The sequence below is a fragment of the Phalacrocorax carbo genome, chromosome 25 (genome assembly GCF_963921805.1).
Source record: "Phalacrocorax carbo chromosome 25, bPhaCar2.1, whole genome shotgun sequence".
Taxonomy (NCBI): Eukaryota; Metazoa; Chordata; class Aves; order Suliformes; family Phalacrocoracidae; genus Phalacrocorax; species Phalacrocorax carbo.
Window position 1 is genome coordinate 6,706,206 of NC_087537.1, and position 67,256 is coordinate 6,773,461.

The 67,256-nt window shown below is 59.6% G+C and overlaps 8 protein-coding genes across 8 annotated transcripts; all 8 read left to right on the forward strand.

Moving 5' to 3' along the window:
* Positions 1 to 3,101: 3,101 nt before the first annotated feature.
* On the forward strand, positions 3,102 to 3,407 carry LOC135317313 (feather keratin Cos1-1/Cos1-3/Cos2-1-like). Its single transcript, XM_064473353.1, has one exon. It carries the CDS (start codon positions 3,102 to 3,104, stop codon positions 3,405 to 3,407), a length of 306 nt encoding a protein of 101 aa, XP_064329423.1.
* Positions 3,408 to 10,268: 6,861 nt separating this feature from the next.
* On the forward strand, positions 10,269 to 10,574 carry LOC135317318 (feather keratin Cos1-1/Cos1-3/Cos2-1-like). Its single transcript, XM_064473373.1, has one exon. The coding sequence runs from the start codon at positions 10,269 to 10,271 to the stop codon at positions 10,572 to 10,574; it is 306 nt and encodes a 101-aa protein (XP_064329443.1).
* A 7,369-nt stretch (positions 10,575 to 17,943) lies between these two features.
* LOC135317319 (feather keratin Cos1-1/Cos1-3/Cos2-1-like) lies at positions 17,944 to 18,249 on the forward strand. Its single transcript, XM_064473374.1, has one exon. It carries the CDS (start codon positions 17,944 to 17,946, stop codon positions 18,247 to 18,249), a length of 306 nt encoding a protein of 101 aa, XP_064329444.1.
* A 7,069-nt stretch (positions 18,250 to 25,318) lies between these two features.
* LOC135317320 (feather keratin Cos1-1/Cos1-3/Cos2-1-like) lies at positions 25,319 to 25,624 on the forward strand. The gene has a single exon (XM_064473376.1). The coding sequence runs from the start codon at positions 25,319 to 25,321 to the stop codon at positions 25,622 to 25,624; it is 306 nt and encodes a 101-aa protein (XP_064329446.1).
* Positions 25,625 to 32,694: 7,070 nt separating this feature from the next.
* On the forward strand, positions 32,695 to 33,000 carry LOC135317324 (feather keratin Cos1-1/Cos1-3/Cos2-1-like). The gene has a single exon (XM_064473381.1). The coding sequence runs from the start codon at positions 32,695 to 32,697 to the stop codon at positions 32,998 to 33,000; it is 306 nt and encodes a 101-aa protein (XP_064329451.1).
* A 7,071-nt stretch (positions 33,001 to 40,071) lies between these two features.
* LOC135317327 (feather keratin Cos1-1/Cos1-3/Cos2-1-like) lies at positions 40,072 to 40,377 on the forward strand. The gene has a single exon (XM_064473397.1). The coding sequence runs from the start codon at positions 40,072 to 40,074 to the stop codon at positions 40,375 to 40,377; it is 306 nt and encodes a 101-aa protein (XP_064329467.1).
* Positions 40,378 to 55,033: 14,656 nt separating this feature from the next.
* Positions 55,034 to 55,339, forward strand: LOC135317328 (feather keratin Cos1-1/Cos1-3/Cos2-1-like). The gene has a single exon (XM_064473398.1). The coding sequence runs from the start codon at positions 55,034 to 55,036 to the stop codon at positions 55,337 to 55,339; it is 306 nt and encodes a 101-aa protein (XP_064329468.1).
* A 7,071-nt stretch (positions 55,340 to 62,410) lies between these two features.
* On the forward strand, positions 62,411 to 62,716 carry LOC135317329 (feather keratin Cos1-1/Cos1-3/Cos2-1-like). The gene has a single exon (XM_064473399.1). It carries the CDS (start codon positions 62,411 to 62,413, stop codon positions 62,714 to 62,716), a length of 306 nt encoding a protein of 101 aa, XP_064329469.1.
* The last annotated feature ends 4,540 nt before the right edge of the window (positions 62,717 to 67,256 follow it).

The following is a 67,256-nucleotide window of genomic DNA, read 5'->3' on the forward strand; positions in this document are numbered from 1 at the left end:
GTGACCATGGGGCTGGTACACTGCAAATCTGGCCGGGCTCTGTGGCCATGGGGCTGGTACACTGCAAATCTGGCCGGGCTCTGTGACCATGGGGCTGGTACACTGCAAATCTGGCCGGGCTCTGTGGTCATGGAGCTGGTACACTGCAAATCTGGCCGGGCTCTGTGACCATGGAGCTGGTACACTGCTAATCTGGCCGGGCTCTGTGACCATGGGGCTGGTACACTGCAAATCTGGCCAGGCTCTGTGACCATGGGGTTGGTACACTGCAAATCTGGCCAGGCTCTGTGGCCATGGGGTTGGTACACTGCAAATCTGGCCGGGCTCTGTGATAAATTGGAACGTGAAGTACCACGGAACTGGTACACCGCACATCTGCTACCCTGAGCCGACAGTCTGCCTTGCTTTTGACAAAATGCTGTCTTTTTCGTGAACTTTGCTCAATATAATATCATTACAAGAGCAAAACACACCTCCATCCCAAAAGCTACCCGCCTCTAAGGTGCAACCACCCCTCACTGGGCATGCGCTTTGAAGTTTTCTAGTCTACACCTTTAAAAGCAAAGAGAGGAAATTCTACACCAATCATAACAAAGGTATGTATGACTGGAGTTCGTCAAGATCCACCTGAAAGGTTGAAAAACAGTATAGAATAGGTTAAGAGAAAAAGGCTGTTAGGGAAGATACCATCGCGTGCCACTCTGACTTCTGGGATCGGCCGACGGGCTGAGCCTCTCTTCCCCGCCATTGGGACGCCTTTGGGTAAGACTGGAAACCTCTACACAGTCACTTTCAACCTCTAACGCATTAGAGTCGCTTCGTATTTGTTCTGCGTAAATCTCTAAGGCATCGGAGTCGCCCTGTAAATAGCCATTGCACAGAGTCGCCTCATATTCGTTTAGCATACTTGTAGCCCAGCAGCGTACTCGTATCTTTGGTATTTATGCGTGTCTTATAACCAGCAATCTTATCACCGGTACTCCAAAGATCCTGTGTATCTGTTGCTTTGATAAATTGCACTACTCATTCACCTAGCCGTGATCGTTCTCACTGAACGCGACCGGCTTGGGCAGCTGCCAAGTTAGTTACTAACAACAAATACTCTGATGGGTGGTTACATCTACCATCCTTGGAAAATAAAGCGTTGACCAAGCCTGAGACGAAGACTGGACTTAGCCGCAGCTAGGGTCCTCTCTGAGAAGGACTCCAGAAAGCAAGGGGGTCCTGTCTGAACCTCGTGACTCAACAGCAGGGTCTCCCCCTAGCCACTCCTCAGACTCCAACTATTAACGCAAGAGTCACCCCACAGGGCCCCAGCGAGGCCAGGCTGCACACCAGGGAATCAGTGCCGCCTTTGGAGACAAGGAGCACACCGGTCCAGCAGCTCTCAGCACAGGCCAGCGTGGGCGCTGCCTCACAGAAGCAGCAGCCGATGCCGTTGGGGCTGCGCTGGGGCAAAGAGAGGGTGAGTGCCACGGCTGCCAACAAGGGGAGAGTGGCCCCAGCCCTCAGGCCTGCCACCGCAGTGGCACAGACCTTCCCTCGCATGTCACCGGGGACCCCTGGGGCTGCCACCTAGCAACAGATCGGTCGTAGGCCGTGACTGTGAGCGGGAAGAGCTGGGCCACGCAGCTGCACAAGCGGCTTGTGCTTTCCACAGTTAGGGAGTGCAGCGGCATCTTGAGCCTCGTGACTCATGAGCGGCAGATCACCGAGGCCCTCAGTCCCAGAACCGTTGAGGTTGGAAGGCGCCTCTGGAGATGGTCAGGTCCAACCCTCCTGCTCGCAGCTGGCTCAACGAGAGCCGTTTGATCAGGACACTGCCCCGTGTGGTCCTGAATAGCTCCAAGAATGGAGACCCCACAAGCTGCCTGGGCAGTATCTCCTGGGCTTGGGCACCCTCACAGTAAAAGGGTTTTTCCTCATGCTTTTGTGGAATTGCCTCGCACACTGCTCCAGTGCGTACACGAGGGCAAGGCAGGCAAGCAGCCCTGCCTACACATGGGCAACCGTGGACTCGGCCGAGGACACACGGGGAAGCCCCTTGGCAGGGCTGGGCTGGAGCACCCTGGGGCAGGACAAGGCTCCAGGCACGCTGATGGCGTTGGCGTTGGCGTTGGCAGGGGGTGCCCAGAGGGAGCCCAGAGAGCGAAGGAGGAGGCCCAAGAGGTGCACAAAGGCCTCCCCAGAGCAGCATTAGGAGGAAGAGAGTCCAAAGCAGCAGTGCTGAGCACCCGCCTGCCGAGACAACGGCCATCAGCCATCAGAGAGAGCTTGGAGGGTGGGAGAAAGGGGACGTGGCACATCGCCCGGCTCGGGAGCCCTTTGGCCTTCTGGGCGAGGATTGCAGGGCTGGGAGTGGCAGGACCCTTCCTGCCAATGGGGCTGCAAAGAAGCCCACACGAGTGCCCCAGGCCAATGACGCCAGCCTGCACGCGACCCCTCCGGCGCTTGGGACTCCTCTTCTGCGGGCACTGGTGTGCGCCTGTCCCAGGAATCCCTGGGGCTCCCAGTCCCGCGCTTGAAAAGGAGCCATCACCTTCAAGGGGGAGTGGGTGCGGCCAAACAAGGAAATGAAAGGGCAGCCATGCAGAAAACCAAAACAGCCCGTATCATTAGCTGGGATGTTTTGCATTTCAGATCAGCTTCCTGGAAAATTACTACTTCCGCAGAAGCTTCCTCTGGACCTGGGCCAGTGCAGGACCAGTATAAAAGCCATCGCAGCCGTTCACTCTCTCATCCGCTTCACTCCCCTTCTTCTCCTTCGGAAGCAAGTGAGTTGGAAGCTCTGTCCGACACCGGGGCTTGGGGCTGCCACCCCTGGGAGGGGAAGCGGGGAGAAGGTCTGGCGTGGAGAGGGGCTGAGTTTGGGCTGAGGGGCCACCTGGGCTCTTGTTGAGGGAAGAGCTTCTGTGGGCCTGGCTCTCTTTGCATGGTGCCCGGGAGGACAGGCAACGAGGCGCGTGGGCATCCCTGCAAAGCCTCCGGCTCCGCGCCCAGCACGTGCCCTGTCTCCCGCGAGGTGGGCGGGCAGGCTGCTGCTCACGCGCCCCCGTGCTCCTTCTTGCTCTCTCTCCCAGGTGCACCTCCCACCCCGAGACATGTCCTGCTGCAACCCCTGTGTACCCTGCCAGCCCTGCGGCCCGACCCCGCTGGCCAACAGCTGCAACGAGCCCTGCGTCAGGCAGTGCCAGAACTCCACCGTCGTCATCGAGCCCTCCCCCGTGGTGGTGACCCTGCCCGGCCCCATCCTCAGCTCCTTCCCACAGAGCACCGTTGTGGGCTCGTCCACCTCCGCTGCCGTTGGCAGCATCCTCAGCTCTCAGGGAGTGCCCATCTCCTCCGGGGGCTTTGACCTCTCTGGCATTTGCAGCCGCTACTGTGGCAGAACATGCCTCCCCTGCTAAAGATGCCGCAGGCGGCCCCGCAGAAGGACCCCCAGGAACCCAGAAGACGGTAATGGACTGAGCACAGAGATCCTGGCCTTCGCTTTCAGGGGGGGCCGAGCATCCGCGGCTCCGCCTGCAAAGGAAGGCAGGAAGAGGCGCGCCAGGGCTCTCTGAAAACATGGCCCTCGTCCAACCTGCCTGTTTCTCACTCTCGTTTCCCTCTCTCTTCTCTCTGTTGTCTTCTGCTAAGCCCCTGGGCTGTGAGCACCTGCTAAGCCCCACGCGAGGATGGACCCGCTGCCCCTCTCCCTCTCAGGAGCAGGCAGGCAGATGCCCGGTGCAAACGCCGCCCTGGGCAAGGGGCAAAGGCTCCTAGCTACCCCTGGTGCTCTCTGCACTGTGGCCCCCACTCAGAGGACCCCCTTTCCCTCTTTGACCTCATTAAAGTTCTGCTGCATCCCAGCGTGGGACTCTGCGTGGTCCTTCTCCCCGCCGTCCAGAGACAGAGGTGTCGCTCTGGGGAGATCTTGCGGGCACGAAGGAGAGCCATCGGCGTTCCCGGAGGAAGGGGAGGGTGAGCCATAGGCAGTGGGCTCCTTTCAGGACACTGTCCCTTGCAGCTGGGCAAGAAGTCCCTGGCTCCTGTAGGGCCAGCAGCCGTCAGGGCTGCCTTGCTGCATCCCTGCCCACAGATGGCCTCCTCAGCCTTCGAGCACGCCCTGCAGATGACGGGGAGCCCAACCACTGCCCAAGCGAGGTGTCCATCTCCCCAGCCGCACTGCCTGCTGCTGCTGGTGGCCCTGGGAGCTGGTTCTGCATCCAGCAGCACCTGTGAGGCCTCCCTGGCTGGCGGCTCTTGCTTCAGGAGGGCCCCTCTCCCTGCGGCAGTTGCGGTAGCGGTGGCGGCGGCTGTGTGACAGGTTGCTCCTCACGTGCTCCTCCCTGCCGTCTCTCCCCAGTGCACCTCCGACCACAAGACACCTCCACCTACAGCCTCTCTCCCCCTCAGCCGAGGAAGCGAGGTGGGCTATTCCTCGCCCACCTCCCTTTGTGGCTTCCAACTACAAGCCGGTGCTTCTGCAGCATTTCAGCTCTCCTTGCATTGACTTAGCCTTCCTTGTAGGTCTGGCAGGGATCTCGTGCATCCCCAGTCAGCCCCAGCCAGCATCTTCTCCAGCACAGCTAGAAGAGGCGGCGTTTCAAAGTGCAGGTGTGGTCCTGCTTCCAGACAGCTCACGCTCTGTCTCTCTAGGCAGGCATGCAGAAACAGTACGTAGGAGGGTCTGCGTCACCTGCAAAAGGGGCGTGTAGACTCTTGCGCCCCCTTTCACGCCCCTTGCTCACATCACGTCTCCCACCCTTTGCCACGTGCCACCTGCAGCCTCCCCTCTCCCAAAAGGACAGCTCCCGTCCTCGCCAGAGGGTCAGGACTCCCCTCTTCCCCCTCCAGCGTTGACAGTCCCGCCGACCCACTGCCCTGCTCCTCCCTAGCCTGACAGCCGCGTCTCACCAGCCTCTGCCAGTCCCACCAAGGCTGCCGCGTAAACCTGCACCGCGTCAGGCTCCACGCTCCTCAGGCTGCCCAGGGAGCTCCCAGGAAGGGGGCCAGCTCCTGTGTTCTCCTCCCTCCGCCAGCTCAAAGCCGCCTCCAAACCTCCGCCCAAAGGGCGGAGCAAAACGCTCCGGGGGGCTGCCTGGGCTCTCACACCTCTGCCCCGGGGAGCTTTCCTACTCGCATCGCCTCGAGGCTGAAGCGCTTGCTTGGCCAAATAAGGGAATCGAGGTGCCACCTGTGCTGGGCCCCAGGCTCCCCGGTGCCAGGACCAGGTTTCCAGTGCTGGGAGCTTCCTCCTGGTGCAGCCAGGCCACAGCTCGACCTTTCCAAATCCTCTCGGCCACAAGGGCCCTGAACATCCTCGCAGGCGCTCATACCCGCTTGCAAAACTGCTGCCCCTTGTAAAACTCCGGGCCAGGCTGCCCAAGGGGAGCTGCGCAGCTTTAAGACAGGCAGGCAGGAGCCTGCTGACAGTTCCCAGAACCGGAACCGCAGTGCTCAGGCAGAAGGAGACAAAGGAGGCGGCCACGGACACAACCCTCACAGCCATCTCCAGCAGGGCAAAAGGCTCCCTGGCCGGCTTCTCTGGCCGCCCAGCGCACAGCCAGAGGCAGGGCAGCGGCTCTGCCAGAGCACCATGCCGAGCAGTGCTGCTTTTCTCCTGCTTGATGACACCAATGCCAATCTCTACCTCGCCCGCTCCATCCAGCACTTCTCGGGACATTCATCTCTGCGTGCGTCTTCCCAGGGCTTTCTGCACACACGGTGAGTCTGCCTTTCTTACCTGAGAGAAGGCCACTGGGCTGAAGCCGCCACCCATGACGCCGGTTGTATTTTGTATGGAGGAGGGGAAGGCAGCACACTGGGAATGGTGGAAAGGTTGTCAACGGGATCCCAAGGGAACAGCTGTCCGTACTGCATAATCGATCAGCCGTGGACTGTAGCGGCAATCCACCAACAGGACAGCTCCTCCTCTTCCTGACTTCTCCATGTCTTCTTCCATCATAACTACCTAGGTGCCGTCCCCACAAAGTGGAGGGGCTGCCAGGGAAAACTCAGAGCAAACGCCAGCGATTTCACCCAGAGCGCCCTGTCTCCTTAGAGCAGCTGGCAAACCTCTTCACAGAGCTCTCCCCCTCTGAGCAGTCGTTTGCACTGGGATGGACTTTGCTCACCAGTTGGTCCCACTGACTGTAGCACGAGGTGCGCACAGAGCCCTACCACTGACAACCAAGTCCCAAGCGAGCATGAGCTGGGCTGCACCGCCTCGCACCCCCAGAGCGCACCTCCAGTCGTTCCCCACAGAAGCCATGTACACTGTGATCAAGGCAGTCGCACATACTGCCTGCAAATGGCTTGTTTTGCCAGAGTAATTCTGCGTGTGGCTCTTCCACAGGGGCATTGTGTCAAGAAAAGCCAAGGGATCCCTGCGGATGGAGACAACGCGTGTAAGACTCCAGTCAAGACAGATCTACACCCTGCATTGCCTCGCCTCGCATTGCCCTGCGTTTCGTCACCTCGCCTCGCCTTCCCTCGCTTTGCCTTGCCTTGCCTTCCCTCGCTTTGCCTTGCCTTGCCTTCCCTCGCTTTGCCTTGCCTCGCCTTCCCTCGCTTTGCCTTGCCTTGCCTTCCCTCGCTTTGCCTTGCCTCGCCTTCCCTCGCTTTGCCTTGCCTCGCCTTCCCTCGCTTTGTCTCCTCCACATGTTTCCCATCCAGCATGTGGATCCTTCTCCACTGTTGTTGCAAGCCCTCCTTCTCCACCCCACCTCCCCTGCTCCAGAGAGAAACTGTCCCCAATCGGATGCTCCCAGCCCTTCCACCATCCTTGCACGTGCTGGCCAGTACCACTCTGTTCCCGACTTTCTAAGCACTTCCCTCACCTTGTGTTTCTTTGGTCTCTAGACCAGTGGCTGGAGGAGAGGCAGCACCAGCACTGTTGAAGACAGACACTCCTCTGTCCCGGGACAGGCTGCTAGGGAGGGCGGGTGGGGATCAGGGGCCATGGCCCGAAGAGCGGCACAACCACAGCTAAAGAGCGGCACAGCCACAGCCAAGTGGCAGCTGCCTTGCATCCTCCTTCTCATACCTGGTGCCCTGGTGGAGAGCTGAATCACTGTGGAATAATCGCTATAGGTGACTTAGAAATTAAACTTATGTTTTTAGAAAGGTTGCAGCATGGAAGACGCTTTCAGGGTAGGGTGCAGTTGCCGGGTCAGGAATCCATTCCATGGAATTTCCCTAGGTTCGTAACCTTAGATGTCGGCAATACCAGGAGAACTTGGTGTACCGAATCTAAGAGGATTTGTCCGGAGGGTGGAGTGGTGCGGAGACACCGTGGCCAGGCTCTGTGGCCATGGAGCTGGTACACTGCAAATCTGGCCGGGCTCTGTGGCCATGGGGCTGGTACACTGCAAATCTGGCCGGGCTCTGTGACCATGGGGCTGGTACACTGCAAATCTGGCCGGGCTCTGTGGTCATGGAGCTGGTACACTGCAAATCTGGCCAGGCTCTGTGACCATGGAGCTGGTACACTGCAAATCTGGCCGGGCTCTGTGATAAATTGGAACGTGAAGTACCACGGAACTGGTACACCGCACATCTGCTACCCTGAGCCGACAGTCTGCCTTGCTTTTGACAAAATGCTGTCTTTTTCGTGAACTTTGCTCAATATAATATCATTACAATAGCAAAACACACCTCCATCCCAAAAGCTACCCGCCTCTAAGGTGCAACCACCCCTCACTGGGCATGCGCTTTGAAGTTTTCTAGTCTACACCTTTAAAAGCAAAGAGAGGAAATTCTACACCAATCATAACAAAGGTATGTATGACTGGAGTTCGTCAAGATCCACCTGAAAGGTTGAAAAACAGTATAGAATAGGTTAAGAGAAAAAGGCTGTTAGGGAAGATACCATCGCGTGCCACTCTGACTTCTGGGATCGGCCGACGGGCTGAGCCTCTCTTCCCCGCCATTGGGACGCCTTTGGGTAAGACTGGAAACCTCTACACAGTCACTTTCAACCTCTAACGCATTAGAGGCGCTTCGTATTTGTTCTGCGTAAATCTCAAGGCATCGGAGTCGCCCTGTAAATAGCCATTGCACAGAGTCGCCTCATATTCGTTTAGCATACTTGTAGCCCAGCAGCGTACTCGTATCTTTGGTATTTATGTGTGTCTTGTAACCAGCAATCTTATCACCGGTACTCCAAAGAACCTGTGTATCTGTTGCTTTGATAAATTGCACTACTCATTCACCTAGCCGTGATCGTTCTCACTGAACGCGACCGGCTTGGGCAGCTGCCAAGTTAGTTACTAACAACAAATACTCTGATGGGTGGTTACATCTACCATCCTTGGAAAATAAAGCGTTGACCAAGCCTGAGACGAAGACTGGACTTAGCCGCAGCTAGGGTCCTCTCTGAGAAGGACTCCAGAAAGCAAGGGGGTCCTGTCTGAACCTCGTGACTCAACAGCAGGGTCTCCCCCTAGCCACTCCTCAGACTCCAACTATTAACGCAAGAGTCACCCCACAGGGCCCCAGCGAGGCCAGGCTGCACACCAGGGAATCAGTGCCGCCTTTGGAGACAAGGAGCACACCGGTCCAGCAGCTCTCAGCACAGGCCAGCGTGGGCGCTGCCTCACAGAAGCAGCAGCCGATGCCGTTGGGGCTGCGCTGGGGCAAAGAGAGGGTGAGTGCCACGGCTGCCAACAAGGGGAGAGTGGCCCCAGCCCTCAGGCCTGCCACCGCAGTGGCACAGACCTTCCCTCGCATGTCACCGGGGACCCCTGGGGCTGCCACCTAGCAACAGATCGGTCGTAGGCCGTGACAGTGAGCGGGAAGAGCTGGGCCACGCAGCTGCGCAAGCGGCTTGTGCTTTCCACAGTTAGGGAGTGCAGCGGCATCTTGAGCCTCGTGACTCATGAGCGGCAGATCACCGAGGCCCTCAGTCCCAGAACCGTTGAGGTTGGAAGGCGCCTCTGGAGATGGTCAGGTCCAACCCTCCTGCTCGCAGCTGGCTCAACGAGAGCCGTTTGATCAGGACACTGCCCCGTGTGGTCCTGAATAGCTCCAAGAATGGAGACCCCACAAGCTGCCTGGGCAGTATCTCCTGGGCTTGGGCACCCTCACAGTAAAAGGGTTTTTCCTCATGCTTTTGTGGAATTGCCTCGCACACTGCTCCAGTGCGTACACGAGGGCAAGGCAGGCAAGCAGCCCTGCCTACACATGGGCAACCGTGGACTCGGCCGAGGACACACGGGGAAGCCCCTTGGCAGGGCTGGGCTGGAGCACCCTGGGGCAGGACAAGGCTCCAGGCACGCTGATGGCGTTGGCGTTGGCGTTGGCAGGGGGTGCCCAGAGGGAGCCCAGAGAGCGAAGGAGGAGGCCCAAGAGGTGCACAAAGGCCTCCCCAGAGCAGCATTAGGAGGAAGAGAGTCCAAAGCAGCAGTGCTGAGCACCCGCCTGCCGAGACAACGGCCATCAGCCATCAGAGAGAGCTTGGAGGGTGGGAGAAAGGGGACGTGGCACATCGCCCGGCTCGGGAGCCCTTTGGCCTTCTGGGCGAGGATTGCAGGGCTGGGAGTGGCAGGACCCTTCCTGCCAATGGGGCTGCAAAGAAGCCCACACGAGTGCCCCAGGCCAATGACGCCAGCCTGCACGCGACCCCTCCGGCGCTTGGGACTCCTCTTCTGCGGGCACTGGTGTGCGCCTGTCCCAGGAATCCCTGGGGCTCCCAGTCCCGCGCTTGAAAAGGAGCCATCACCTTCAAGGGGGAGTGGGTGCGGCCAAACAAGGAAATGAAAGGGCAGCCATGCAGAAAACCAAAACAGCCCGTATCATTAGCTGGGATGTTTTGCATTTCAGATCAGCTTCCTGGAAAATTACTACTTCCGCAGAAGCTTCCTCTGGACCTGGGCCAGTGCAGGACCAGTATAAAAGCCATCGCAGCCGTTCACTCTCTCATCCGCTTCACTCCCCTTCTTCTCCTTCGGAAGCAAGTGAGTTGGAAGCTCTGTCCGACACCGGGGCTTGGGGCTGCCACCCCTGGGAGGGGAAGCGGGGAGAAGGTCTGGCGTGGAGAGGGGCTGAGTTTGGGCTGAGGGGCCACCTGGGCTCTTGTTGAGGGAAGAGCTTCTGTGGGCCTGGCTCTCTTTGCATGGTGCCCGGGAGGACAGGCAACGAGGCGCGTGGACATCCCTGCAAAGCCTCCGGCTCCGCGCCCAGCACGTGCCCTGTCTCCCTCGAGGTGGGCGGGCAGGCTGCTGCTCACGCGCCCCCGTGCTCCTTCTTGCTCTCTCTCCCAGGTGCACCTCCCGCCCCGAGACATGTCCTGCTGCAACCCCTGTGTACCCTGCCAGCCCTGCGGCCCGACCCCGCTGGCCAACAGCTGCAACGAGCCCTGCGTCAGGCAGTGCCAGAACTCCACCGTCGTCATCGAGCCCTCCCCCGTGGTGGTGACCCTGCCCGGCCCCATCCTCAGCTCCTTCCCACAGAGCACCGTTGTGGGCTCGTCCACCTCCGCTGCCGTTGGCAGCATCCTCAGCTCTCAGGGAGTGCCCATCTCCTCCGGGGGCTTTGACCTCTCTGGCATTTGCAGCCGCTACTGTGGCAGAACATGCCTCCCCTGCTAAAGCTGCCGCAGGCGGCCCCGCAGAAGGACCCCCAGGAACCCAGAAGACGGTAATGGACTGAGCACAGAGATCCTGGCCTTCGCTTTCGGGGGGGCCGAGCATCCGCGGCTCCGCCTGCAAAGGAAGGCAGGAAGAGACGCGCCAGGGCTCTCTGAAAACATGGCCCTCGTCCAACCTGCCTGTTTCTCACTCTCGTTTCCCTCTCTCTTCTCTCTGTTGTCTTCTGCTAAGCCCCTGGGCTGTGAGCACCTGCTAAGCCCCACGCGAGGATGGACCCGCTGCCCCTCTCCCTCTCAGGAGCAGGCAGGCAGATGCCCGGTGCAAACGCCGCCCTGGGCAAGGGGCAAAGGCTCCTAGCTACCCCTGGTGCTCTCTGCACCGTGGCCCCCACTCAGAGGACCCCCTTTCCCTCTTTGACCTCATTAAAGTTCTGCTGCATCCCAGCGTGGGACTCTGCGTGGTCCTTCTCCCCGCCGTCCAGAGACAGAGGTGTCGCTCTGGGGAGATCTTGCGGGCACGAAGGAGAGCCATCGGCATTCCCGGAGGAAGGGGAGGGTGAGCCATAGGCAGTGGGCTCCTTTCAGGACACTGTCCCTTGCAGCTGGGCAAGAAGTCCCTGGCTCCTGTAGGGCCAGCAGCCGTCAGGGCTGCCTTGCTGCATCCCTGCCCACAGATGGCCTCCTCAGCCTTCGAGCACGCCCTGCAGATGACGGGGAGCCCAACCACTGCCCAAGCGAGGTGTCCATCTCCCCAGCCGCACTGCCTGCTGCTGCTGGTGGCCCTGGGAGCTGGTTCTGCATCCAGCAGCACCTGTGAGGCCTCCCTGGCTGGCGGCTCTTGCTTCAGGAGGGCCCCTCTCCCTGCGGCAGTTGCGGTAGCGGTGGCGGCGGCTGTGTGACAGGTTGCTCCTCACGTGCTCCTCCCTGCCGTCTCTCCCCAGTGCACCTCCGACCACAAGACACCTCCACCTACAGCCTCTCTCCCCCTCAGCCGAGGAAGCGAGGTGGGCTATTCCTCGCCCACCTCCCTTTGTGGCTTCCAACTACAAGCCGGTGCTTCTGCAGCATTTCAGCTCTCCTTGCATTGACTTAGCCTTCCTTGTAGGTCTGGCAGGGATCTCGTCCATCCCCAGTCAGCCCCAGCCAGCATCTTCTCCAGCACAGCTAGAAGAGGCGGCGTTTCAAAGTGCAGGTGTGGTCCTGCTTCCAGACAGCTCACGCTCTGTCTCTCTAGGCAGGCATGCAGAAACAGTACGTAGGAGGGTCTGCGTCACCTGCAAAAGGGGCGTGTAGACTCTTGCGCCCCCTTTCACGCCCCTTGCTCACATCACGTCTCCCACCCTTTGCCACGTGCCATCTGCAGCCTCCCCTCTCCCAAAAGGACAGCTCCCGTCCTCGCCAGAGGGTCAGGACTCCCCTCTTCCCCCTCCAGCGTTGACAGTCCCGCCGACCCACTGCCCTGCTCCTCCCTAGCCTGACAGCCGCGTCTCACCAGCCTCTGCCAGTCCCACCAAGGCTGCCGCGTAAACCTGCACCGCGTCAGGCTCCACGCTCCTCAGGCTGCCCAGGGAGCTCCCAGGAAGGGGGCCAGCTCCTGTGTTCTCCTCCCTCCGCCAGCTCAAAGCCGCCTCCAAACCTCCGCCCAAAGGGCGGAGCAAAACGCTCCGGGGGGCTGCCTGGGCTCTCACACCTCTGCCCCGGGGAGCTTTCCTACTCGCATCGCCTCGAGGCTGAAGCGCTTGCTTGGCCAAATAAGGGAATCGAGGTGCCACCTGTGCTGGGCCCCAGGCTCCCCGGTGCCAGGACCAGGTTTCCAGTGCTGGGAGCTTCCTCCTGGTGCAGCCAGGCCACAGCTCGACCTTTCCAAATCCTCTCGGCCACAAGGGCCCTGAACATCCTCGCAGGCGCTCATACCCGCTTGCAAAACTGCTGCCCCTTGTAAAACTCCGGGCCAGGCTGCCCAAGGGGAGCTGCGCAGCTTTAAGACAGGCAGGCAGGAGCCTGCTGACAGTTCCCAGAACCGGAACCGCAGTGCTCAGGCAGAAGGAGACAAAGGAGGCGGCCACGGACACAACCCTCACAGCCATCTCCAGCAGGGCAAAAGGCTCCCTGGCCGGCTTCTCTGGCCGCCCAGCGCACAGCCAGAGGCAGGGCAGCGGCTCTGCCAGAGCACCATGCCGAGCAGTGCTGCTTTTCTCCTGCTTGATGACACCAATGCCAATCTCTACCTCGCCCGCTCCATCCAGCACTTCTCGGGACATTCATCTCTGCGTGCGTCTTCCCAGGGCTTTCTGCACACACGGTGAGTCTGCCTTTCTTACCTGAGAGAAGGCCACTGGGCTGAAGCCGCCACCCATGACGCCGGTTGTATTTTGTATGGAGGAGGGGAAGGCAGCACACTGGGAATGGTGGAAAGGTTGTCAACGGGATCCCAAGGGAACAGCTGTCCGTACTGCATAATCGATCAGCCGTGGACTGTAGCGGCGATCCACCAACAGGACAGCTCCTCCTCTTCCTGACTTCTCCATGTCTTCTTCCATCATAACTACCTAGGTGCCGTCCCCACAAAGTGGAGGGGCTGCCAGGGAAAACTCAGAGCAAACGCCAGCGATTTCACCCAGAGCGCCCTGTCTCCTTAGAGCAGCTGGCAAACCTCTTCACAGAGCTCTCCCCCTCTGAGCAGTCGTTTGCACTGGGATGGACTTTGCTCACCAGTTGGTCCCACTGACTGTAGCACGAGGTGCGCACAGAGCCCTACCACTGACAACCAAGTCCCAAGCGAGCATGAGCTGGGCTGCACCGCCTCGCACCCCCAGAGTGCACCTCCAGTCGTTCCCCACAGAAGCCATGTACACTGTGATCAAGGCACTCGCACATACTGCCTGCAAATGGCTTGTTTTGCCAGAGTAATTCTGCGTGTGGCTCTTCCACAGGGGCATTGTGTCAAGAAAAGCCAAGGGATCCCTGCGGATGGAGACAACGCGTGTAAGACTCCAGTCAAGACAGATCTACGCCCTGCATTGCCTCGCCTCGCATTGCCCTGCGTTTCGTCACCTCGCCTCGCCTTCCCTCGCTTTGCCTTGCCTCGCCTTCCCTCGCTTTGCCTTGCCTCGCCTTCCCTCGCTTTGCCTTGCCTCGCCTTCCCTCGCTTTGCCTTGCCTTGCCTTCCCTCGCTTTGCCTTGCCTCGCCTTCCCTCGCTTTGTCTCCTCCACATGTTTCCCATCCAGCATGTGGATCCTTCTCCACTGTTGTTGCAAGCCCTCCTTCTCCACCCCACCTCCCCTGCTCCAGAGAGAAGCTTTCCCCAGTCGGATACTCCCAGCCCTTCCACCATCCTTGCACGTGCTGGCCAGTACCACTCTGTTCCCGACTTTCTAAGCACTTCCCTCACCTTGTGTTTCTTTGGTCTCTAGACCAGTGGCTGGAGGAGAGGCAGCACCAGCACTGTTGAAGACAGACACTCCTCTGTCCCGGGACAGGCTGCTAGGGAGGGCGGGTGAGGATCAGGGGCCATGGCCCGAAGAGCGGCACAACCACAGCTAAAGAGCGGCACAGCCACAGCCAAGTGGCAGCTGCCTTGCATCCTCCTTCTCATACCTGGTGCCCTGGTGGAGAGCTGAATCACTGTGGAATAATCGCTATAGGTGACTTAGAAATTAAACTTATGTTTTTAGAAAGGTTGCAGCATGGAAGATGCTTTCAGGGTAGGGTGCAGTTGCCGGGTCAGGAATCCATTCCATGGAATTTCCCTAGGTTCGTAACCTTAGATGTCGGCAATACCAGGAGAACTTGGTGTACCGAATCTAAGAGGATTTGTCCGGAGGGTGGAGTGGTGCGGAGACACCGTGGCCAGGCTCTGTGGCCATGGAGCTGGTACACTGCAAATCTGGCCGGGCTCTGTGGCCATGGGGCTGGTACACTGCAAATCTGGCCGGGCTCTGTGACCATGGGGCTGGTACACTGCAAATCTGGCCGGGCTCTGTGGCCATGGGGCTGGTACACTGCAAATCTGGCCGGGCTCTGTGACCATGGAGCTGGTACACTGCAAATCTGGCCGGGCTCTGTGGTCATGGAGCTGGTACACTGCAAATCTGGCCGGGCTCTGTGGCCATGGAGCTGGTACACTGCAAATCTGGCCGGGCTCTGTGACCATGGAGCTGGTACACTGCAAATCCGGCCGGGCTCTGTGGTCATGGAGCTGGTACACTGCAAATCTGGCCGGGCTCTGTGACCATGGGGCTGGTACACTGCAAATCTGGCCGGGCTCTGTGACCATGGAGCTGGTACACTGCAAATCCGGCCGGGCTCTGTGGCCATGGGGCTGGTACACTGCAAATCTGGCCGGGCTCTGTGACCATGGGGCTGGTACACTGCAAATCTGGGCAGGCTCTGTGACCATGGGGCTGGTACACTGCAAATCTGGCCGGGCTCTGTGGCCATGGAGCTGGTACACTGCAAATCTGGCCGGGCTCTGTGACCATGGGGCTGGTACACTGCAAATCTGGCCGGGCTCTGTGGCCATGGAGCTGGTACACTGCAAATCTGGCCAGGCTCTGTGACCATGGGGCTGGTACACTGCAAATCTGGCCGGGCTCTGTGATAAATTGGAACGCGAGGTACCACGGAACTGGTACACCGCACATCTGCTACCCTGAGCCGACAGTCTGCCTTGCTTTTGACAAAATGCTGTCTTTTTCGTGAACTTTGCTCAATATAATATCGTTACAATAGCAAAACAGACCTCCATCCCAAAAGCTACCCGCCTCTAAGGTGCAACCACCCCTCACTGGGCATGCGCTTTGAAGTTTTCTAGTCTACACCTTTAAAAGCAAAGAGAGGAAATTCTACACCAATCATAACAAAGGTATGTATGACTGGAGTTCGTCAAGATCCACCTGAAAGGTTGAAAAACAGTATAGAATAGGTTAAGAGAAAAAGGCTGTTAGGGAAGATACCATCGCGTGCCACTCTGACTTCTGGGATCGGCCGACGGGCTGAGCCTCTCTTCCCCGCCATTGGGACGCCTTTGGGTAAGACTGGAAACCTCTACACAGTCACTTTCAATCTCTAACGCATTAGAGTCGCTTCGTATTTGTTCTGCGTAAATCTCTAAGGCATCGGAGTCGCCCTGTAAATAGCCATTGCACAGAGTCGCCTCATATTCGTTTAGCATACTTGTAGCCCAGCAGCGTACTCGTATCTTTGGTATTTATGCGTGTCTTGTAACCAGCAATCTTATCACCGGTACTCCAAAGAACCTGTGTATCTGTTGCTTTGATAAATTGCACTACTCATTCACCTAGCCGTGATCGTTCTCACTGAACGCAACCGGCTTGGGCAGCTGCCAAGTTAGTTACTAACAACAAATACTCTGATGGGTGGTTACATCTACCATCCTTGGAAAATAAAGCGTTGACCAAGCCTGAGACGAAGACTGGACTTAGCCGCAGCTAGGGTCCTCTCTGAGAAGGACTCCAGAAAGCAAGGGGGTCCTGTCTGAACCTCGTGACTCAACAGCAGGGTCTCCCCCTAGCCACTCCTCAGACTCCAACTATTAACGCAAGAGTCACCCCACAGGGCCCCAGCGAGGCCAGGCTGCACACCAGGGAATCAGTGCCGCCTTTGGAGACAAGGAGCACACCGGTCCAGCAGCTCTCAGCACAGGCCAGCGTGGGCGCTGCCTCGCAGAAGCAGCAGCCGATGCCGTTGGGGCTGCGCTGGGGCAAAGAGAGGGTGAGTGCCACGGCTGCCAACAAGGGGAGAGTGGCCCCAGCCCTCAGGCCTGCCACCGCAGTGGCACAGACCTTCCCTCGCATGTCACCGGGGACCCCTGGGGCTGCCACCTAGCAACAGATCGGTCGTAGGCCGTGACTGTGAGCGGGAAGAGCTGGGCCACGCAGCTGCGCAAGCGGCTTGTGCTTTCCACAGTTAGGGAGTGCAGCGGCATCTTGAGCCTCGTGACTCATGAGCGGCAGATCACCGAGGCCCTCAGTCCCAGAACCGTTGAGGTTGGAAGGCGCCTCTGGAGATGGTCAGGTCCAACCCTCCTGCTCGCAGCTGGCTCAACGAGAGCCGTTTGATCAGGACACTGCCCCGTGTGGTCCTGAATAGCTCCAAGAATGGAGACCCCACAAGCTGCCTGGGCAGTATCTCCTGGGCTTGGCCACCCTCACAGTAAAAGGGTTTTTCCTCATGCTTTTGTGGAATTGCCTCGCACACTGCTCCAGTGCGTACGCGAGGGCAAGGCAGGCAAGCAGCCCTGCCTACACATGGGCAACCGTGGACTCGGCCGAGGACACACGGGGAAGCCCCTTGGCAGGGCTGGGCTGGAGCACCCTGGGGCAGGACAAGGCTCCAGGCACGCTGATGGCGTTGGCGTTGGCGTTGGCAGGGGGCGCCCAGAGGGAGCCCAGAGAGCGAAGGAGGAGGCCCAAGAGGTGCACAAAGGCCTCCCCAGAGCAGCATTAGGAGGAAGAGAGTCCAAAGCAGCAGTGCTGAGCACCCGCCTGCCGAGACAACAGCCATCAGCCATCAGAGAGAGCTTGGAGGGTGGGAGAAAGGGGACGTGGCACATCGCCCGGCTCGGGAGCCCTTTGGCCTTCTGGGCGAGGATTGCAGGGCTGGGAGTGGCAGGACCCTTCCTGCCAATGGGGCTGCAAAGAAGCCCACACGAGTGCCCCAGGCCAATGACGCCAGCCTGCACGCGACCCCTCCGGCGCTTGGGACTCCTCTTCTGCGGGCACTGGTGTGCGCCTGTCCCAGGAATCCCTGGGGCTCCCAGTCCCGCGCTTGAAAAGGAGCCATCACCTTCAAGGGGGAGTGGGTGCGGCCAAACAAGGAAATGAAAGGGCAGCCATGCAGAAAACCAAAACAGCCCGTATCATTAGCTGGGATGTTTTGCATTTCAGATGAGCTTCCTGGAAAATTACTACTTCCGCAGAAGCTTCCTCTGGACCTGGGCCAGTGCAGGACCAGTATAAAAGCCATCGCAGCCGTTCACTCTCTCATCCGCTTCACTCCCCTTCTTCTCCTTCGGAAGCAAGTGAGTTGGAAGCTCTGTCCGACACCGGGGCTTGGGGCTGCCACCCCTGGGAGGGGAAGCGGGGAGAAGGTCTGGCGTGGAGAGGGGCTGAGTTTGGGCTGAGGGGCCACCTGGGCTCTTGTTGAGGGAAGAGCTTCTGTGGGCCTGGCTCTCTTTGCATGGTGCCCGGGAGGACAGGCAACGAGGCGCGTGGGCATCCCTGCAAAGCCTCCGGCTCCGCGCCCAGCACGTGCCCTGTCTCCCGCGAGGTGGGCGGGCAGGCTGCTGCTCACGCGCCCCCGTGCTCCTTCTTGCTCTCTCTCCCAGGTGCACCTCCCGCCCCGAGACATGTCCTGCTGCAACCCCTGTGTACCCTGCCAGCCCTGCGGCCCGACCCCGCTGGCCAACAGCTGCAACGAGCCCTGCGTCAGGCAGTGCCAGAACTCCACCGTCGTCATCGAGCCCTCCCCCGTGGTGGTGACCCTGCCCGGCCCCATCCTCAGCTCCTTCCCACAGAGCACCGTTGTGGGATCCTCCACCTCCGCTGCCGTTGGCAGCATCCTCAGCTCTCAGGGAGTGCCCATCTCCTCCGGGGGCTTTGACCTCTCTGGCATTTGCAGCCGCTACTGTGGCAGAACATGCCTCCCCTGCTAAAGCTGCCGCAGGCGGCCCCGCAGAAGGACCCCCAGGAACCCAGAAGACGGTAATGGACTGAGCACAGAGATCCTGGCCTTCGCTTTCAGGGGGGGCCGAGCATCCGCGGCTCCGCCTGCAAAGGAAGGCAGGAAGAGACGCGCCAGGGCTCTCTGAAAACATGGCCCTCGTCCAACCTGCCTGTTTCTCACTCTCGTTTCCCTCTCTCTTCTCTGTTGTCTTCTGCTAAGCCCCTGGGCTGTGAGCACCTGCTAAGCCCCACGCGAGGATGGACCCACTGCCCCTCTCCCTCTCAGGAGCAGGCAGGCAGATGCCCGGTGCAAACGCCGCCCTGGGCAAGGGGCAAAGGCTCCTAGCTACCCCTGGTGCTCTCTGCACCGTGGCCCCCACTCAGAGGACCCCCTTTCCCTCTTTGACCTCATTAAAGTTCTGCTGCATCCCAGCGTGGGACTCTGCGTGGTCCTTCTCCCCGCCGTCCAGAGACAGAGGTGTCGCTCTGGGGAGATCTTGCGGGCACGAAGGAGAGCCATCGGCATTCCCGGAGGAAGGGGAGGGTGAGCCATAGGCAGTGGGCTCCTTTCAGGACGCTGTCCCTTGCAGCTGGGCAAGAAGTCCCTGGCTCCTGTAGGGCCAGCAGCCGTCAGGGCTGCCTTGCTGCATCCCTGCCCACAGATGGCCTCCTCAGCCTTCGAGCACGCCCTGCAGATGACGGGGAGCCCAACCACTGCCCAAGCGAGGTGTCCATCTCCCCAGCCGCACTGCCTGCTGCTGCTGGTGGCCCTGGGAGCTGGTTCTGCATCCAGCAGCACCTGTGAGGCCTCCCTGGCTGGCGGCTCTTGCTTCAGGAGGGCCCCTCTCCCTGCGGCAGTTGCGGTAGCGGTGGCGGCGGCTGTGTGACAGGTTGCTCCTCACGTGCTCCTCCCTGCCGTCTCTCCCCAGTGCACCTCCGACCACAAGACACCTCCACCTACAGCCTCTCTCCCCCTCAGCCGAGGAAGCGAGGTGGGCTATTCCTCGCCCACCTCCCTTTGTGGCTTCCAACTACAAGCCGGTGCTTCTGCAGCATTTCAGCTCTCCTTGCATTGACTTAGCCTTCCTTGTAGGTCTGGCAGGGATCTCGTCCATCCCCAGTCAGCCCCAGCCAGCATCTTCTCCAGCACAGCTAGAAGAGGCGGCGTTTCAAAGTGCAGGTGTGGTCCTGCTTCCAGACAGCTCACGCTCTGTCTCTCTAGGCAGGCATGCAGAAACAGTACGTAGGAGGGTCTGCGTCACCTGCAAAAGGGGCGTGTAGACTCTTGCGCCCCCTTTCACGCCCCTTGCTCACATCACGTCTCCCACCCTTTGCCACGTGCCATCTGCAGCCTCCCCTCTCCCAAAAGGACAGCTCCCGTCCTCGCCAGAGGGTCAGGACTCCCCTCTTCCCCCTCCAGCGTTGACAGTCCCGCCGACCCACTGCCCTGCTCCTCCCTAGCCTGACAGCCGCGTCTCACCAGCCTCTGCCAGTCCCACCAAGGCTGCCGCGTAAACCTGCACCGCGTCAGGCTCCACGCTCCTCAGGCTGCCCAGGGAGCTCCCAGGAAGGGGGCCAGCTCCTGTGTTCTCCTCCCTCCGCCAGCTCAAAGCCGCCTCCAAACCTCCGCCCAAAGGGCGGAGCAAAACGCTCCGGGGGGCTGCCTGGGCTCTCACACCTCTGCCCCGGGGAGCTTTCCTACTCGCATCGCCTCGAGGCTGAAGCGCTTGCTTGGCCAAATAAGGGAATCGAGGTGCCACCTGTGCTGGGCCCCAGGCTCCCCGGTGCCAGGACCAGGTTTCCAGTGCTGGGAGCTTCCTCCTGGTGCAGCCAGGCCACAGCTCGACCTTTCCAAATCCTCTCGGCCACAAGGGCCCTGAACATCCTCGCAGGCGCTCATACCCGCTTGCAAAACTGCTGCCCCTTGTAAAACTCCGGGCCAGGCTGCCCAAGGGGAGCTGCGCAGCTTTAAGACAGGCAGGCAGGAGCCTGCTGACAGTTCCCAGAACCGGAACCGCAGTGCTCAGGCAGAAGGAGACAAAGGAGGCGGCCACGGACACAACCCTCACAGCCATCTCCAGCAGGGCAAAAGGCTCCCTGGCCGGCTTCTCTGGCCGCCCAGCGCACAGCCAGAGGCAGGGCAGCGGCTCTGCCAGAGCACCATGCCGAGCAGTGCTGCTTTTCTCCTGCTTGATGACACCAATGCCAATCTCTACCTCGCCCGCTCCATCCAGCACTTCTCGGGACATTCATCTCTGCGTGCGTCTTCCCAGGGCTTTCTGCACACACGGTGAGTCTGCCTTTCTTACCTGAGAGAAGGCCACTGGGCTGAAGCCGCCACCCATGACGCCGGTTGTATTTTGTATGGAGGAGGGGAAGGCAGCACACTGGGAATGGTGGAAAGGTTGTCAACGGGATCCCAAGGGAACAGCTGTCCGTACTGCATAATCGATCAGCCGTGGACTGTAGCGGCGATCCACCAACAGGACAGCTCCTCCTCTTCTTGACTTCTCCATGTCTTCTTCCATCATAACTACCTAGGTGCCGTCCCCACAAAGTGGAGGGGCTGCCAGGGAAAACTCAGAGCAAACGCCAGCGATTTCACCCAGAGCGCCCTGTCTCCTTAGAGCAGCTGGCAAACCTCTTCACAGAGCTCTCCCCCTCTGAGCAGTCGTTTGCACTGGGATGGACTTTGCTCACCAGTTGGTCCCACTGACTGTAGCACGAGGTGCGCACAGAGCCCTACCACTGACAACCAAGTCCCAAGCGAGCATGAGCTGGGCTGCACCGCCTCGCACCCCCAGAGCGCACCTCCAGTCGTTCCCCACAGAAGCCATATACACTGTGATCAAGGCAGTCGCACATACTGCCTGCAAATGGCTTGTTTTGCCAGAGTAATTCTGCGTGTGGCTCTTCCACAGGGGCATTGTGTCAAGAAAAGCCAAGGGATCCCTGCGGATGGAGACAACGCGTGTAAGACTCCAGTCAAGACAGATCTACGCCCTGCATTGCCTCGCCTCGCATTGCCCTGCGTTTCGTCACCTCGCCTCGCCTTCCCTCGCTTTGCCTTGCCTCGCCTTCCCTCGCTTTGCCTTGCCTCGCCTTCCCTCGCTTTGCCTTGCCTCGCCTTCCCTCGCTTTGTCTCCTCCACATGTTTCCCATCCAGCATGTGGATCCTTCTCCACTGTTGTTGCAAGCCCTCCTTCTCCACCCCACCTCCCCTGCTCCAGAGAGAAACTGTCCCCAGTCGGATGCTCCCAGCCCTTCCACCATCCTTGCACGTGCTGGCCAGTACCACTCTGTTCCCGACTTTCTAAGCACTTCCCTCACCTTGTGTTTCTTTGGTCTCTAGACCAGTGGCTGGAGGAGAGGCAGCACCAGCACTGTTGAAGACAGACACTCCTCTGTCCCGGGACAGGCTGCTAGGGAGGGCGGGTGAGGATCAGGGGCCATGGCCCGAAGAGCGGCACAACCACAGCTAAAGAGCGGCACAGCCACAGCCAAGTGGCAGCTGCCTTGCATCCTCCTTCTCATACCTGGTGCCCTGGTGGAGAGCTGAATCACTGTGGAATAATCGCTATAGGTGACTTAGAAATTAAACTTATGTTTTTAGAAAGGTTGCAGCATGGAAGACGCTTTCAGGGTAGGGTGCAGTTGCCGGGTCAGGAATCCATTCCATGGAATTTCCCTAGGTTTGTAACCTTAGATGTCGGCAATGCCAGGAGAACTTGGTGTACCAAATCTAAGAGGATTTGTCCGGAGGGTGGAGTGGTGCGGAGACACCGTGGCCAGGCTCTGTGACCATGGAGCTGGTACACTGCAAATCTGGCCGGGCTCTGTGACCATGGGGCTGGTACACTGCAAATCTGGCCAGGCTCTGTGACCATGGGGCTGGTACACTGCAAATCTGGCCGGGCTCTGTGACCATGGAGCTGGTACACTGCAAATCTGGCCGGGCTCTGTGACCATGGAGCTGGTACACTGCAAATCCGGCCGGGCTCTGTGACCATGGGGCTGGTACACTGCAAATCTGGCCGGGCTCTGTGACCATGGGGCTGGTACACTGCAAATCTGGCCGGGCTCTGTGGCCATGGAGCTGGTACACTGCAAATCTGGCCGGGCTCTGTGGTCATGGAGCTGGTACACTGCAAATCTGGCCGGGCTCTGTGACCATGGGGCTGGTACACTGCAAATCTGGCCGGGCTCTGTGGCCATGGAGCTGGTACACTGCAAATCTGGCCGGGCTCTGTGACCATGGGGCTGGTACACTGCAAATCTGGCCGGGCTCTGTGATAAATTGGAACGCGAGGTACCACGGAACTGGTACACCGCACATCTGCTACCCTGAGCCGACAGTCTGCCTTGCTTTTGACAAAATGCTGTCTTTTTCGTGAACTTTGCTCAATATTATATCGTTACAATAGCAAAACACACCTCCATCCCAAAGCTACCCGCCTCTAAGGTGCAACCACCCCTCACTGGGCATGCGCTTTGAAGTTTTCTAGTCTACACCTTTAAAAGCAAAGAGAGGAAATTCTACACCAATCATAACAAAGGTATGTATGACTGGAGTTTGTCAAGATCCACCTGAAAGGTTGAAAACCAGTATACAATAGGTTAAGAGAAAAAGGCTGTTAGGGAAGATACCATCGCGTGCCACTCTGACTTCTGGGATCGGCCGATGGGCTGAGCCTCTCTTCCCCCCCATTGGGACGCCTTTGGGTAAGACTGGAAACCTCTACACAGTCACTTTCAACCTCTAACGCATTAGAGTCGCTTCGTATTTGTTCTGCGTAAATCTCAAGGCATCGGAGTCGCCCTGTAAATAGCCATTGCACAGAGTCGCCTCATATTCGTTTAGCATACTGTAGCCCAGCAGCGTACTCGTATCTTTGGTATTTATGCGTGTCTTGTAACCAGCAATCTTATCACCGGTACTCCAAAGATCCTGTGTATCTGTTGCTTTGATAAATTGCACTACTCATTCACCTAGCCGTGATCGTTCTCACTGAACGCGACCGGCTTGGGCAGCTGCCAAGTTAGTTACTAACAACAAATACTCTGATGGGTGGTTACATCTACCATCCTTGGAAAATAAAGCGTTGACCAAGCCTGAGACGAAGACTGGACTTAGCCGCAGCTAGGGTCCTCTCTGAGAAGGACTCCAGAAAGCAAGGGGGTCCTGTCTGAACCTCGTGACTCAACAGCAGGGTCTCCCCCTAGCCACTCCTCAGACTCCAACTATTAACGCAAGAGTCACCCCACAGGGCCCCAGCGAGGCCAGGCTGCACACCAGGGAATCAGTGCCGCCTTTGGAGACAAGGAGCACACCGGTCCAGCAGCTCTCAGCACAGGCCAGCGTGGGCGCTGCCTCGCAGAAGCAGCAGCCGATGCCGTTGGGGCTGCGCTGGGGCAAAGAGAGGGTGAGTGCCACGGCTGCCAACAAGGGGAGAGTGGCCCCAGCCCTCAGGCCTGCCACCGCAGTGGCACAGACCTTCCCTCGCATGTCACCGGGGACCCCTGGGGCTGCCACCTAGCAACAGATCGGTCGTAGGCCGTGACTGTGAGCGGGAAGAGCTGGGCCACGCAGCTGCGCAAGCGGCTTGTGCTTTCCACAGTTAGGGAGTGCAGCGGCATCTTGAGCCTCGTGACTCATGAGCGGCAGATCACCGAGGCCCTCAGTCCCAGAACCGTTGAGGTTGGAAGGCGCCTCTGGAGATGGTCAGGTCCAACCCTCCTGCTCGCAGCTGGCTCAACGAGAGCCGTTTGATCAGGACACTGCCCCGTGTGGTCCTGAATAGCTCCAAGAATGGAGACCCCACAAGCTGCCTGGGCAGTATCTCCTGGGCTTGGCCACCCTCACAGTAAAAGGGTTTTTCCTCATGCTTTTGTGGAATTGCCTCGCACACTGCTCCAGTGCGTACGCGAGGGCAAGGCAGGCAAGCAGCCCTGCCTACACATGGGCAACCGTGGACTCGGCCGAGGACACACGGGGAAGCCCCTTGGCAGGGCTGGGCTGGAGCACCCTGGGGCAGGACAAGGCTCCAGGCACGCTGATGGCGTTGGCGTTGGCGTTGGCAGGGGGCGCCCAGAGGGAGCCCAGAGAGCGAAGGAGGAGGCCCAAGAGGTGCACAAAGGCCTCCCCAGAGCAGCATTAGGAGGAAGAGAGTCCAAAGCAGCAGTGCTGAGCACCCGCCTGCCGAGACAACAGCCATCAGCCATCAGAGAGAGCTTGGAGGGTGGGAGAAAGGGGACGTGGCACATCGCCCGGCTCGGGAGCCCTTTGGCCTTCTGGGCGAGGATTGCAGGGCTGGGAGTGGCAGGACCCTTCCTGCCAATGGGGCTGCAAAGAAGCCCACACGAGTGCCCCAGGCCAATGACGCCAGCCTGCACGCGACCCCTCCGGCGCTTGGGACTCCTCTTCTGCGGGCACTGGTGTGCGCCTGTCCCAGGAATCCCTGGGGCTCCCAGTCCCGCGCTTGAAAAGGAGCCATCACCTTCAAGGGGGAGTGGGTGCGGCCAAACAAGGAAATGAAAGGGCAGCCATGCAGAAAACCAAAACAGCCCGTATCATTAGCTGGGATGTTTTGCATTTCAGATGAGCTTCCTGGAAAATTACTACTTCCGCAGAAGCTTCCTCTGGACCTGGGCCAGTGCAGGACCAGTATAAAAGCCATCGCAGCCGTTCACTCTCTCATCCGCTTCACTCCCCTTCTTCTCCTTCGGAAGCAAGTGAGTTGGAAGCTCTGTCCGACACCGGGGCTTGGGGCTGCCACCCCTGGGAGGGGAAGCGGGGAGAAGGTCTGGCGTGGAGAGGGGCTGAGTTTGGGCTGAGGGGCCACCTGGGCTCTTGTTGAGGGAAGAGCTTCTGTGGGCCTGGCTCTCTTTGCATGGTGCCCGGGAGGACAGGCAACGAGGCGCGTGGGCATCCCTGCAAAGCCTCCGGCTCCGCGCCCAGCACGTGCCCTGTCTCCCTCGAGGTGGGCGGGCAGGCTGCTGCTCACGCGCCCCCGTGCTCCTTCTTGCTCTCTCTCCCAGGTGCACCTCCCGCCCCGAGACATGTCCTGCTGCAACCCCTGTGTACCCTGCCAGCCCTGCGGCCCGACCCCGCTGGCCAACAGCTGCAACGAGCCCTGCGTCAGGCAGTGCCAGAACTCCACCGTCGTCATCGAGCCCTCCCCCGTGGTGGTGACCCTGCCCGGCCCCATCCTCAGCTCCTTCCCACAGAGCACCGTTGTGGGATCCTCCACCTCCGCTGCCGTTGGCAGCATCCTCAGCTCTCAGGGAGTGCCCATCTCCTCCGGGGGCTTTGACCTCTCTGGCATTTGCAGCCGCTACTGTGGCAGAACATGCCTCCCCTGCTAAAGCTGCCGCAGGCGGCCCCGCAGAAGGACCCCCAGGAACCCAGAAGACGGTAATGGACTGAGCACAGAGATCCTGGCCTTCGCTTTCAGGGGGGGCCGAGCATCCGCGGCTCCGCCTGCAAAGGAAGGCAGGAAGAGGCGCGCCAGGGCTCTCTGAAAACATGGCCCTCGTCCAGCCTGCCTGTTTCTCACTCTCGTTTCCCTCTCTCTTCTCTCTGTTGTCTTCTGCTAAGCCCCTGGGCTGTGAGCACCTGCTAAGCCCCACGCGAGGATGGACCCGCTGCCCCTCTCCCTCTCAGGAGCAGGCAGGCAGATGCCCGGTGCAAATGCCGCCCTGGGCAAGGGGCAAAGGCTCCTAGCTACCCCTGGTGCTCTCTGCACCGTGGCCCCCACTCAGAGGACCCCCTTTCCCTCTTTGACCTCATTAAAGTTCTGCTGCATCCCAGCGTGGGACTCTGCGTGGTCCTTCTCCCCGCCGTCCAGAGACAGAGGTGTCGCTCTGGGGAGATCTTGCGGGCACGAAGGAGAGCCATCGGCGTTCCCGGAGGAAGGGGAGGGTGAGCCATAGGCAGTGGGCTCCTTTCAGGACACTGTCCCTTGCAGCTGGGCAAGAAGTCCCTGGCTCCTGTAGGGCCAGCAGCCGTCAGGGCTGCCTTGCTGCATCCCTGCCCACAGATGGCCTCCTCAGCCTTCGAGCACGCCCTGCAGATGACGGGGAGCCCAACCACTGCCCGAGCGAGGTGTCCATCTCCCCAGCCGCACTGCCTGCTGCTGCTGGTGGCCCTGGGAGCTGGTTCTGCATCCAGCAGCACCTGTGAGGCCTCCCTGGCTGGCGGCTCTTGCTTCAGGAGGGCCCCTCTCCCTGCGGCAGTTGCGGTAGCGGTGGCGGCGGCTGTGTGACAGGTTGCTCCTCACGTGCTCCTCCCTGCCGTCTCTCCCCAGTGCACCTCCGACCACAAGACACCTCCACCTACAGCCTCTCTCCCCCTCAGCCGAGGAAGCGAGGTGGGCTATTCCTCGCCCACCTCCCTTTGTGGCTTCCAACTACAAGCCGGTGCTTCTGCAGCATTTCAGCTCTCCTTGCATTGACTTAGCCTTCCTTGTAGGTCTGGCAGGGATCTCGTCCATCCCCAGTCAGCCCCAGCCAGCATCTTCTCCAGCACAGCTAGAAGAGGCGGCGTTTCAAAGTGCAGGTGTGGTCCTGCTTCCAGACAGCTCACGCTCTGTCTCTCTAGGCAGGCATGCAGAAACAGTACGTAGGAGGGTCTGCGTCACCTGCAAAAGGGGCGTGTAGACTCTTGCGCCCCCTTTCATGCCCCTTGCTCACATCACGTCTCCCACCCTTTGCCACGTGCCACCTGCAGCCTCCCCTCTCCCAAAAGGACAGCTCCCGTCCTCGCCAGAGGGTCAGGACTCCCCTCTTCTCCCTCCAGCGTTGACAGTCCCGCCGACCCACTGCCCTGCTCCTCCCTAGCCTGACAGCCGCGTCTCACCAGCCTCTGCCAGTCCCACCAAGGCTGCCGCGTAAACCTGCACCGCGTCAGGCTCCACGCTCCTCAGGCTGCCCAGGGAGCTCCCAGGAAGGGGGCCAGCTCCTGTGTTCTCCTCCCTCCGCCAGCTCAAAGCCGCCTCCAAACCTCCGCCCAAAGGGCGGAGCAAAACGCTCCGGGGGGCTGCCTGGGCTCTCACACCTCTGCCCCGGGGAGCTTTCCTACTCGCATCGCCTCGAGGCTGAAGCGCTTGCTTGGCCAAATAAGGGAATCGAGGTGCCACCTGTGCTGGGCCCCAGGCTCCCCGGTGCCAGGACCAGGTTTCCAGTGCTGGGAGCTTCCTCCTGGTGCAGCCAGGCCACAGCTCGACCTTTCCAAATCCTCTTGGCCACAAGGGCCCTGAACATCCTCGCAGGCGCTCATACCCGCTTGCAAAACTGCTGCCCCTTGTAAAACTCCGGGCCAGGCTGCCCAAGGGGAGCTGCGCAGCTTTAAGACAGGCAGGCAGGAGCCTGCTGACAGTTCCCAGAACCGGAACCGCAGTGCTCAGGCAGAAGGAGACAAAGGAGGCGGCCACGGACACAACCCTCACAGCCATCTCCAGCAGGGCAAAAGGCTCCCTGGCCGGCTTCTCTGGCCGCCCAGCGCACAGCCAGAGGCAGGGCAGCGGCTCTGCCAGAGCACCATGCCGAGCAGTGCTGCTTTTCTCCTGCTTGATGACACCAATGCCAATCTCTACCTCGCCCGCTCCATCCAGCACTTCTCGGGACATTCATCTCTGCGTGCGTCTTCCCAGGGCTTTCTGCACACACGGTGAGTCTGCCTTTCTTACCTGAGAGAAGGCCACTGGGCTGAAGCCGCCACCCATGACGCCGGTTGTATTTTGTATGGAGGAGGGGAAGGCAGCACACTGGGAATGGTGGAAAGGTTGTCAACGGGATCCCAAGGGAACAGCTGTCCGTACTGCATAATCGATCAGCCGTGGACTGTAGCGGCGATCCACCAACAGGACAGCTCCTCCTCTTCTTGACTTCTCCATGTCTTCTTCCATCATAACTACCTAGGTGCCGTCCCCACAAAGTGGAGGGGCTGCCAGGGAAAACTCAGAGCAAACGCCAGCGATTTCACCCAGAGCGCCCTGTCTCCTTAGAGCAGCTGGCAAACCTCTTCACAGAGCTCTCCCCCTCTGAGCAGTCGTTTGCACTGGGATGGACTTTGCTCACCAGTTGGTCCCACTGACTGTAGCACGAGGTGCGCACAGAGCCCTACCACTGACAACCAAGTCCCAAGCGAGCATGAGCTGGGCTGCACCGCCTCGCACCCCCAGAGCGCACCTCCAGTCGTTCCCCACAGAAGCCATGTACACTGTGATCAAGGCACTCGCACATACTGCCTGCAAATGGCTTGTTTTGCCAGAGTAATTCTGCGTGTGGCTCTTCCACAGGGGCATTGTGTCAAGAAAAGCCAAGGGATCCCTGCGGATGGAGACAACGCGTGTAAGACTCCAGTCAAGACAGATCTACACCCTGCATTGCCTCGCCTCGCATTGCCCTGCGTTTCGTCACCTCGCCTCGCCTTCCCTCGCTTTGCCTTGCCTCGCCTTCCCTCGCTTTGTCTCCTCCACATGTTTCCCATCCAGCATGTGGATCCTTCTCCACTGTTGTTGCAAGCCCTCCTTCTCCACCCCACCTCCCCTGCTCCAGAGAGAAACTGTCCCCAGTCGGATGCTCCCAGCCCTTCCACCATCCTTGCACGTGCTGGCCAGTACCACTCTGTTCCCGACTTTCTAAGCACTTCCCTCACCTTGTGTTTCTTTGGTCTCTAGAGCAGTGGCTGGAGGAGAGGCAGCACCAGCACTGTTGAAGACAGACACTCCTCTGTCCCGGGACAGGCTGCTAGGGAGGGCGGGTGAGGATCAGGGGCCATGGCCCGAAGAGCGGCACAACCACAGCTAAAGAGCGGCACAGCCACAGCCAAGTGGCAGCTGCCTTGCATCCTCCTTCTCATACCTGGTGCCCTGGTGGAGAGCTGAATCACTGTGGAATAATCGCTATAGGTGACTTAGAAATTAAACTTATGTTTTTAGAAAGGTTGCAGCATGGAAGACGCTTTCAGGGTAGGGTGCAGTTGCCGGGTCAGGAATCCATTCCATGGAATTTCCCTAGGTTCGTAACCTTAGATGTCGGCAATGCCAGGAGAACTTGGTGTACCGAATCTAAGAGGATTTGTCCGGAGGGTGGAGTGGTGCGGAGACACCGTGGCCAGGCTCTGTGGCCATGGAGCTGGTACACTGCAAATCTGGCCGGGCTCTGTGACCATGGAGCTGGTACACTGCAAATCTGGCCGGGCTCTGTGACCATGGGGCTGGTAAACTGCAAATCTGGCCGGGCTCTGTGGCCATGGAGCTGGTACACTGCAAATCTGGCCGGGCTCTGTGACCATGGAGCTGGTACACTGCAAATCTGGCCGGGCTCTGTGACCATGGGGCTGGTACACTGCAAATCTGGCCAGGCTCTGTGACCATGGAGCTGGTACACTGCAAATCTGGCCGGGCTCTGTGACCATGGGGCTGGTACACTGCAAATCCGGCCGGGCTCTGGGACCATGGAGCTGGTACACTGCAAATCTGGCCGGGCTCTGTGACCATGGAGCTGGTACACTGCAAATCTGGCCGGGCTCTGTGACCATGGGGCTGGTACACTGCAAATCTGGCCGGGCTCTGTGGCCATGGAGCTGGTACACTGCAAATCTGGCCAGGCTCTGTGGCCATGGGGCTGGTACACTGCAAATCTGGCCGGGCTCTGTGATAAATTGGAACGCGAGGTACCACGGAACTGGTACACCGCACATCTGCTACCCTGAGCCGACAGTCTGCCTTGCTTTTGACAAAATGCTGTCTTTTTCGTGAACTTTGCTCAATATAATATCATTACAAGAGCAAAACACACCTCCATCCCAAAAGCTACCCGCCTCTAAGGTGCAACCACCCCTCACTGGGCATGCGCTTTGAAGTTTTCTAGTCTACACCTTTAAAAGCAAAGAGAGGAAATTCTACACCAATCATAACAAAGGTATGTATGACTGGAGTTCGTCAAGATCCACCTGAAAGGTTGAAAAACAGTATAGAATAGGTTAAGAGAAAAAGGCTGTTAGGGAAGATACCATCGCGTGCCACTCTGACTTCTGGGATCGGCCGACGGGCTGAGCCTCTCTTCCCCGCCATTGGGACGCCTTTGGGTAAGACTGGAAACCTCTACACAGTCACTTTCAACCTCTAACGCATTAGAGGCGCTTCGTATTTGTTCTGCGTAAATCTCAAGGCATCGGAGTCGCCCTGTAAATAGCCATTGCACAGAGTCGCCTCATATTCGTTTAGCATACTTGTAGCCCAGCAGCGTACTCGTATCTTTGGTATTTATGCGTGTCTTGTAACCAGCAATCTTATCACCGGTACTCCAAAGATCCTGTGTATCTGTTGCTTTAATAAATTGCACTACTCATTCACCTAGCCGTGATCGTTCTCACTGAACGCGACCGGCTTGGGCAGCTGCCAAGTTAGTTACTAACAACAAATACTCTGATGGGTGGTTACATCTACCATCCTTGGAAAATAAGCCGTTGACCAAGCCTGAGACGAAGACTGGACTTAGCCGCAGCTAGGGTCCTCTCTGAGAAGGACTCCAGAAAGCAAGGGGGTCCTGTCTGAACCTCGTGACTCAACAGCAGGGTCTCCCCCTAGCCACTCCTCAGACTCCAACTATTAACGCAAGAGTCACCCCACAGGGCCCCAGCGAGGCCAGGCTGCACACCAGGGAATCAGTGCCGCCTTTGGAGACAAGGAGCACACCGGTCCAGCAGCTCTCAGCACAGGCCAGCGTGGGCGCTGCCTCGCAGAAGCAGCAGCCGATGCCGTTGGGGCTGCGCTGGGGCAAAGAGAGGGTGAGTGCCACGGCTGCCAACAAGGGGAGAGTGGCCCCAGCCCTCAGGCCTGCCACCGCAGTGGCACAGACCTTCCCTCGCATGTCACCGGGGACCCCTGGGGCTGCCACCTAGCAACAGATCGGTCGTAGGCCGTGACTGTGAGCGGGAAGAGCTGGGCCACGCAGCTGCGCAAGCGGCTTGTGCTTTCCACAGTTAGGGAGTGCAGCGGCATCTTGAGCCTCGTGACTCATGAGCGGCAGATCACCGAGGCCCTCAGTCCCAGAACCGTTGAGGTTGGAAGGCGCCTCTGGAGATGGTCAGGTCCAACCCTCCTGCTCGCAGCTGGCTCAACGAGAGCCGTTTGATCAGGACACTGCCCCGTGTGGTCCTGAATAGCTCCAAGAATGGAGACCCCACAAGCTGCCTGGGCAGTATCTCCTGGGCTTGGCCACCCTCACAGTAAAAGGGTTTTTCCTCATGCTTTTGTGGAATTGCCTCGCACACTGCTCCAGTGCGTACGCGAGGGCAAGGCAGGCAAGCAGCCCTGCCTACACATGGGCAACCGTGGACTCGGCCGAGGACACACGGGGAAGCCCCTTGGCAGGGCTGGGCTGGAGCACCCTGGGGCAGGACAAGGCTCCAGGCACGCTGATGGCGTTGGCGTTGGCGTTGGCGTTGGCAGGGGGCGCCCAGAGGGAGCCCAGAGAGCGAAGGAGGAGGCCCAAGAGGTGCACAAAGGCCTCCCCAGAGCAGCATTAGGAGGAAGAGAGTCCAAAGCAGCAGTGCTGAGCACCCGCCTGCCGAGACAACGGCCATCAGCCATCAGAGAGAGCTTGGAGGGTGGGAGAAAGGGGACGTGGCACATCGCCCGGCTCGGGAGCCCTTTGGCCTTCTGGGCGAGGATTGCAGGGCTGGGAGTGGCAGGACCCTTCCTGCCAATGGGGCTGCAAAGAAGCCCACACGAGTGCCCCAGGCCAATGACGCCAGCCTGCACGCGACCCCTCCGGCGCTTGGGACTCCTCTTCTGCGGGCACTGGTGTGCGCCTGTCCCAGGAATCCCTGGGGCTCCCAGTCCCGCGCTTGAAAAGGAGCCATCACCTTCAAGGGGGAGTGGGTGCGGCCAAACAAGGAAATGAAAGGGCAGCCATGCAGAAAACCAAAACAGCCCGTATCATTAGCTGGGATGTTTTGCATTTCAGATGAGCTTCCTGGAAAATTACTACTTCCGCAGAAGCTTCCTCTGGACCTGGGCCAGTGCAGGACCAGTATAAAAGCCATCGCAGCCGTTCACTCTCTCATCCGCTTCACTCCCCTTCTTCTCCTTCAGAAGCAAGTGAGTTGGAAGCTCTGTCCGACACCGGGGCTTGGGGCTGCCACCCCTGGGAGGGGAAGCGGGGAGAAGGTCTGGCGTGGAGAGGGGCTGAGTTTGGGCTGAGGGGCCACCTGGGCTCTTGTTGAGGGAAGAGCTTCTGTGGGCCTGGCTCTCTTTGCATGGTGCCCGGGAGGACAGGCAACGAGGCGCGTGGGCATCCCTGCAAAGCCTCCGGCTCCGCGCCCAGCACGTGCCCTGTCTCCCGCGAGGTGGGCGGGCAGGCTGCTGCTCACGCGCCCCCGTGCTCCTTCTTGCTCTCTCTCCCAGGTGCACCTCCCGCCCCGAGACATGTCCTGCTGCAACCCCTGTGTACCCTGCCAGCCCTGCGGCCCGACCCCGCTGGCCAACAGCTGCAACGAGCCCTGCGTCAGGCAGTGCCAGAACTCCACCGTCGTCATCGAGCCCTCCCCCGTGGTGGTGACCCTGCCCGGCCCCATCCTCAGCTCCTTCCCACAGAGCACCGTTGTGGGATCCTCCACCTCCGCTGCCGTTGGCAGCATCCTCAGCTCTCAGGGAGTGCCCATCTCCTCCGGGGGCTTTGACCTCTCTGGCATTTGCAGCCGCTACTGTGGCAGAACATGCCTCCCCTGCTAAAGATGCCGCAGGCGGCCCCGCAGAAGGACCCCCAGGAACCCAGAAGACGGTAATGGACTGAGCACAGAGATCCTGGCCTTCGCTTTCAGGGGGGGCCGAGCATCCGCGGCTCCGCCTGCAAAGGAAGGCAGGAAGAGGCGCGCCAGGGCTCTCTGAAAACATGGCCCTCGTCCAACCTGCCTGTTTCTCACTCTCGTTTCCCTCTCTCTTCTCTCTGTTGTCTTCTGCTAAGCCCCTGGGCTGTGAGCACCTGCTAAGCCCCACGCGAGGATGGACCCGCTGCCCCTCTCCCTCTCGGGAGCAGGCAGGCAGATGCCCGGTGCAAACGCCGCCCTGGGCAAGGGGCAAAGGCTCCTAGCTACCCCTGGTGCTCTCTGCACCGTGGCCCCCACTCAGAGGACCCCCTTTCCCTCTTTGACCTCATTAAAGTTCTGCTGCATCCCAGCGTGGGACTCTGCGTGGTCCTTCTCCCCGCCGTCCAGAGACAGAGGTGTCGCTCTGGGGAGATCTTGCGGGCACGAAGGAGAGCCATCGGCATTCCCGGAGGAAGGGGAGGGTGAGCCATAGGCAGTGGGCTCCTTTCAGGACACTGTCCCTTGCAGCTGGGCAAGAAGTCCCTGGCTCCTGTAGGGCCAGCAGCCGTCAGGGCTGCCTTGCTGCATCCCTGCCCACAGATGGCCTCCTCAGCCTTCGAGCACGCCCTGCAGATGACGGGGAGCCCAACCACTGCCCGAGCGAGGTGTCCATCTCCCCAGCCGCACTGCCTGCTGCTGCTGGTGGCCCTGGGAGCTGGTTCTGCATCCAGCAGCACCTGTGAGGCCTCCCTGGCTGGCGGCTCTTGCTTCAGGAGGGCCCCTCTCCCTGCGGCAGTTGCGGTAGCGGTGGCGGCGGCTGTGTGACAGGTTGCTCCTCACGTGCTCCTCCCTGCCATCTCTCCCCAGTGCACCTCCGACCACAAGACACCTCCACCTACAGCCTCTCTCCCCCTCAGCCGAGGAAGCGAGGTGGGCTATTCCTCGCCCACCTCCCTTTGTGGCTTCCAACTACAAGCCGGTGCTTCTGCAGCATTTCAGCTCTCCTTGCATTGACTTAGCCTTCCTTGTAGGTCTGGCAGGGATCTCGTCCATCCCCAGTCAGCCCCAGCCAGCATCTTCTCCAGCACAGCTAGAAGAGGCGGCGTTTCAAAGTGCAGGTGTGGTCCTGCTTCCAGACAGCTCACGCTCTGTCTCTCTAGGCAGGCATGCAGAAACAGTACGTAGGAGGGTCTGCGTCACCTGCAAAAGGGGCGTGTAGACTCTTGCGCCCCCTTTCACGCCCCTTGCTCACATCACGTCTCCCACCCTTTGCCACGTGCCACCTGCAGCCTCCCCTCTCCCAAAAGGACAGCTCCCGTCCTCGCCAGAGGGTCAGGACTCCCCTCTTCCCCCTCCAGCGTTGACAGTCCCGCCGACCCACTGCCCTGCTCCTCCCTAGCCTGACAGCCGCGTCTCACCAGCCTCTGCCAGTCCCACCAAGGCTGCCGCGTAAACCTGCACCGCGTCAGGCTCCACGCTCCTCAGGCTGCCCAGGGAGCTCCCAGGAAGGGGGCCAGCTCCTGTGTTCTCCTCCCTCCGCCAGCTCAAAGCCGCCTCCAAACCTCCGCCCAAAGGGCGGAGCAAAACGCTCCGGGGGGCTGCCTGGGCTCTCACACCTCTGCCCCGGGGAGCTTTCCTACTCGCATCGCCTCGAGGCTGAAGCGCTTGCTTGGCCAAATAAGGGAATCGAGGTGCCACCTGTGCTGGGCCCCAGGCTCCCCGGTGCCAGGACCAGGTTTCCAGTGCTGGGAGCTTCCTCCTGGTGCAGCCAGGCCACAGCTCGACCTTTCCAAATCCTCTCGGCCACAAGGGCCCTGAACATCCTCGCAGGCGCTCATACCCGCTTGCAAAACTGCTGCCCCTTGTAAAACTCCGGGCCAGGCTGCCCAAGGGGAGCTGCGCAGCTTTAAGACAGGCAGGCAGGAGCCTGCTGACAGTTCCCAGAACCGGAACCGCAGTGCTCAGGCAGAAGGAGACAAAGGAGGCGGCCACGGACACAACCCTCACAGCCATCTCCAGCAGGGCAAAAGGCTCCCTGGCCGGCTTCTCTGGCCGCCCAGCGCACAGCCAGAGGCAGGGCAGCGGCTCTGCCAGAGCACCATGCCGAGCAGTGCTGCTTTTCTCCTGCTTGATGACACCAATGCCAATCTCTACCTCGCCCGCTCCATCCAGCACTTCTCGGGACATTCATCTCTGCGTGCGTCTTCCCAGGGCTTTCTGCACACACGGTGAGTCTGCCTTTCTTACCTGAGAGAAGGCCACTGGGCTGAAGCCGCCACCCATGACGCCGGTTGTATTTTGTATGGAGGAGGGGAAGGCAGCACACTGGGAATGGTGGAAAGGTTGTCAACGGGATCCCAAGGGAACAGCTGTCCGTACTGCATAATCGATCAGCCGTGGACTGTAGCGGCGATCCACCAACAGGACAGCTCCTCCTCTTCTTGACTTCTCCATGTCTTCTTCCATCATAACTACCTAGGTGCCGTCCCCACAAAGTGGAGGGGCTGCCAGGGAAAACTCAGAGCAAACGCCAGCGATTTCACCCAGAGCGCCCTGTCTCCTTAGAGCAGCTGGCAAACCTCTTCACAGAGCTCTCCCCCTCTGAGCAGTCGTTTGCACTGGGATGGACTTTGCTCACCAGTTGGTCCCACTGACTGTAGCACGAGGTGCGCACAGAGCCCTACCACTGACAACCAAGTCCCAAGCGAGCATGAGCTGGGCTGCACCGCCTCGCACCCCCAGAGCGCACCTCCAGTCGTTCCCCACAGAAGCCATGTACACTGTGATCAAGGCACTCGCACATACTGCCTGCAAATGGCTTGTTTTGCCAGAGTAATTCTGCGTGTGGCTCTTCCACAGGGGCATTGTGTCAAGAAAAGCCAAGGGATCCCTGCGGATGGAGACAACGCGTGTAAGACTCCAGTCAAGACAGATCTACACCCTGCATTGCCTCGCCTCGCATTGCCCTGCGTTTCGTCACCTCGCCTCGCCTTCCCTCGCTTTGCCTTGCCTCGCCTTCCCTCGCTTTGTCTCCTCCACATGTTTCCCATCCAGCATGTGGATCCTTCTCCACTGTTGTTGCAAGCCCTCCTTCTCCACCCCACCTCCCCTGCTCCAGAGAGAAGCTTTCCCCAATCGGATGCTCCCAGCCCTTCCACCATCCTTGCACGTGCTGGCCAGTACCACTCTGTTCCCGACTTTCTAAGCACTTCCCTCACCTTGTGTTTCTTTGGTCTCTAGACCAGTGGCTGGAGGAGAGGCAGCACCAGCACTGTTGAAGACAGACACTCCTCTGTCCCGGGACAGGCTGCTAGGGAGGGCGGGTGAGGATCAGGGGCCATGGCCCGAAGAGCGGCACAACCACAGCTAAAGAGCGGCACAGCCACAGCCAAGTGGCAGCTGCCTTGCATCCTCCTTCTCATACCTGGTGCCCTGGTGGAGAGCTGAATCACTGTGGAATAATCGCTATAGGTGACTTAGAAATTAAACTTATGTTTTTAGAAAGGTTGCAGCATGGAAGACGCTTTCAGGGTAGGGTGCAGTTGCCGGGTCAGGAATCCATTCCATGGAATTTCCCTAGGTTCGTAACCTTAGATGTCGGCAATGCCAGGAGAACTTGGTGTCCCGAATCTAAGAGGATTTGTCCGGAGGGTGGAGTGGTGCGGAGACACCGTGGCCAGGCTCTGTGGCCATGGAGCTGGTACACTGCAAATCTGGCCAGGCTCTGTGACCATGGAGCTGGTAAACTGCAAATCTGGCCAGGCTCTGTGACCATGGGGCTGGTACACTGCAAATCTGGCCGGGCTCTGTGACCATGGAGCTGGTACACTGCAAATCTGGCCGGGCTCTGTGACCATGGAGCTGGTACACTGCAAATCTGGCCGGGCTCTGTGACCATGGAGCTGGTACACTGCAAATCTGGCCGGGCTCTGTGACCATGGAGCTGGTACACTGCAAATCTGGCCAGGCTCTGTGACCATGGAGCTGGTACACTGCAAATCTGGCCGGGCTCTGTGACCATGGGGCTGGTACACTGCAAATCTGGCCGGGCTCTGTGACCATGGGGCTGGTACACTGCAAATCCGGCCGGGCTCTGTGACCATGGAGCTGGTACACTGCAAATCTGGCCGGGCTCTGTGACCATGGGGCTGGTACACTGCAAATCTGGCCAGGCTCTGTGACCATGGGGCTGGTACACTGCAAATCCGGCCGGGCTCTGTGATAAATTGGAACGCGAGGTACCACGGAACTGGTACACCGCACATCTGCTACCCTGAGCCGACAGTCTGCCTTGCTTTTGACAAAATGCTGTCTTTTTCGTGAACTTTGCTCAATATAATATCATTACAAGAGCAAAACAGACCTCCATCCCAAAAGCTACCCGCCTCTAAGGTGCAACCACCCCTCACTGGGCATGCGCTTTGAAGTTTTCTAGTCTACACCTTTAAAAGCAAAGAGAGGAAATTCTACACCAATCATAACAAAGGTATGTATGACTGGAGTTCGTCAAGATCCACCTGAAAGGTTGAAAAACAGTATAGAATAGGTTAAGAGAAAAAGGCTGTTAGGGAAGATACCATCGCGTGCCACTCTGACTTCTGGGATCGGCCGACGGGCTGAGCCTCTCTTCCCCGCCATTGGGACGCCTTTGGGTAAGACTGGAAACCTCTACACAGTCACTTTCAATCTCTAACGCATTAGAGTCGCTTCGTATTTGTTCTGCGTAAATCTCTAAGGCATCGGAGTCGCCCTGTAAATAGCCATTGCACAGAGTCGCCTCATATTCGTTTAGCATACTTGTAGCCCAGCAGCGTACTCGTATCTTTGGTATTTATGCGTGTCTTGTAACCAGCAATCTTATCACCGGTACTCCAAAGATCCTGTGTATCTGTTGCTTTGATAAATTGCACTACTCATTCACCTAGCCGTGATCGTTCTCACTGAACGCGACCGGCTTGGGCAGCTGCCAAGTTAGTTACTAACAACAAATACTCTGGTGGGTGGTTACATCTACCATCCTTGGAAAATAAAGCGTTGACCAAGCCTGAGACGAAGACTGGACTTAGCCGCAGCTAGGGTCCTCTCTGAGAAGGACTCCAGAAAGCAAGGGGGTCCTGTCTGAACCTCGTGACTCAACAGCAGGGTCTCCCCCTAGCCACTCCTCAGACTCCAACTATTAACGCAAGAGTCACCCCACAGGGCCCCAGCGAGGCCAGGCTGCACACCAGGGAATCAGTGCCGCCTTTGGAGACAAGGAGCACACCGGTCCAGCAGCTCTCAGCACAGGCCAGCGTGGGCGCTGCCTCGCAGAAGCAGCAGCCGATGCCGTTGGGGCTGCGCTGGGGCAAAGAGAGGGTGAGTGCCACGGCTGCCAACAAGGGGAGAGTGGCCCCAGCCCTCAGGCCTGCCACCGCAGTGGCACAGACCTTCCCTCGCATGTCACCGGGGACCCCTGGGGCTGCCACCTAGCAACAGATCGGTCGTAGGCCGTGACTGTGAGCGGGAAGAGCTGGGCCACGCAGCTGCGCAAGCGGCTTGTGCTTTCCACAGTTAGGGAGTGCAGCGGCATCTTGAGCCTCGTGACTCATGAGCGGCAGATCACCGAGGCCCTCAGTCCCAGAACCGTTGAGGTTGGAAGGCGCCTCTGGAGATGGTCAGGTCCAACCCTCCTGCTCGCAGCTGGCTCAACGAGAGCCGTTTGATCAGGACACTGCCCCGTGTGGTCCTGAATAGCTCCAAGAATGGAGACCCCACAAGCTGCCTGGGCAGTATCTCCTGGGCTTGGCCACCCTCACAGTAAAAGGGTTTTTCCTCATGCTTTTGTGGAATTGCCTCGCACACTGCTCCAGTGCGTACACGAGGGCAAGGCAGGCAAGCAGCCCTGCCTACACATGGGCAACCGTGGACTCGGCCGAGGACACACGGGGAAGCCCCTTGGCAGGGCTGGGCTGGAGCACCCTGGGGGAGGACAAGGCTCCAGGCACGCTGATGGCGTTGGCGTTGGCGTTGGCGTTGGCAGGGGGCGCCCAGAGGGAGCCCAGAGAGCGAAGGAGGAGGCCCAAGAGGTGCACAAAGGCCTCCCCAGAGCAGCATTAGGAGGAAGAGAGTCCAAAGCAGCAGTGCTGAGCACCCGCCTGCCGAGACAACGGCCATCAGCCATCAGAGAGAGCTTGGAGGGTGGGAGAAAGGGGACGTGGCACATCGCCCGGCTCGGGAGCCCTTTGGCCTTCTGGGCGAGGATTGCAGGGCTGGGAGTGGCAGGACCCTTCCTGCCAATGGGGCTGCAAAGAAGCCCACACGAGTGCCCCAGGCCAATGACGCCAGCCTGCACGCGACCCCTCCGGCGCTTGGGACTCCTCTTCTGCGGGCACTGGTGTGCGCCTGTCCCAGGAATCCCTGGGGCTCCCAGTCCCGCGCTTGAAAAGGAGCCATCACCTTCAAGGGGGAGTGGGTGCGGCCAAACAAGGAAATGAAAGGGCAGCCATGCAGAAAACCAAAACAGCCCGTATCATTAGCTGGGATGTTTTGCATTTCAGATCAGCTTCCTGGAAAATTACTACTTCCGCAGAAGCTTCCTCTGGACCTGGGCCAGTGCAGGACCAGTATAAAAGCCATCGCAGCCGTTCACTCTCTCATCCGCTTCACTCCCCTTCTTCTCCTTCGGAAGCAAGTGAGTTGGAAGCTCTGTCCGACACCGGGGCTTGGGGCTGCCACCCCTGGGAGGGGAAGCGGGGAGAAGGTCTGGCGTGGAGAGGGGCTGAGTTTGGGCTGAGGGGCCACCTGGGCTCTTGTTGAGGGAAGAGCTTTTGTGGGCCTGGCTCTCTTTGCATGGTGCCCGGGAGGACAGGCAACGAGGCGCGTGGGCATCCCTGCAAAGCCTCCGGCTCCGCGCCCAGCACGTGCCCTGTCTCCCTCGAGGTGGGCGGGCAGGCTGCTGCTCACGCGCCCCCGTGCTCCTTCTTGCTCTCTCTCCCAGGTGCACCTCCCGCCCCGAGACATGTCCTGCTGCAACCCCTGTGTACCCTGCCAGCCCTGCGGCCCGACCCCGCTGGCCAACAGCTGCAATGAGCCCTGCGTCAGGCAGTGCCAGAACTCCACCGTCGTCATCGAGCCCTCCCCCGTGGTGGTGACCCTGCCCGGCCCCATCCTCAGCTCCTTCCCACAGAGCACCGTTGTGGGCTCGTCCACCTCCGCTGCCGTTGGCAGCATCCTCAGCTCTCAGGGAGTGCCCATCTCCTCCGGGGGCTTTGACCTCTCTGGCATTTGCAGCCGCTACTGTGGCAGAACATGCCTCCCCTGCTAAAGCTGCCGCAGGCGGCCCCGCAGAAGGACCCCCAGGAACCCAGAAGACGGTAATGGACTGAGCACAGAGATCCTGGCCTTCGCTTTCAGGGGGGGCCGAGCATCCGCGGCTCCGCCTGCAAAGGAAGGCAGGAAGAGGCGCGCCAGGGCTCTCTGAAAACATGGCCCTCGTCCAACCTGCCTGTTTCTCACTCTCGTTTCCCTCTCTCTTCTCTCTGTTGTCTTCTGCTAAGCCCCTGGGCTGTGAGCACCTGCTAAGCCCCACGCGAGGATGGACCCGCTGCCCCTCTCCCTCTCGGGAGCAGGCAGGCAGATGCCCGGTGCAAACGCCGCCCTGGGCAAGGGGCAAAGGCTCCTAGCTACCCCTGGTGCTCTCTGCACCGTGGCCCCCACTCAGAGGACCCCCTTTCCCTCTTTGACCTCATTAAAGTTCTGCTGCATCCCAGCGTGGGACTCTGCGTGGTCCTTCTCCCCGCCGTCCAGAGACAGAGGTGTCGCTCTGGGGAGATCTTGCGGGCACGAAGGAGAGCCATCGGCATTCCCGGAGGAAGGGGAGGGTGAGCCATAGGCAGTGGGCTCCTTTCAGGACACTGTCCCTTGCAGCTGGGCAAGAAGTCCCTGGCTCCTGTAGGGCCAGCAGCCGTCAGGGCTGCCTTGCTGCATCCCTGCCCACAGATGGCCTCCTCAGCCTTCGAGCACGCCCTGCAGATGACGGGGAGCCCAACCACTGCCCGAGCGAGGTGTCCATCTCCCCAGCCGCACTGCCTGCTGCTGCTGGTGGCCCTGGGAGCTGGTTCTGCATCCAGCAGCACCTGTGAGGCCTCCCTGGCTGGCGGCTCTTGCTTCAGGAGGGCCCCTCTCCCTGCGGCAGTTGCGGTAGCGGTGGCGGCGGCTGTGTGACAGGTTGCTCCTCACGTGCTCCTCCCTGCCGTCTCTCCCCAGTGCACCTCCGACCACAAGACACCTCCACCTACAGCCTCTCTCCCCCTCAGCCGAGGAAGCGAGGTGGGCTATTCCTCGCCCACCTCCCTTTGTGGCTTCCAACTACAAGCCGGTGCTTCTGCAGCATTTCAGCTCTCCTTGCATTGACTTAGCCTTCCTTGTAGGTCTGGCAGGGATCTCGTCCATCCCCAGTCAGCCCCAGCCAGCATCTTCTCCAGCACAGCTAGAAGAGGCGGCGTTTCAAAGTGCAGGTGTGGTCCTGCTTCCAGACAGCTCACGCTCTGTCTCTCTAGGCAGGCATGCAGAAACAGTACGTAGGAGGGTCTGCGTCACCTGCAAAAGGGGCGTGTAGACTCTTGCGCCCCCTTTCACGCCCCTTGCTCACATCACGTCTCCCACCCTTTGCCACGTGCCATCTGCAGCCTCCCCTCTCCCAAAAGGACAGCTCCCGTCCTCGCCAGAGGGTCAGGACTCCCCTCTTCCCCCTCCAGCGTTGACAGTCCCGCCGACCCACTGCCCTGCTCCTCCCTAGCCTGACAGCCGCGTCTCACCAGCCTCTGCCAGTCCCACCAAGGCTGCCGCGTAAACCTGCACCGCGTCAGGCTCCACGCTCCTCAGGCTGCCCAGGGAGCTCCCAGGAAGGGGGCCAGCTCCTGTGTTCTCCTCCCTCCGCCAGCTCAAAGCCGCCTCCAAACCTCCGCCCAAAGGGCGGAGCAAAACGCTCCGGGGGGGCTGCCTGGGCTCTCACACCTCTGCCCCAGGGAGCTTTCCTACTCGCATCGCCTCGAGGCTGAAGCGCTTGCTTGGCCAAATAAGGGAATCGAGGTGCCACCTGTGCTGGGCCCCAGGCTCCCCGGTGCCAGGACCAGGTTTCCAGTGCTGGGAGCTTCCTCCTGGTGCAGCCAGGCCACAGCTCGACCTTTCCAAATCCTCTCGGCCACAAGGGCCCTGAACATCCTCGCAGGCGCTCATACCCGCTTGCAAAACTGCTGCCCCTTGTAAAACTCCGGGCCAGGCTGCCCAAGGGGAGCTGCGCAGCTTTAAGACAGGCAGGCAGGAGCCTGCTGACAGTTCCCAGAACCGGAACCGCAGTGCTCAGGCAGAAGGAGACAAAGGAGGCGGCCACGGACACAACCCTCACAGCCATCTCCAGCAGGGCAAAAGGCTCCCTGGCCGGCTTCTCTGGCCGCCCAGCGCACAGCCAGAGGCAGGGCAGCGGCTCTGCCAGAGCACCATGCCGAGCAGTGCTGCTTTTCTCCTGCTTGATGACACCAATGCCAATCTCTACCTCGCCCGCTCCATCCAGCACTTCTCGGGACATTCATCTCTGCGTGCGTCTTCCCAGGGCTTTCTGCACACACGGTGAGTCTGCCTTTCTTACCTGAGAGAAGGCCACTGGGCTGAAGCCGCCACCCATGACGCCGGTTGTATTTTGTATGGAGGAGGGGAAGGCAGCACACTGGGAATGGTGGAAAGGTTGTCAACGGGATCCCAAGGGAACAGCTGTCCGTACTGCATAATCGATCAGCCGTGGACTGTAGCGGCGATCCACCAACAGGACAGCTCCTCCTCTTCTTGACTTCTCCATGTCTTCTTCCATCATAACTACCTAGGTGCCGTCCCCACAAAGTGGAGGGGCTGCCAGGGAAAACTCAGAGCAAACGCCAGCGATTTCACCCAGAGCGCCCTGTCTCCTTAGAGCAGCTGGCAAACCTCTTCACAGAGCTCTCCCCCTCTGAGCAGTCGTTTGCACTGGGATGGACTTTGCTCACCAGTTGGTCCCACTGACTGTAGCACGAGGTGCGCACAGAGCCCTACCACTGACAACCAAGTCCCAAGCGAGCATGAGCTGGGCTGCACCGCCTTGCACCCCCAGAGCGCACCTCCAGTCGTTCCCCACAGAAGCCATGTACACTGTGATCAAGGCACTCGCACATACTGCCTGCAAATGGCTTGTTTTGCCAGAGTAATTCTGCGTGCGGCTCTTCCACAGGGGCATTGTGTCAAGAAAAGCCAAGGGATCCCTGCGGATGGAGACAACGCGTGTAAGACTCCAGTCAAGACAGATCTACACCCTGCATTGCCTCGCCTCGCATTGCCCTGCGTTTCGTCACCTCGCCTCGCCTTCCCTCGCTTTGCCTTGCCTCGCCTTCCCTCGCTTTGCCTTGCCTCGCCTTCCCTCGCTTTGCCTTGCCTCGCCTTCCCTCGCTTTGCCTTGCCTCGCCTTCCCTCGCTTTGCCTTGCCTTGCCTTCCCTCGCTTTGCCTTGCCTCGCCTTCCCTCGCTTTGTCTCCTCCACATGTTTCCCATCCAGCATGTGGATCCTTCTCCACTGTTGTTGCAAGCCCTCCTTCTCCACCCCACCTCCCCTGCTCCAGAGAGAAGCTTTCCCCAATCGGATGCTCCCAGCCCTTCCACCATCCTTGCACGTGCTGGCCAGTACCACTCTGTTCCCGACTTTCTAAGCACTTCCCTCACCTTGTGTTTCTTTGGTCTCTAGACCAGTGGCTGGAGGAGAGGCAGCACCAGCACTGTTGAAGACAGACACTCCTCTGTCCCGGGACAGGCTGCTAGGGAGGGCGGGTGAGGATCAGGGGCCATGGCCTGAAGAGCGGCACAACCACAGCTAAAGAGCGGCACAGCCACAGCCAAGTGGCAGCTGCCTTGCATCCTCCTTCTCATACCTGGTGCCCTGGTGGAGAGCTGAATCACTGTGGAATAATCGCTATAGGTGACTTAGAAATTAAACGTATGTTTTTAGAAAGGTTGCAGCATGGAAGACGCTTTCAGGGTAGGGTGCAGTTGCCGGGTCAGGAATCCATTCCATGGAATTTCCCTAGGTTCGTAACCTTAGATGTCGGCAATGCCAGGAGAACTTGGTGTCCCGAATCTAAGAGGATTTGTCCGGAGGGTGGAGTGGTGCGGAGACACCGTGGCCAGGCTCTGTGGTCATGGAGCTGGTACACTGCAAATCTGGCCGGGCTCTGTGACCATGGAGCTGGTACACTGCAAATCTGGCCAGGCTCTGTGGCCATGGGGCTGGTACACTGCAAATCTGGCCGGGCTCTGTGGCCATGGGGCTGGTACACTGCAAATCTGGCCGGGCTCTGTGACCATGGGGCTGGTACACTGCAAATCTGGCCGGGCTCTGTGACCATGGGGCTGGTACACTGCAAATCTGGCCGGGCTCTGTGACCATGGAGCTGGTACACTGCAAATCTGGCCGGGCTCTGTGATAAATTGGAACGCGAGGTACCACGGAACTGGTACACCGCACATCTGCTACCCTGAGCCGACAGTCTGCCTTGCTTTTGACAAAATGCTGTCTTTTTCGTGAACTTTGCTCAATATAATATCATTACAATAGCAAAACAGACCTCCATCCCAAAAGCTACCCGCCTCTAAGGTGCAACCACCCCTCACTGGGCATGCGCTTTGAAGTTTTCTAGTCTACACCTTTAAAAGCAAAGAGAGGAAATTCTACACCAATCATAACAAAGGTATGTATGACTGGAGTTCATCAAGATCCACCTGAAAGGTTGAAAAACAGTATAGAATAGGTTAAGAGAAAAAGGCTGTTAGGGAAGATACCATCGCGTGCCACTCTGACTTCTGGGATCGGCCGACGGGCTGAGCCTCTCTTCCCCGCCATTGGGACGCCTTTGGGTAAGACTGGAAACCTCTACACAGTCACTTTCAACCTCTAACGCATTAGAGTCGCTTCGTATTTGTTCTGCGTAAATCTCTAAGGCATCGGAGTCGCCCTGTAAATAGCCATTGCACAGAGTCGCCTCATATTCGTTTAGCATACTGTAGCCCAGCAGCGTACTCGTATCTTTGGTATTTATGCGTGTCTTGTAACCAGCAATCTTATCACCGGTACTCCAAAGAACCTGTGTATCTGTTGCTTTGATAAATTGCACTACTCATTCACCTAGCCGTGATCGTTCTCACTGAACGCGACCGGCTTGGGCAGCTGCCAAGTTAGTTACTAACAACAAATACTCTGATGGGTGGTTACATCTACCATCCTTGGAAAATAAAGCGTTGACCAAGCCTGAGACGAAGACTGGACTTAGCCGCAGCTAGGGTCCTCTCTGAGAAGGACTCCAGAAAGCAAGGGGGTCCTGTCTGAACCTCGTGACTCAACAGCAGGGTCTCCCCCTAGCCACTCCTCAGACTCCAACTATTAACGCAAGAGTCACCCCACAGGGCCCCAGCGAGGCCAGGCTGCACACCAGGGAATCAGTGCCGCCTTTGGAGACAAGGAGCACACCGGTCCAGCAGCTCTCAGCACAGGCCAGCGTGGGCGCTGCCTCGCAGAAGCAGCAGCCGATGCCGTTGGGGCTGCGCTTGGGCAAAGAGAGGGTGAGTGCCACGGCTGCCAACAAGGGGAGAGTGGCCCCAGCCCTCAGGCCTGCCACCGCAGTGGCACAGACCTTCCCTCGCATGTCACCGGGGACCCCTGGGGCTGCCACCTAGCAACAGATCGGTCGTAGGCCGTGACTGTGAGCGGGAAGAGCTGGGCCACGCAGCTGCGCAAGCGGCTTGTGCTTTCCACAGTTAGGGAGTGCAGCGGCATCTTGAGCCTCGTGACTCATGAGCGGCAGATCACCGAGGCCCTCAGTCCCAGAACCGTTGAGGTTGGAAGGCGCCTCTGGAGATGGTCAGGTCCAACCCTCCCTCTCGCAGCTGGCTCAACGAGAGCCGTTTGATCAGGACACTGCCCCGTGTGGTCCTGAATAGCTCCAAGAATGGAGACCCCACAAGCTGCCTGGGCAGTATCTCCTGGGCTTGGCCACCCTCACAGTAAAAGGGTTTTTCCTCATGCTTTTGTGGAATTGCCTCGCACACTGCTCCAGTGCGTACACGAGGGCAAGGCAGGCAAGCAGCCCTGCCTACACATGGGCAACCGTGGACTCGGCCGAGGACACATGGGGAAGCCCCTTGGCAGGGCTGGGCTGGAGCACCCTGGGGGAGGACAAGGCTCCAGGCACGCTGATGGCGTTGGCGTTGGCGTTGGCAGGGGGCGCCCAGAGGGAGCCCAGAGAGCGAAGGAGGAGGCCCAAGAGGTGCACAAAGGCCTCCCCAGAGCAGCATTAGGAGGAAGAGAGTCCAAAGCAGCAGTGCTGAGCACCCGCCTGCCGAGACAACGGCCATCAGCCATCAGAGAGAGCTTGGAGGGTGGGAGAAAGGGGACGTGGCACATCGCCCGGCTCGGGAGCCCTTTGGCCTTCTGGGCGAGGATTGCAGGGCTGGGAGTGGCAGGACCCTTCCTGCCAATGGGGCTGCAAAGAAGCCCACACGAGTGCCCCAGGCCAATGACGCCAGCCTGCACGCGACCCCTCCCGCGCTTGGGACTCCTCTTCTGCGGGCACTGGTGTGCGCCTGTCCCAGGAATCCCTGGGGCTCCCAGTCCCGCGCTTGAAAAGGAGCCATCACCTTCAAGGGGGAGTGGGTGCGGCCAAACAAGGAAATGAAAGGGCAGCCATGCAGAAAACCAAAACAGCCCGTATCATTAGCTGGGATGTTTTGCATTTCAGATCAGCTTCCTGGAAAATTACTACTTCCGCAGAAGCTTCCTCTGGACCTGGGCCAGTGCAGGACCAGTATAAAAGCCATCGCAGCCGTTCACTCTCTCATCCGCTTCACTCCCCTTCTTCTCCTTCGGAAGCAAGTGAGTTGGAAGCTCTGTCCGACACCGGGGCTTGGGGCTGCCACCCCTGGGAGGGGAAGCGGGGAGAAGGTCTGGCGTGGAGAGGGGCTGAGTTTGGGCTGAGGGGCCACCTGGGCTCTTGTTGAGGGAAGAGCTTCTGTGGGCCTGGCTCTCTTTGCATGGTGCCCGGGAGGACAGGCAACGAGGCGCGTGGGCATCCCTGCAAAGCCTCCGGCTCCGCGCCCAGCACGTGCCCTGTCTCCCTCGAGGTGGGCGGGCAGGCTGCTGCTCACGCGCCCCCGTGCTCCTTCTTGCTCTCTCTCCCAGGTGCACCTCCCGCCCCGAGACATGTCCTGCTGCAACCCGTGCCTGCCCTGCTCGCCCTGCGGCCCGACCCCGCTGGCCAACAGCTGCAACGAGCCCTGCGTCAGGCAGTGCCAGAACTCCACCGTCGTCATCGAGCCCTCCCCCGTGGTGGTGACCCTGCCCGGCCCCATCCTCAGCTCCTTCCCACAGAGCACCGTTGTGGGATCCTCCACCTCCGCTGCCGTTGGCAGCATCCTCAGCTCTCAGGGAGTGCCCATCTCCTCCGGGGGCTTTGACCTCTCTGGCATTTGCAGCCGCTACTGTGGCAGAACATGCCTCCCCTGCTAAAGCTGCCGCAGGCGGCCCCGCAGAAGGACCCCCAGGAACCCAGAAGACGGTAATGGACTGAGCACAGAGGTCCTGGCCTTCGCTTTCGGGGGGGCCGAGCATCCGCGGCTCCGCCTGCAAAGGAAGGCAGGAAGAGGCACGCCAGGGCTCTCTGAAAACATGGCCCTCGTCCAACCTGCCTGTTTCTCACTCTCGTTTCCCTCTCTCTTCTCTCTGTTGTCTTCTGCTAAGCCCCTGGGCTGTGAGCACCTGCTAAGCCCCACGCGAGGATGGACCCGCTGCCCCTCTCCCTCTCGGGAGCAGGCAGGCAGATGCCCGGTGCAAACGCCGCCCTGGGCAAGGGGCAAAGGCTCCTAGCTACCCCTGGTGCTCTCTGCACCGTGGCCCCCACTCAGAGGACCCCCTTTCCCTCTTTGACCTCATTAAAGTTCTGCTGCATCCCAGCGTGGGACTCTGCGTGGTCCTTCTCCCCGCCGTCCAGAGACAGAGGTGTCGCTCTGGGGAGATCTTGCGGGCACGAAGGAGAGCCATCGGCATTCCCGGAGGAAGGGGAGGGTGAGCCATAGGCAGTGGGCTCCTTTCAGGACACTGTCCCTTGCAGCTGGGCAAGAAGTCCCTGGCTCCTGTAGGGCCAGCAGCCGTCAGGGCTGCCTTGCTGCATCCCTGCCCACAGATGGCCTCCTCAGCCTTCGAGCACGCCCTGCAGATGACGGGGAGCCCAACCACTGCCCGAGCGAGGTGTCCATCTCCCCAGCCGCACTGCCTGCTGCTGCTGGTGGCCCTGGGAGCTGGTTCTGCATCCAGCAGCACCTGTGAGGCCTCCCTGGCTGGCGGCTCTTGCTTCAGGAGGGCCCCTCTCCCTGCGGCAGTTGCGGTAGCGGTGGCGGCGGCTGTGTGACAGGTTGCTCCTCACGTGCTCCTCCCTGCCATCTCTCCCCAGTGCACCTCCGACCACAAGACACCTCCACCTACAGCCTCTCTCCCCCTCAGCCGAGGAAGCGAGGTGGGCTATTCCTCGCCCACCTCCCTTTGTGGCTTCCAACTACAAGCCGGTGCTTCTGCAGCATTTCAGCTCTCCTTGCATTGACTTAGCCTTCCTTGTAGGTCTGGCAGGGATCTCGTCCATCCCCAGTCAGCCCCAGCCAGCATCTTCTCCAGCACAGCTAGAAGAGGCGGCGTTTCAAAGTGTGGGTGTGGTCCTGCTTCCAGACAGCTCACGCTCTGTCTCTCTAGGCAGGCATGCAGAAACAGTACGTAGGAGGGTCTGCGTCACCTGCAAAAGGGGCGTGTAGACTCTTGCGCCCCCTTTCACGCCCCTTGCTCACATCACGTCTCCCACCCTTTGCCACGTGCCATCTGCAGCCTCCCCTCTCCCAAAAGGACAGCTCCCGTCCTCGCCAGAGGGTCAGGACTCCCCTCTTCCCCCTCCAGCGTTGACAGTCCCGCCGACCCACTGCCCTGCTCCTCCCTAGCCTGACAGCCGCGTCTCACCAGCCTCTGCCAGTCCCACCAAGGCTGCCGCGTAAACCTGCACCGCGTCAGGCTCCACGCTCCTCAGGCTGCCCAGGGAGCTCCCAGGAAGGGGGCCAGCTCCTGTGTTCTCCTCCCTCCGCCAGCTCAAAGCCGCCTCCAAACCTCCGCCCAAAGGGCGGAGCAAAACGCTCCGGGGGGCTGCCTGGGCTCTCACACCTCTGCCCCAGGGAGCTTTCCTACTCGCATCGCCTCGAGGCTGAAGCGCTTGCTTGGCCAAATAAGGGAATCGAGGTGCCACCTGTGCTGGGCCCCAGGCTCCCCGGTGCCAGGACCAGGTTTCCAGTGCTGGGAGCTTCCTCCTGGTGCAGCCAGGCCACAGCTCGACCTTTCCAAATCCTCTCGGCCACAAGGGCCCTGAACATCCTCGCAGGCGCTCATACCCACTTGCAAAACTGCTGCCCCTTGTAAAACTCCGGGCCAGGCTGCCCAAGGGGAGCTGCGCAGCTTTAAGACAGGCAGGCAGGAGCCTGCTGACAGTTCCCAGAACCGGAACCGCAGTGCTCAGGCAGAAGGAGACAAAGGAGGCGGCCACGGACACAACCCTCACAGCCATCTCCAGCAGGGCAAAAGGCTCCCTGGCCGGCTTCTCTGGCCGCCCAGCGCACAGCCAGAGGCAGGGCAGCGGCTCTGCCAGAGCACCATGCCGAGCAGTGCTGCTTTTCTCCTGCTTGATGACACCAATGCCAATCTCTACCTCGCCCGCTCCATCCAGCACTTCTCGGGACATTCATCTCTGCGTGCGTCTTCCCAGGGCTTTCTGCACACACGGTGAGTCTGCCTTTCTTACCTGAGAGAAGGCCACTGGGCTGAAGCCGCCACCCATGACGCCGGTTGTATTTTGTATGGAGGAGGGGAAGGCAGCACACTGGGAATGGTGGAAAGGTTGTCAACGGGATCCCAAGGGAACAGCTGTCCGTACTGCATAATCGATCAGCCGTGGACTGTAGCGGCGATCCACCAACAGGACAGCTCCTCCTCTTCTTGACTTCTCCATGTCTTCTTCCATCATAACTACCTAGGTGCCGTCCCCACAAAGTGGAGGGGCTGCCAGGGAAAACTCAGAGCAAACGCCAGCGATTTCACCCAGAGTGCCCTGTCTCCTTAGAGCAGCTGGCAAACCTCTTCACAGAGCTCTCCCCCTCTGAGCAGTCGTTTGCACTGGGATGGACTTTGCTCACCAGTTGGTCCCACTGACTGTAGCACGAGGTGCGCACAGAGCCCTGCCACTGACAACCAAGTCCCAAGCGAGCATGAGCTGGGCTGCACCGCCTCGCACCCCCAGAGCGCACCTCCAGTCGTTCCCCACAGAAGCCATGTACACTGTGATCAAGGCACTCGCACATACTGCCTGCAAATGGCTTGTTTTGCCAGAGTAATTCTGCGTGTGGCTCTTCCACAGGGGCATTGTGTCAAGAAAAGCCAAGGGATCCCTGCGGATGGAGACAACGCGTGTAAGACTCCAGTCAAGACAGATCTACACCCTGCATTGCCTCGCCTCGCATTGCCCTGCGTTTCGTCACCTCGCCTCGCCTTCCCTCGCTTTGCCTTGCCTCGCCTTCCCTCGCTTTGCCTTGCCTCGCCTTCCCTCGCTTTGCCTTGCCTCGCCTTCCCTCGCTTTGTCTCCTCCACATGTTTCCCATCCAGCATGTGGATCCTTCTCCACTGTTGTTGCAAGCCCTCCTTCTCCACCCCACCTCCCCTGCTCCAGAGAAAAGCTTTCCCCAATCGGATGCTCCCAGCCCTTCCACCATCCTTGCACGTGCTGGCCAGTACCACTCTGTTCCCGACTTTCTAAGCACTTCCCTCACCTTGTGTTTCTTTGGTCTCTAGACCAGTGGCTGGAGGAGAGGCAGCACCAGCACTGTTGAAGACAGACACTCCTCTGTCCCGGGACAGGCTGCTAGGGAGGGCGGGTGAGGATCAGGGGCCATGGCCCGAAGAGCGGCACAACCACAGCTAAAGAGCGGCACAGCCACAGCCAAGTGGCAGCTGCCTTGCATCCTCCTTCTCATACCTGGTGCCCTGGTGGAGAGCTGAATCACTGTGGAATAATCGCTATAGGTGACTTAGAAATTAAACTTATGTTTTTAGAAAGGTTGCAGCATGGAAGACGCTTTCAGGGTAGGGTGCAGTTGCCGGGTCAGGAATCCATTCCATGGAATTTCCCTAGGTTCGTAACCTTAGATGTCGGCAATGCCAGGAGAACTTGGTGTACCGAATCTAAGAGGATTTGTCCGGAGGGTGGAGTGGTGCGGAGACACCGTGGCCAGGCTCTGTGGCCATGGAGCTGGTACACTGCAAATCTGGCCGGGCTCTGTGGCCATGGGGCTGGTACACTGCAAATCTGGCCAGGCTCTGTGACCATGGAGCTGGTACACTGCAAATCTGGCCGGGCTCTGTGACCATGGGGCTGGTACACTGCAAATCCGGCCGGGCTCTGTGACCATGGAGCTGGTACACTGCAAATCTGGCCGGGCTCTGTGACCATGGAGCTGGTACACTGCAAATCTGGCCGGGCTCTGTGGCCATGGGGCTGGTACACTGCAAATCTGGCCGGGCTCTGTGGCCATGGGGCTGGTACACTGCAAATCTGGCTGGGCGCTGTGACCATGGGGCTGGTACACTGCAAATCTGGCCAGGCTCTGTGACCATGGAGCTGGTACACTGCAAATCTGGCCGGGCTCTGTGACCATGGAGCTGGTACACTGCAAATCTGGCCGGGCTCTGTGACCATGGAGCTGGTACACTGCAAATCTGGCCGGGCTCTGTGGCCATGGAGCTGGTACACTGCAAATCTGGCCGGGCTCTGTGACCATGGAGCTGGTACACTGCAAATCTGGCCGGGCTCTGTGACCATGGAGCTGGTACACTGCAAATCTGGGCAGGCTCTGTGGCCATGGAGCTGGTACACTGCAAATCTGGGCAGGCTCTGTGGCCATGGAGCTGGTACACTGCAAATCTGGCCGGGCTCTATGACCATGGGGCTGGTACACTGCAAATCTGGCCGGGCTCTGTGGTCATGGAGCTGGTACACTGCAAATCTGGCCAGGCTCTGTGGCCATGGGGTTGGTACACTGCAAATCTGGCCGGACTCTGTGATAAATTGGAACGCGAGGTACCACGGAACTGGTACACCGCACATCTGCTACCCTGAGCCGACAGTCTGCCTTGCTTTTGACAAAATGCTGTCTTTTTCGTGAACTTTGCTCAATATAATATCATTACAAGAGCAAAACAGACCTCCATCCCAAAAGCTACCCGCCTCTAAGGTGCAACCACCCCTCACTGGGCATGCGCTTTGAAGTTTTCTAGTCTACACCTTTAAAAGCAAAGAGAGGAAATTCTACACCAATCATAACAAAGGTATGTATGACTGGAGTTCGTCAAGATCCACCTGAAAGGTTGAAAAACAGTATAGAATAGGTTAAGAGAAAAAGGCTGTTAGGGAAGATACCATCGCGTGCCACTCTGACTTCTGGGATCGGCCGACGGGCTGAGCCTCTCTTCCCCGCCATTGGGACGCCTTTGGGTAAGACTGGAAACCTCTACACAGTCACTTTCAACCTCTAACGCATTAGAGTCGCTTCGTATTTGTTCTGCGTAAATCTCAAGGCATCGGAGTCGCCCTGTAAATAGCCATTGCACAGAGTCGCCTCATATTCGTTTAGCATACTTGTAGCCCAGCAGCATACTCGTATCTTTGGTATTTATGCGTGTCTTGTAACCAGCAATCTTATCACCGGTACTCCAAAGATCCTGTGTATCTGTTGCTTTAATAAATTGCACTACTCATTCACCTAGCCGTGATCGTTCTCACTGAACGCGACCGGCTTGGGCAGCTGCCAAGTTAGTTACTAACAACAAATACTCTGATGGGTGTTTACATCTACCATCCTTGGAAAATAAAGCGTTGACCAAGCCTGAGACGAAGACTGGACTTAGCCGCAGCTAGGGTCCTCTCTGAGAAGGACTCCAGAAAGCAAGGGGGTCCTGTCTGAACCTCGTGACTCAACAGCAGGGTCTCCCCCTAGCCACTCCTCAGACTCCAACTATTAACACAAGAGTCACCCCACAGGGCCCCAGCGAGGCCAGGCTGCACACCAGGGAATCAGTGCCGCCTTTGGAGACAAGGAGCACACCGGTCCAGCAGCTCTCAGCACAGGCCAGCGTGGGCGCTGCCTCGCAGAAGCAGCAGCCGATGCCGTTGGGGCTGCGCTTGGGCAAAGAGAGGGTGAGTGCCACGGCTGCCAACAAGGGGAGAGTGGCCCCAGCCCTCAGGCCTGCCACCGCAGTGGCACAGACCTTCCCTCGCATGTCACCGGGGACCCCTGGGGCTGCCACCTAGCAACAGATCGGTCGTAGGCCGTGACTGTGAGCGGGAAGAGCTGGGCCACGCAGCTGCGCAAGCGGCTTGTGCTTTCCACAGTTAGGGAGTGCAGCGGCATCTTGAGCCTCGTGACTCATGAGCGGCAGATCACCGAGGCCCTCAGTCCCAGAACCGTTGAGGTTGGAAGGCGCCTCTGGAGATGGTCAGGTCCAACCCTCCTGCTCGCAGCTGGCTCAACGAGAGCCGTTTGATCAGGACACTGCCCCGTGTGGTCCTGAATAGCTCCAAGAATGGAGACCCCACAAGCTGCCTGGGCAGTATCTCCTGGGCTTGGCCACCCTCACAGTAAAAGGGTTTTTCCTCATGCTTTTGTGGAATTGCCTCGCACACTGCTCCAGTGCGTACGCGAGGGCAAGGCAGGCAAGCAGCCCTGCCTACACATGGGCAACCGTGGACTCGGCCGAGGACACACGGGGAAGCCCCTTGGCAGGGCTGGGCTGGAGCACCCTGGGGCAGGACAAGGCTCCAGGCACGCTGATGGCGTTGGCGTTGGCGTTGGCGTTGGCAGGGGGCGCCCAGAGGGAGCCCAGAGAGCGAAGGAGGAGGCCCAAGAGGTGCACAAAGGCCTCCCCAGAGCAGCATTAGGAGGAAGAGAGTCCAAAGCAGCAGTGCTGAGCACCCGCCTGCCGAGACAACGGCCATCAGCCATCAGAGAGAGCTTGGAGGGTGGGAGAAAGGGGACGTGGCACATCGCCCGGCTCGGGAGCCCTTTGGCCTTCTGGGCGAGGATTGCAGGGCTGGGAGTGGCAGGACCCTTCCTGCCAATGGGGCTGCAAAGAAGCCCACACGAGTGCCCCAGGCCAATGACGCCAGCCTGCACGCGACCCCTCCGGCGCTTGGGACTCCTCTTCTGCGGGCACTGGTGTGCGCCTGTCCCAGGAATCCCTGGGGCTCCCAGTCCCGCGCTTGAAAAGGAGCCATCACCTTCAAGGGGGAGTGGGTGCGGCCAAACAAGGAAATGAAAGGGCAGCCATGCAGAAAACCAAAACAGCCCGTATCATTAGCTGGGATGTTTTGCATTTCAGATCAGCTTCCTGGAAAATTACTACTTCCGCAGAAGCTTCCTCTGGACCTGGGCCAGTGCAGGACCAGTATAAAAGCCATCGCAGCCGTTCACTCTCTCATCCGCTTCACTCCCCTTCTTCTCCTTCGGAAGCAAGTGAGTTGGAAGCTCTGTCCGACACCGGGGCTTGGGGCTGCCACCCCTGGGAGGGGAAGCGGGGAGAAGGTCTGGCGTGGAGAGGGGCTGAGTTTGGGCTGAGGGGCCACCTGGGCTCTTGTTGAGGGAAGAGCTTCTGTGGGCCTGGCTCTCTTTGCATGGTGCCCGGGAGGACAGGCAACGAGGCGCGTGGGCATCCCTGCAAAGCCTCCGGCTCCGCGCCCAGCACGTGCCCTGTCTCCCGCGAGGTGGGCGGGCAGGCTGCTGCTCACGCGCCCCCGTGCTCCTTCTTGCTCTCTCTCCCAGGTGCACCTCCCACCCCGAGACATGTCCTGCTGCAACCCCTGTGTACCCTGCCAGCCCTGCGGCCCGACCCCGCTGGCCAACAGCTGCAATGAGCCCTGTGTCAGGCAGTGCCAGAACTCCACCGTCGTCATCGAGCCCTCCCCCGTGGTGGTGACCCTGCCCGGCCCCATCCTCAGCTCCTTCCCACAGAGCACCGTGGTGGGATCCTCCACCTCCGCTGCCGTTGGCAGCATCCTCAGCTCTCAGGGAGTGCCCATCTCCTCCGGGGGCTTTGACCTCTCTGGCATTTGCAGCCGCTACTGTGGCAGAACATGCCTCCCCTGCTAAAGCTGCCGCAGGCGGCCCCGCAGAAGGACCCCCAGGAACCCAGAAGACGGTAATGGACTGAGCACAGAGATCCTGGCCTTCGCTTTCAGGGGGGGCCGAGCATCCGCGGCTCCGCCTGCAAAGGAAGGCAGGAAGAGGCACGCCAGGGCTCTCTGAAAACATGGCCCTCGTCCAACCTGCCTGTTTCTCACTCTCGTTTCCCTCTCTCTTCTCTCTGTTGTCTTCTGCTAAGCCCCTGGGCTGTGAGCACCTGCTAAGCCCCACGCGAGGATGGACCCGCTGCCCCTCTCCCTCTCAGGAGCAGGCAGGCAGATGCCCGGTGCAAACGCCGCCCTGGGCAAGGGGCAAAGGCTCCTAGCTACCCCTGGTGCTCTCTGCACCGTGGCCCCCACTCAGAGGACCCCCTTTCCCTCTTTGACCTCATTAAAGTTCTGCTGCATCCCAGCGTGGGACTCTGCGTGGTCCTTCTCCCCGCCGTCCAGAGACAGAGGTGTCGCTCTGGGGAGATCTTGCGGGCACGAAGGAGAGCCATCGGCGTTCCCGGAGGAAGGGGAGGGTGAGCCATAGGCAGTGGGCTCCTTTCAGGACACTGTCCCTTGCAGCTGGGCAAGAAGTCCCTGGCTCCTGTAGGGCCAGCAGCCATCAGGGCTGCCTTGCTGCATCCCTGCCCACAGATGGCCTCCTCAGCCTTCGAGCACGCCCTGCAGATGACGGGGAGCCCAACCACTGCCCGAGCGAGGTGTCCATCTCCCCAGCCGCACTGCCTGCTGCTGCTGGTGGCCCTGGGAGCTGGTTCTGCATCCAGCAGCACCTGTGAGGCCTCCCTGGCTGGCGGCTCTTGCTTCAGGAGGGCCCCTCTCCCTGCGGCAGTTGCGGTAGCGGTGGCGGCGGCTGTGTGACAGGTTGCTCCTCACGTGCTCCTCCCTGCCATCTCTCCCCAGTGCACCTCCGACCACAAGACACCTCCACCTACAGCCTCTCTCCCCCTCAGCCGAGGAAGCGAGGTGGGCTATTCCTCGCCCACCTCCCTTTGTGGCTTCCAACTACAAGCTGGTGCTTCTGCAGCATTTCAGCTCTCCTTGCATTGACTTAGCCTTCCTTGTAGGTCTGGCAGGGATCTCGTCCATCCCCAGTCAGCCCCAGCCAGCATCTTCTCCAGCACAGCTAGAAGAGGCGGCGTTTCAAAGTGCAGGTGTGGTCCTGCTTCCAGACAGCTCACGCTCTGTCTCTCTAGGCAGGCATGCAGAAACAGTACGTAGGAGGGTCTGCGTCACCTGCAAAAGGGGCGTGTAGACTCTTGCGCCCCCTTTCACGCCCCTTGCTCACATCACGTCTCCCACCCTTTGCCACGTGCCATCTGCAGCCTCCCCTCTCCCAAAAGGACAGCTCCCGTCCTCGCCAGAGGGTCAGGACTCCCCTCTTCCCCCTCCAGCGTTGACAGTCCCGCCGACCCACTGCCCTGCTCCTCCCTAGCCTGACAGCCGCGTCTCACCAGCCTCTGCCAGTCCCACCAAGGCTGCCGCGTAAACCTGCACCGCGTCAGGCTCCACGCTCCTCAGGCTGCCCAGGGAGCTCCCAGGAAGGGGGCCAGCTCCTGTGTTCTCCTCCCTCCGCCAGCTCAAAGCCGCCTCCAAACCTCCGCCCAAAGGGCGGAGCAAAACGCTCCGGGGGGCTGCCTGGGCTCTCACACCTCTGCCCCAGGGAGCTTTCCTACTCGCATCGCCTCGAGGCTGAAGCGCTTGCTTGGCCAAATAAGGGAATCGAGGTGCCACCTGTGCTGGGCCCCAGGCTCCCCGGTGCCAGGACCAGGTTTCCAGTGCTGGGAGCTTCCTCCTGGTGCAGCCAGGCCACAGCTCGACCTTTCCAAATCCTCTCGGCCACAAGGGCCCTGAACATCCTCGCAGGCGCTCATACCCGCTTGCAAAACTGCTGCCCCTTGTAAAACTCCGGGCCAGGCTGCCCAAGGGGAGCTGCGCAGCTTTAAGACAGGCAGGCAGGAGCCTGCTGACAGTTCCCAGAACCGGAACCGCAGTGCTCAGGCAGAAGGAGACAAAGGAGGCGGCCACGGACACAACCCTCACAGCCATCTCCAGCAGGGCAAAAGGCTCCCTGGCCGGCTTCTCTGGCCGCCCAGCGCACAGCCAGAGGCAGGGCAGCGGCTCTGCCAGAGCACCATGCCGAGCAGTGCTGCTTTTCTCCTGCTTGATGACACCAATGCCAATCTCTACCTCGCCCGCTCCATCCAGCACTTCTCGGGACATTCATCTCTGCGTGCGTCTTCCCAGGGCTTTCTGCACACACGGTGAGTCTGCCTTTCTTACCTGAGAGAAGGCCACTGGGCTGAAGCCGCCACCCATGACGCCGGTTGTATTTTGTATGGAGGAGGGGAAGGCAGCACACTGGGAATGGTGGAAAGGTTGTCAACGGGATCCCAAGGGAACAGCTGTCCGTACTGCATAATCGATCAGCCGTGGACTGTAGCGGCGATCCACCAACAGGACAGCTCCTCCTCTTCTTGACTTCTCCATGTCTTCTTCCATCATAACTACCTAGGTGCCGTCCCCACAAAGTGGAGGGGCTGCCAGGGAAAACTCAGAGCAAACGCCAGCGATTTCACCCAGAGCGCCCTGTCTCCTTAGAGCAGCTGGCAAACCTCTTCACAGAGCTCTCCCCCTCTGAGCAGTCGTTTGCACTGGGATGGACTTTGCTCACCAGTTGGTCCCACTGACTGTAGCACGAGGTGCGCACAGAGCCCTACCACTGACAACCAAGTCCCAAGCGAGCATGAGCTGGGCTGCACCGCCTCGCACCCCCAGAGCGCACCTCCAGTCGTTCCCCACAGAAGCCATGTACACTGTGATCAAGGCACTCGCACATACTGCCTGCAAATGGCTTGTTTTGCCAGAGTAATTCTGCGTGTGGCTCTTCCACAGGGGCATTGTGTCAAGAAAAGCCAAGGGATCCCTGCGGATGGAGACAACGCGTGTAAGACTCCAGTCAAGACAGATCTACACCCTGCATTGCCTCGCCTCGCATTGCCCTGCGTTTCGTCACCTCGCCTCGCCTTCCCTCACTTTGCCTTGCCTCGCCTTCCCTCGCTTTGTCTCCTCCACATGTTTCCCATCCAGCATGTGGATCCTTCTCCACTGTTGTTGCAAGCCCTCCTTCTCCACCCCACCTCCCCTGCTCCAGAGAGAAACTGTCCCCAATCGGATGCTCCCAGCCCTTCCACCATCCTTGCACGTGCTGGCCAGTACCACTCTGTTCCCGACTTTCTAAGCACTTCCCTCACCTTGTGTTTCTTTGGTCTCTAGACCAGAGGCTGGAGGAGAGGCAGCACCAGCACTGTTGAAGACAGACACTCCTCTGTCCCGGGACAGGCTGCTAGGGAGGGCGGGTGAGGATCAGGGGCCATGGCCCGAAGAGCGGCACAACCACAGCTAAAGAGCGGCACAGCCACAGCCAAGTGGCAGCTGCCTTGCATCCTCCTTCTCATACCTGGTGCCCTGGTGGAGAGCTGAATCACTGTGGAATAATCGCTATAGGTGACTTAGAAATTAAACTTATGTTTTTAGAAAGGTTGCAGCATGGAAGACGCTTTCAGGGTAGGGTGCAGTTGCCGGGTCAGGAATCCATTCCATGGAATTTCCCTATGTTTGTAACCTTAGATGTCGGCAATGCCAGGAGAACTTGGTGTACCGAATTTAAGAGGATTTGTCCGGAGGGTGGAGTGGTGCGGAGACACCGTGGCCAGGCTCTGTGGCCATGGAGCTGGTACACTGCAAATCTGGCCGGGCTCTGTGACCATGGGGCTGGTAAACTGCAAATCTGGCCTGGCTCTGTGACCATGGGGCTGGTACACTGCAAATCTGGCCGGGCTCTGTGACCATGGGGCTGGTACACTGCAAATCTGGCCGGGCTCTGTGACCATGGGGCTGGTACACTGCAAATCTGGCCGGGCTCTGTGACCATGGAGCTGGTACACTGCAAATCTGGCCGGGCTCTGTGACCATGGAGCTGGTACACTGCTAATCTGGCCGGGCTCTGTGACCATGGGGCTGGTACACTGCAAATCTGGCCGGGCTCTGTGACCATGGAGCTGGTACACTGCAAATCTGGCCGGGCTCTGTGACCATGGAGCTGGTACACTGCAAATCTGGCCGGGCTCTGTGACCATGGGGCTGGTACACTGCAAATCTGGCCGGGCTCTGTGACCATGGAGCTGGTACACTGCTAATCTGGCCGGGCTCTGTGACCATGGGGCTGGTACACTGCAAATCCGGCCGGGCTCTGTGATAAATTGGAACGCGAGGTACCACGGAACTGGTACACCGCACATCTGCTACCCTGAGCCGACAGTCTGCCTTGCTTTTGACAAAATGCTGTCTTTTTCGTGAACTTTGCTCAATATAATATCATTACAATAGCAAAACACACCTCCATCCCAAAAGCTACCCGCCTCTAAGGTGCAACCACCCCTCACTGGGCATGCGCTTTGAAGTTTTCTAGTCTACACCTTTAAAAGCAAAGAGAGGAAATTCTACACCAATCATAACAAAGGTATGTATGACTGGAGTTCGTCAAGATCCACCTGAAAGGTTGAAAACCAGTATAGAATAGGTTAAGAGAAAAAGGCTGTTAGGGAAGATACCATCGCGTGCCACTCTGACTTCTGGGATCGGCCGACGGGCTGAGCCTCTCTTCCCCGCCATTGGGACGCCTTTGGGTAAGACTGGAAACCTCTACACAGTCGCTTTCAACCTCTAACGCATTAGAGTCGCTTCGTATTTGTTCTGCGTAAATCTCTAAGGCATCGGAGTCGCCCTGTAAATAGCCATTGCACAGAGTCGCCTCATATTCGTTTAGCATACTTGTAGCCCAGCAGCGTACTCGTATCTTTGGTATTTATGCGTGTCCTGTAACCAGCAATCTTATCACCGGTACTCCAAAGATCCTGTGTATCTGTTGCTTTAATAAATTGCACTACTCATTCACCTAGCCGTGATCGTTCTCACTGAACGCGACCGGCTTGGGCAGCTGCCAAGTTAGTTACTAACAACAAATACTCTGATGGGTGGTTACATCTACCATCCTTGGAAAATAAGCCGTTGACCAAGCCTGAGACGAAGACTGGACTTAGCCGCAGCTAGGGTCCTCTCTGAGAAGGACTCCAGAAAGCAAGGGGGTCCTGTCTGAACCTCGTGACTCAACAGCAGGGTCTCCCCCTAGCCACTCCTCAGACTCCAACTATTAACGCAAGAGTCACCCCACAGGGCCCCAGCGAGGCCAGGCTGCACACCAGGGAATCAGTGCCGCCTTTGGAGACAAGGAGCACACCGGTCCAGCAGCTCTCAGCACAGGCCAGCGTGGGCGCTGCCTCGCAGAAGCAGCAGCCGATGCCGTTGGGGCTGCGCTTGGGCAAAGAGAGGGTGAGTGCCACGGCTGCCAACAAGGGGAGAGTGGCCCCAGCCCTCAGGCCTGCCACCGCAGTGGCACAGACCTTCCCTCGCATGTCACCGGGGACCCCTGGGGCTGCCACCTAGCAACAGATCGGTCGTAGGCCGTGACTGTGAGCGGGAAGAGCTGGGCCACGCAGCTGCGCAAGCGGCTTGTGCTTTCCACAGTTAGGGAGTGCAGCGGCATCTTGAGCCTCGTGACTCATGAGCGGCAGATCACCGAGGCCCTCAGTCCCAGAACCGTTGAGGTTGGAAGGCGCCTCTGGAGATGGTCAGGTCCAACCCTCCTGCTCGCAGCTGGCTCAACGAGAGCCGTTTGATCAGGACACTGCCCCGTGTGGTCCTGAATAGCTCCAAGAATGGAGACCCCACAAGCTGCCTGGGCAGTATCTCCTGGGCTTGGCCACCCTCACAGTAAAAGGGTTTTTCCTCATGCTTTTGTGGAATTGCCTCGCACACTGCTCCAGTGCGTACATGAGGGCAAGGCAGGCAAGCAGCCCTGCCTACACATGGGCAACCGTGGACTCGGCCGAGGACACACGGGGAAGCCCCTTGGCAGGGCTGGGCTGGAGCACCCTGGGGGAGGACAAGGCTCCAGGCACGCTGATGGCGTTGGCGTTGGCGTTGGCGTTGGCAGGGGGCGCCCAGAGGGAGCCCAGAGAGCGAAGGAGGAGGCCCAAGAGGTGCACAAAGGCCTCCCCAGAGCAGCATTAGGAGGAAGAGAGTCCAAAGCAGCAGTGCTGAGCACCCGCCTGCCGAGACAACGGCCATCAGCCATCAGAGAGAGCTTGGAGGGTGGGAGAAAGGGGACGTGGCACATCGCCCGGCTCGGGAGCCCTTTGGCCTTCTGGGCGAGGATTGCAGGGCTGGGAGTGGCAGGACCCTTCCTGCCAATGGGGCTGCAAAGAAGCCCACACGAGTGCCCCAGGCCAATGACGCCAGCCTGCACGCGACCCCTCCGGCGCTTGGGACTCCTCTTCTGCGGGCACTGGTGTGCGCCTGTCCCAGGAATCCCTGGGGCTCCCAGTCCCGCGCTTGAAAAGGAGCCATCACCTTCAAGGGGGAGTGGGTGCGGCCAAACAAGGAAATGAAAGGGCAGCCATGCAGAAAACCAAAACAGCCCGTATCATTAGCTGGGATGTTTTGCATTTCAGATCAGCTTCCTGGAAAATTACTACTTCCGCAGAAGCTTCCTCTGGACCTGGGCCAGTGCAGGACCAGTATAAAAGCCATCGCAGCCGTTCACTCTCTCATCCGCTTCACTCCCCTTCTTCTCCTTCGGAAGCAAGTGAGTTGGAAGCTCTGTCCGACACCGGGGCTTGGGGCTGCCACCCCTGGGAGGGGAAGCGGGGAGAAGGTCTGGCGTGGAGAGGGGCTGAGTTTGGGCTGAGGGGCCACCTGGGCTCTTGTTGAGGGAAGAGCTTCTGTGGGCCTGGCTCTCTTTGCATGGTGCCCGGGAGGACAGGCAACGAGGCGCGTGGACATCCCTGCAAAGCCTCCGGCTCCGCGCCCAGCACGTGCCCTGTCTCCCTCGAGGTGGGCGGGCAGGCTGCTGCTCACGCGCCCCCGTGCTCCTTCTTGCTCTCTCTCCCAGGTGCACCTCCCGCCCCGAGACATGTCCTGCTGCAACCCCTGTGTACCCTGCCAGCCCTGCGGCCCGACCCCGCTGGCCAACAGCTGCAACGAGCCCTGTGTCAGGCAGTGCCAGAACTCCACCGTCGTCATCGAGCCCTCCCCCGTGGTGGTGACCCTGCCCGGCCCCATCCTCAGCTCCTTCCCACAGAGCACCGTTGTGGGCTCGTCCACCTCCGCTGCCGTTGGCAGCATCCTCAGCTCTCAGGGAGTGCCCATCTCCTCCGGGGGCTTTGACCTCTCTGGCATTTGCAGCCGCTACTGTGGCAGAACATGCCTCCCCTGCTAAAGATGCCGCAGGCGGCCCCGCAGAAGGACCCCCAGGAACCCAGAAGACGGTAATGGACTGAGCACAGAGATCCTGGCCTTCGCTTTCAGGGGGGGCCGAGCATCCGCGGCTCCGCCTGCAAAGGAAGGCAGGAAGAGGCGCGCCAGGGCTCTCTGAAAACATGGCCCTCGTCCAACCTGCCTGTTTCTCACTCTCGTTTCCCTCTCTCTTCTCTCTGTTGTCTTCTGCTAAGCCCCTGGGCTGTGAGCACCTGCTAAGCCCCACGCGAGGATGGACCCGCTGCCCCTCTCCCTCTCAGGAGCAGGCAGGCAGATGCCCGGTGCAAACGCCGCCCTGGGCAAGGGGCAAAGGCTCCTAGCTACCCCTGGTGCTCTCTGCACCGTGGCCCCCACTCAGAGGACCCCCTTTCCCTCTTTGACCTCATTAAAGTTCTGCTGCATCCCAGCGTGGGACTCTGCGTGGTCCTTCTCCCCGCCGTCCAGAGACAGAGGTGTCGCTCTGGGGAGATCTTGCGGGCACGAAGGAGAGCCATCGGCGTTCCCGGAGGAAGGGGAGGGTGAGCCATAGGCAGTGGGCTCCTTTCAGGACACTGTCCCTTGCAGCTGGGCAAGAAGTCCCTGGCTCCTGTAGGGCCAGCAGCCGTCAGGGCTGCCTTGCTGCATCCCTGCCCACAGATGGCCTCCTCAGCCTTCGAGCACGCCCTGCAGATGACGGGGAGCCCAACCACTGCCCGAGCGAGGTGTCCATCTCCCCAGCCGCACTGCCTGCTGCTGCTGGTGGCCCTGGGAGCTGGTTCTGCATCCAGCAGCACCTGTGAGGCCTCCCTGGCTGGCGGCTCTTGCTTCAGGAGGGCCCCTCTCCCTGCGGCAGTTGCGGTAGCGGTGGCGGCGGCTGTGTGACAGGTTGCTCCTCACGTGCTCCTCCCTGCCGTCTCTCCCCAGTGCACCTCCGACCACAAGACACCTCCACCTACAGCCTCTCTCCCCCTCAGCCGAGGAAGCGAGGTGGGCTATTCCTCGCCCACCTCCCTTTGTGGCTTCCAACTACAAGCCGGTGCTTCTGCAGCATTTCAGCTCTCCTTGCATTGACTTAGCCTTCCTTGTAGGTCTGGCAGGGATCTCGTCCATCCCCAGTCAGCCCCAGCCAGCATCTTCTCCAGCACAGCTAGAAGAGGCGGCGTTTCAAAGTGCAGGTGTGGTCCTGCTTCCAGACAGCTCACGCTCTGTCTCTCTAGGCAGGCATGCAGAAACAGTACGTAGGAGGGTCTGCGTCACCTGCAAAAGGGGCGTGTAGACTCTTGCGCCCCCTTTCACGCCCCTTGCTCACATCACGTCTCCCACCCTTTGCCACGTGCCATCTGCAGCCTCCCCTCTCCCAAAAGGACAGCTCCCGTCCTCGCCAGAGGGTCAGGACTCCCCTCTTCCCCCTCCAGCGTTGACAGTCCCGCCGACCCACTGCCCTGCTCCTCCCTAGCCTGACAGCCGCGTCTCACCAGCCTCTGCCAGTCCCACCAAGGCTGCCGCGTAAACCTGCACCGCGTCAGGCTCCACGCTCCTCAGGCTGCCCAGGGAGCTCCCAGGAAGGGGGCCAGCTCCTGTGTTCTCCTCCCTCCGCCAGCTCAAAGCCGCCTCCAAACCTCCGCCCAAAGGGCGGAGCAAAACGCTCCGGGGGGCTGCCTGGGCTCTCACACCTCTGCCCCAGGGAGCTTTCCTACTCGCATCGCCTCGAGGCTGAAGCGCTTGCTTGGCCAAATAAGGGAATCGAGGTGCCACCTGTGCTGGGCCCCAGGCTCCCCGGTGCCAGGACCAGGTTTCCAGTGCTGGGAGCTTCCTCCTGGTGCAGCCAGGCCACAGCTCGACCTTTCCAAATCCTCTCGGCCACAAGGGCCCTGAACATCCTCGCAGGCGCTCATACCCGCTTGCAAAACTGCTGCCCCTTGTAAAACTCCGGGCCAGGCTGCCCAAGGGGAGCTGCGCAGCTTTAAGACAGGCAGGCAGGAGCCTGCTGACAGTTCCCAGAACCGGAACCGCAGTGCTCAGGCAGAAGGAGACAAAGGAGGCGGCCACGGACACAACCCTCACAGCCATCTCCAGCAGGGCAAAAGGCTCCCTGGCCGGCTTCTCTGGCCGCCCAGCGCACAGCCAGAGGCAGGGCAGCGGCTCTGCCAGAGCACCATGCCGAGCAGTGCTGCTTTTCTCCTGCTTGATGACACCAATGCCAATCTCTACCTCGCCCGCTCCATCCAGCACTTCTCGGGACATTCATCTCTGCGTGCGTCTTCCCAGGGCTTTCTGCACACACGGTGAGTCTGCCTTTCTTACCTGAGAGAAGGCCACTGGGCTGAAGCCGCCACCCATGACGCCGGTTGTATTTTGTATGGAGGAGGGGAAGGCAGCACACTGGGAATGGTGGAAAGGTTGTCAACGGGATCCCAAGGGAACAGCTGTCCGTACTGCATAATCGATCAGCCGTGGACTGTAGCGGCGATCCACCAACAGGACAGCTCCTCCTCTTCTTGACTTCTCCATGTCTTCTTCCATCATAACTACCTAGGTGCCGTCCCCACAAAGTGGAGGGGCTGCCAGGGAAAACTCAGAGCAAACGCCAGCGATTTCACCCAGAGCGCCCTGTCTCCTTAGAGCAGCTGGCAAACCTCTTCACAGAGCTCTCCCCCTCTGAGCAGTCGTTTGCACTGGGATGGACTTTGCTCACCAGTTGGTCCCACTGACTGTAGCACGAGGTGCGCACAGAGCCCTACCACTGACAACCAAGTCCCAAGCGAGCATGAGCTGGGCTGCACCGCCTCGCACCCCCAGAGCGCACCTCCAGTCGTTCCCCACAGAAGCCATGTACACTGTGATCAAGGCACTCGCACATACTGCCTGCAAATGGCTTGTTTTGCCAGAGTAATTCTGCGTGTGGCTCTTCCACAGGGGCATTGTGTCAAGAAAAGCCAAGGGATCCCTGCGGATGGAGACAACGCGTGTAAGACTCCAGTCAAGACAGATCTACACCCTGCATTGCCTCGCCTCGCATTGCCCTGCGTTTCGTCACCTCGCCTCGCCTTCCCTCACTTTGCCTTGCCTCGCCTTCCCTCGCTTTGTCTCCTCCACATGTTTCCCATCCAGCATGTGGATCCTTCTCCACTGTTGTTGCAAGCCCTCCTTCTCCACCCCACCTCCCCTGCTCCAGAGAGAAACTGTCCCCAATCGGATGCTCCCAGCCCTTCCACCATCCTTGCACGTGCTGGCCAGTACCACTCTGTTCCCGACTTTCTAAGCACTTCCCTCACCTTGTGTTTCTTTGGTCTCTAGACCAGTGGCTGGAGGAGAGGCAGCACCAGCACTGTTGAAGACAGACACTCCTCTGTCCCGGGACAGGCTGCTAGCGAGGGCGGGTGGGGATCAGGGGCCATGGCCCGAAGAGCGGCACAACCACAGCTAAAGAGCGGCACAGCCACAGCCAAGTGGCAGCTGCCTTGCATCCTCCTTCTCATACCTGGTGCCCTGGTGGAGAGCTGAATCACTGTGGAATAATCGCTATAGGTGACTTAGAAATTAAACTTATGTTTTTAGAAAGGTTGCAGCATGGAAGACGCTTTCAGGGTAGGGTGCAGTTGCCGGGTCAGGAATCCATTCCATGGAATTTCCCTAGGTTCGTAACCTTAGATGTCGGCAATGCCAGGAGAACTTGGTGTACCGAATCTAAGAGGATTTGTCCGGAGGGTGGAGTGGTGCGGAGACACCGTGGCCAGGCTCTGTGGCCATGGAGCTGGTACACTGCAAATCTGGCCGGGCTCTGTGACCATGGAGCTGGTACACTGCAAATCTGGCCAGGCTCTGTGACCATGGGGCTGGTAAACTGCAAATCTGGCCGGGCTCTGTGACCATGGAGCTGGTACACTGCAAATCTGGCCGGGCTCTGTGGCCATGGAGCTGGTACACTGCAAATCTGGCCGGGCTCTGTGACCATGGAGCTGGTACACTGCAAATCTGGCCGGGCTCTGTGACCATGGGGCTGGTACACTGCAAATCTGGCCGGGCTCTGTGACCATGGGGCTGGTAAACTGCAAATCTGGCCGGGCTCTGTGACCATGGGGCTGGTACACTGCAAATCTGGCCAGGCTCTGTGGCCATGGGGCTGGTACACTGCAAATCTGGCTGGGCGCTGTGACCATGGGGCTGGTACACTGCAAATCTGGCCAGGCTCTGTGACCATGGAGCTGGTACACTGCAAATCTGGCCGGGCTCTGTGACCATGGAGCTGGTACACTGCAAATCTGGCCGGGCTCTGTGACCATGGAGCTGGTACACTGCAAATCTGGCCGGGCTCTGTGGCCATGGAGCTGGTACACTGCAAATCTGGCCGGGCTCTGTGACCATGGAGCTGGTACACTGCAAATCTGGCCGGGCTCTGTGACCATGGAGCTGGTACACTGCAAATCTGGCCAGGCTCTGTGGCCATGGGGCTGGTACACTGCAAATCTGGCCGGGCTCTGTGACCATGGGGCTGGTACACTGCAAATCTGGCCGGGCTCTGT

What these genes read in the sequence shown, in the direction of transcription:
- LOC135317324 (XM_064473381.1), top strand. Translation starts at nt 32,695, where the DNA reads ATGTCCTGCTGCAACCCCTGTGTACCCTGCCAGCCCTGCGGCCCGACC.
- LOC135317319 (XM_064473374.1), top strand. Translation starts at nt 17,944, where the DNA reads ATGTCCTGCTGCAACCCCTGTGTACCCTGCCAGCCCTGCGGCCCGACC.
- LOC135317318 (XM_064473373.1), top strand. Translation starts at nt 10,269, where the DNA reads ATGTCCTGCTGCAACCCCTGTGTACCCTGCCAGCCCTGCGGCCCGACC.
- LOC135317328 (XM_064473398.1), top strand. Translation starts at nt 55,034, where the DNA reads ATGTCCTGCTGCAACCCCTGTGTACCCTGCCAGCCCTGCGGCCCGACC.
- LOC135317329 (XM_064473399.1), top strand. Translation starts at nt 62,411, where the DNA reads ATGTCCTGCTGCAACCCCTGTGTACCCTGCCAGCCCTGCGGCCCGACC.
- LOC135317320 (XM_064473376.1), top strand. Translation starts at nt 25,319, where the DNA reads ATGTCCTGCTGCAACCCCTGTGTACCCTGCCAGCCCTGCGGCCCGACC.
- LOC135317313 (XM_064473353.1), top strand. Translation starts at nt 3,102, where the DNA reads ATGTCCTGCTGCAACCCCTGTGTACCCTGCCAGCCCTGCGGCCCGACC.
- LOC135317327 (XM_064473397.1), top strand. Translation starts at nt 40,072, where the DNA reads ATGTCCTGCTGCAACCCCTGTGTACCCTGCCAGCCCTGCGGCCCGACC.